This window comes from Arachis ipaensis, chromosome B6 (assembly GCF_059453495.1).
Source record: "Arachis ipaensis isolate K30076 ecotype BB chromosome B6, ASM5945349v1, whole genome shotgun sequence".
NCBI lineage: Eukaryota > Viridiplantae > Streptophyta > Magnoliopsida > Fabales > Fabaceae > Arachis > Arachis ipaensis.
Window position 1 is genome coordinate 71,981,907 of NC_142441.1, and position 71,794 is coordinate 72,053,700.

Genomic DNA, 71,794 nt, shown 5'->3' on the forward strand with positions numbered 1-71,794 from the left:
TTTAACTTTTTAAAAAGTTATTTAAGAACTTTTGAAGAAGTTAAAAAATGTGACTTCTTCTATTTTTAAAAGTTATTTTATCACTCATATTTAATGCACAACTTTAAAACAAAGACTTCTATAATAATTTTTCAAACACAAAATAACTTATTTAAAAGTTATTATTAATAAAAGTTCTTATATTTTAAACTCCTTTTTCAAAAGAACTTATTTAAAAAATTTAGCCAAACTCACCCTAAGTCTCTTTAATCTAATTCACCTCACGCATCACTATATAACTAACTTTTCAATCAACGCACAAATATATAACTGTTTTTTTCGAAAGGATTTCGTTTTTGTTTTCGAATTTTATCAACGTTTTTTATCTACGTTCTCTTCTATTTCTGTGATCTCTGTGTTTCTCTTCATTCGTTCTCTGCGTTATCTTTTTTCGTTTTTTGCAATTTCCTTCATTCTCTACGTTTTTAAAATCAAGCTCTGAAATCAGTTTTAAACAGTTATCCCGTTGTTGAAGATAATGAATTATTCAAGTTTAAATTGTCAATTGAACTAGACGAAGTGGATTATTGTTTTGAATCCAATCAAGTGGTTGAGGTGTGGTTCGATTCTAGTTAATATTTTCGTTATTAGTTTATGATTTTGTAGGTGAATAATGTTGTTTCTGTTTGTGAAAATTGATGTTCATTGTTAATAGTTTGAATTAAATGTAATATAGGAGTTCTGTATTAAAGAAAATAATTTTGTGTATTTACAGCAAATTTTGGTGTAAAACTAAGATATTTATATGTATTGTTTAAGAATTTTCGGTGTATGTATACTGATAAGTTCTGCATAATTCAAAATTCTTCTTCTCCCTCCTCTTCATCTTCTGCTACTTCTTTTTTATCATCATCATCATCTTTTTTTTCTTATTCCTTTTTTTTTTAATTTTACTTTCTCAAGTTTCTTCTTGTTTTACTCTCTTAACAAGAATAAAAACAAAAAAGAAGAAGAAACACATAATGTTACAAAATTACTTGAAAGAGAATGAACCTACATTCATTTAACTAAAAGAAAGAAAGAAATAAGAAAAAAAAATGCAGCATTAAAAAATATATTTTTGTATATATGCAGTAAATTTTGGTGTAAAACTAAGATATTTATATGTATTGTTTAAGAATTTTCGGTGTTTTTGTATTGATAAGTTCTGAATAATTCAAAACTCTTCCTCTTCATCCTCCTCATCTTCTGCTACTTCTTCTTCTTCTTTTTCATCATCATCACCATCTTTTTCTTCTTTTTTTCTTATATATTCATCTTTTCCTTTTTGTTTTACCTTCTCAAGTTTCTTCTTGTTTTACTCTCTTAACAAGAATAAAAACAAAAAAAAAATTAAACAAAAAAGAAGAAGAAACACATAATGCTGCAAAATTACTTGGAAGAGGATGAACTTACATTCATTCAACTAAAAGAAAGAAAGAAATAAGGAAAAACAAAGAAGAAGAAAAAAATGCAGCATTAAAGAAAATATTTGTGTGTATTTGTAGTAAATTTCGGTGTAAAACATGGTTCTGAAAATCGAACCGGACTGGCTGGTTCAACCGAAATAACCAGAAACCGGTTCGGATAAGCCTAAAAATTGCCTAGCAAAAAACCGGTCGAATCGGCGATTAACCGGTAAATCGGTAGAACCGTCCAGTTTTTTAGAGGATTTTCGGTTCAGAAATGCGTCCTCTAAACGTCGCCGTTTTGTATAAAAATTAAAAAAAAAGAAAAAGGGCAAGTGCTGAAGTGAAATCCTAAATCCCAATTCTCAATTGAAGCGACAGCCACTCATCTCTCCTCTCTTCTCTGAGAAATGAGAAGCTGAGAACCATTGCAGCCACCAGCCCACCACCACCAGTCGAGCAGCCCACCGCCACCGCGTCCCGCAGCCATAGCAGCGATGGGTTTGACCATCGCAGCCTCCACCGCGTCCCGCAACCGCCGTTCGTGTGCGTCGTCCATTGGTGGTTGGTCGCTCCTCCTTCTCCTTCGTCGCAGGTATCCCTCTTCTCTGCCGTGCTCGCCGCAATTTCTCCAGCCCCCTCTACTCTGCCGTGGTCGCCTCCCTCTACTCTTCCGTGCTCACTGAAGATTCTGGTAGGTGAGTCATCTCCTCTTTGCTATGTTCTTGCTGTGTTGTGTATTGAAAAGTCGTTCTTGCTGTGTTATGGTATGGAATGGTGTGCTGTTGCAATTCTCTTTGCTGTGTTTTTGGCTGTTACTGTGTTCTTGTTATGGTGTTAATAATTATTCTTTTTACTGTGTTATTGATTAATTGTTAATAATTTATATTACACAATAATCTGTATTTTTTTGTTAATAATCTTGCTGTGTTGTTCTTGGTGTTGTATTTAAACTGCTGCTGGTGTTGTCGTTATTAACAATTTAGACATAAGTGTCATGTTATTTACATGGTTTTGATTTTTATGCTTGTGCTTGTGCATTTTTAGTCTTGTTTCAAAGACTAATGTATGGAAGAATACATAATGAGTCATACGATATTAATGGAGGAGTTGGTGTTGTAATTAGGAATGAGATGGGAATCATAATGGAGGCATCAGCAACCCAAGCAATACCTTATCCCCTTGAAGCACATGAAGCAGAAGCATATGCAGCATTTTGGGGGTTGAATTTTGTAAAAGACTGTTATTTTTCAAAGGTGATTCTTGAAAGTGACAATATAGAAGTAATGGGTGCCCTCAAATAGAGGTGTTTTAATTCTTGTTTTGGAACTTTTATTACTGATGCCATTTCACGAATTTTTTATTTTTAATATTGGAGTGGTAGTGGTGTTTTTTTAAAATGTGGATTGTTGGGGTGTTATACTCAAGTGTGGGATCGTTTAATTAGAGAAGCAGAAATCGGACCGTCCGATTTATTAGAGGTGCAGAAATCGGACCGTCTGATTTGTAGAGGTGCAGAAATCGGACCGTCCGATTTGTGGGAGGTGCAGAAATCGGACCGTCCGATTTGTAGGGGTGCAGAAATCGGACCGTCCGATTTGTGGGAGGTACACAAATCGGACCGTCCGATTTGTGGTAAAAAAAAATTTTAAGGTACAGAAATCGGACCCTCCGATTTCTGTACTTCCACAGTTTTGAAAAACACCAAAAATTACAATGTTAAGGTATATCACCACTTCTACTTCCATAACAAAAAAAATTAGCCCCATTTCACTTATTAGAAATTTTAGATTTGTGGAATTTAGTCATGTTAAGAGGGAAGGGAATAGAGTAGCTCATGAATTAGCAACCTTAGCTCTTACCACTCCAAATTGCATGTGGATTGGAAGATGCCCCAAGCCATGTTCAGAACTTGGCTATGTTAGATGTCTTTCCTTTATCCTGAATGAAATTTTCTCTGTTTCAAAAAATATATGGAAGAATACTATATGTATATGCTACATATTTATGCTTAGGTGCTGACTCTCCATAGCTTTCTTCTTGAAGTTTTGCTCTTTATTATGTGAAATTTTAAATTTTATTAAGTTAGAAATTATTAAATTTATATATTTATAATAATTTATTATTTAAAATTATTTTTAGATTTTTTAATAATTTTATTTAATATTTAATTAAACCGGTTGAACTCCGGTCGAACCATTGAACCAGTGACCTCACCGGTTCTTTGACCGGTCCGATTATCGCAACCTTGGTGTAAAACAAAGATATTTATGTGTATTATTTAAGAATTTCGGTATTTTTGTACTGACATAATTCAAAACTCTTCATCTTCCTCCTCCCCATCTTCTACTATTTCTTCTTCTTCTTTTTTACCGTCATCATCATGTTCTTCTTTTTTTTTTATTCATCTTTTTCTTCTTGTTTTATTTTCTCAAATTTATTCTTATTTTACTCTCTTAACAAAAAAAAAAAAAACAAACAAACAAAGAAAAAGAAGAAACGCATAATGCTGCAAAATTACTTGAAAAATGATGAACTTACATTCATTCAACTAAAAAAAAGAAAGAAAGAAGAAAAAAAAGAAGAAAAAATACAGCATTAAAGAAAACATTTTTGTGTATTTGCAGCAAATTTTGGTGTAAAACGAAGATATTTATGTGTATTGTTTAAGAATTTTTGGTATTTTTGTATTGATAAGTTTTGCATAATTCAAAATTCTTCCTTTTCCTCCTCCTCATCAACCTCTGCTTCTTCTTTGTATTCTTATTTCATTTTCTCATAATTCTTTTCGAATTCAGCTTCGAAACTTCTATCATTTTTTGCGACGATTTTAAGAGATTTTTGAGAGATTTTGATCCTTATTTAAATTTTGAGTGTTACAGTTTTGATTGAGGGAGAAGAATCGTTTGTTATAATGATTTTTACGTTATTCAAGAATTGAAAAAGTGTGTATTTATACGCAATCTAAATTGAGGGTTGTTTTGTTGAGTTTGAGCCAACTTATATAAACTTATATATAAAAGAAGTTTGTATGTGTAGTAGGCCTCCTTAACTATTATAATATTAATGGCACCTAATCAAATAAAGATATTAAAAATATCTTCTTATGAAGATCCTTGTGTTAAAAGTGTGTTTTATTTATTTAGCCACATTTTAAAATAAATAACATTTTTACAATATATCAAAATCAAACCTTACAATTTATTATGTAATGGCAAAAAAAAGCATCTTCGTACGAATACAAAAATAAAATCTTCATAATAGTATCAACTAATATTAATACCATTCATAATCACATGCTTATGAAAAGCACCTTTTATATTTCAATAAAAAAAGTGACATGATAAATTTGATAAGTTTCAATTAATGTCTAACATTTTTCTGTCTTATAAACTTTTATAAACTATTTTCGACTAAACTAAAACTCATACGCTTTTTATTTTTATTATGGAGAAGGGATTGTGGGAGGATGAGGGTATGAAAATCGTGTGAGCTTTACAAACTTGTGGGATCAGTTAAGAACAAATCGGACGGTCCAAAATTCTCATACCAAATCGGACTCTATGAGTTGTTTAAACTCGTTCAAAAAAATTTATAATAATCAATTCGGACTTTTCAAATTACTTTTTTTATTACTAAAAAAAAAAACAACACGGACGGTCCGATTTGCACCTTCTAAAATTTAAATTTTTTCTCCTTGCAAATCGGACCGTCCGATTTGCCATTTACATTTTGCCGTCCGATTTGCCATTTACATTTTGCTTCACAAACAATTCGCACAGTCCGAATTGTTCACAATAAAAATCACAAAAAACTGCCCTACATTAAGGTGTAGCACCCTCATATCCCATAACAAAGCACTACACACTCATATGTTCTATAATAAAAAAAATCAGTCAAAACTCATACATTACGCAAAGAGCTAAATTAATGTTAAATTTAAAGACTCGTGTGTAAAAATATTTGTAATTTGTATGTAATTTAATATCATTATTCAAAAAAAAAAAAAAAACAACAACAACAATGTCAAAATCTTGTAAAGTTGGTATTTTTTTAAATATTGACTTGTATATGTTTTTTAGTATCTTTATCTAATAGATTTTTTTTTACTTTATCATATAATATCAATTATTGAAAAATAGGTTCTTATTTATTTATTGGTGCGGATGTTTCTTATAAACAAATTATACGGATTTTGAGAGATAAATTATTTGTTTGCTGATATTTTTAAATAGATAGTGTTCTATAGTATAAAAAATATATTGAAATGTATAATACAAACAAAATATGATAGTATAAAATTATAAATAAAATTTATTAATTATAATATATTGAAATATATACCTAATAAACAGATTTTGTGTATATATTTTAAAATATTTTGAAAAATAGAGATTATGAAATAGAATAATAATAGCAAGAAAGAGTTATTAAAAATATTTAAGTAGACTAAATAAAAAAAAATATTTTGACACCAAAAAAGTGGTAAAAAAATTGATTATTCTACTAATAAATTTATTATTTTCCACGAAACATATTTAATAGAAAATTATTTTATTAAAAATATATGAAATAGCATATATGAATGTATACAAATACACCGAAATTGTTAATAACGATTTAATTTAAAATAATATTTATAATTTTATTAAATCAAAATAACATTCCATAATTTAATATTACACACTCAAATCATAATTTATCTGTGTATTATAACATTTTCGCCATCATATTAAAAAAAAATCACACAAACATAATATATTGGTATATTTAAACATATTTCTAGTAGGTAGGCTCGAACTTCCAACTTCTGGATAGCTGCATTCATTTCAACGGGGATAAGCTAAACGCGTTGAAAAATATTCCCAACCACCACGATGAGAAAACAACAACGCCGTCATAATCAATATACCAAAAAGGGCCTCTTTTGTTATATATCTTTCAACTCCATAGCTCCCTCCAAAAAACCATAGCCATGCAGCTCAATCACCTCTGCATTGTTCTTCCACCAAATTCCGGTGAAATGGATCAACCTGATCAGAAGCCTTTTCAACTACCAAAGAAACAAGTCAAGGCTCCTCATCATCATAGAGGTTGTGGGAGGCAAGTAGTTTCTTTGCTCCAAGATTCTTTGAGAAAGTTATACGGCTTAAAAGGGTGGACAATTTGCAAGCATGGAGTGAAGAAAGAGAAGTGTTCCGGCGGCGGCGCGTTTCACGACATGGACGGGGTGCAAGTTTCAGCCAAGATAGGGAGGGACAACCCCAGGATTTTCAGCTATGCAGAGCTCTTCATAGGGTCCAAAGGTTTCAGCGAAGAGCAAGTTCTTGGAAGTGGAGGGTTCGGAAAAGTTTTCAAGGCGGTTTTGCCGAGTGACGGAACTATTGTAGCCGTTAAATGCTGCTTGGCGGGGAAAGGGAAGCAATTTGAGAAGAGTTTTGAAGCAGAGTTAACGGCGGTTGCGGATCTTCGCCACAAGAATCTTGTGAGGCTTAGAGGATGGTGTGTTCATGAAGATCAGTTGCATCTTGTATATGACTACATGCCTAACAGCAGCCTTGACCGTATACTCTTCCGGAAGCTGGAGAATTCGAAGACTGAGCTTCTTGATTGGGAACACAGAGTGAAAATTGTGAAAGGTTTGGCGGCGGCATTGCATTATCTCCATGAACAATTGGAAACTCAAATCATTCATAGGGATGTGAAGACCAGCAACGTGATGCTTGATTCGCATTTCAATGCCAAACTAGGTGACTTTGGCATGGCAAGGTGGCTAGAACATGAGCTTGAGTTCAAGCCGAGAAAAATATCAACAAGAATTGACAATTTCCGTTTGGGAGACACGTCGAGAATCGGAGGAACGATTGGGTATCTTCCCCCTGAAAGCTTGCAGAAAGCAGGCAATGCTACTTCGAAATCCGATGTCTTCAGCTTCGGAATAGTTCTTCTAGAAGTGGTTTCTGGAAGGAGAGCCATAGACCTCGCTTATCCAGATGATGAAATTATTTTGCTTGATTGGATCAGAAGACTCTCCGATGTAGGGAAGCTTCTGGAAGCAGGGGATACACGGCTTCCAGATGGTTCCTACAAGCTTTCAGAGATGCAGCATCTCATTCACATTGCTCTTCTCTGCACTCTCCAAGAACCGCAGCTGCGTCCCAGCATGAAATGGACTGTGGAAGCACTTTCCGACGTGTCATGCAAGTTGCCAGCCCTCCCTTCGTTTCAATCTCACCCTCTATACATCTCTTTGTCATCCGCATCGGAGACTAGTCATAGCAGCGCAAGCGGCAACAGCTTTGCTACCGAGAATAACTATCACACAGCTGCAGGGGAAACCGTATACATAACCGCTGAAAACAGAAACAGTGAGATCATGTCTTCAAGGAGCACCAATCAACAGCGGCGATTTCCTGTGCTGGAGACGCCAAGGGAAATATCATTCAAGGAAATCGTTTCAGCTACAGACAATTTTTCAGATTCAAGGAGGGTGGCAGAGCTAGACTTTGGAACTGCTTATCATGGAATCCTACATGACAATTGCCATGTTTTGGTGAAACGCCTCGGGATGAAAACTTGCCCTGCGTTGCGTGACAGATTCTCCAACGAACTCCGGAATCTAGCAAGGCTGCGCCATAGGAATTTGGTGCAGCTTCGAGGATGGTGCACCGAGCAAGGCGAGATGCTTGTTGTGTATGACTACTCAGCTAGAAGAATTCTGAGTCAAATGCTTCTCCGTCATAACAATCATAGATCCGGAGATTCTTCTGTCCTTCAGTGGCATCACAGGTATTACATATCGAAAACGCTTGCTTGTGCAGTTCTGTATCTACATGAGGAATGGGATGAGCAAGTCATTCATAGAAACATTACCTCTTCAGCTATCATTCTTGAGCAAGATATGAATCCCAGACTTGGTTGTTTTGCTCTTGCTGAGTTTTTGACAAGGAATGAACACGGCCACCATGTAATCACAGACACTAGCAAATCGGCTCGCGGCATTTTTGGCTACATGTCACCAGAATACGTGGAATCCGGCGAAGCAACGCCCGCAGCTGATGTTTACAGTTTTGGAGTTGTGGTTCTTGAAGTTGTAAGTGGACAGATGGCAGTAGATTTTAGGCAGCCGGAGGTTCTGTTGGTGAAGAAAGTTCATGAATTCGAGATGCGAAAAAGGCCATTGAAGGAATTAGCAGACAAAAGACTCAATGGAGAGTACAATGAGAAAGAACTGCTGAGATTGATAAGACTGGGAATCGCATGCACCCGCTGTGACCCACAATTAAGGCCAAGCATGAGGCAAATTGTAAGCATCCTTGATGGCAAGGACAGCTTACTCGTCGAACTGAACAAAGAGAGCAGGGAAGATTGGAGAGAAAGAAATGCAATTTCTTTGTCACTCATTAGGAGAATCCAAGCTCTAGGAATACAGTAAGAAGTTACAGAACATAATGGAGTAACCAACATGGAAACTAAATTTTGTAAAACTACACTTTCTTCTTTGTCTCTCCATCTTTTATCTATTCTGTAAGTTTATTGTCTATGAAGGTTGTATATATAACAGAAAGTTTGATGTATCAGTGTTACTCTGTAATGAAGCAGGACTCAGACTATATATATCTATCTATACACATCCTTTTTCTTTTTCTTTTTCTTTTTTTTTCTTGATTCATTGCCACAATCAAATTCTGTATCTATCCAACACACTTTTAAGAAAATGAAAAACTTTACACTCAAACATTCAGCATGATAGAAATTAAAGCAATCCTCTTAGAAGTATATCTGTTCTTACACAATACATCATGCATCTATTCATCTGCATCAATTCCAACCCATTTGATGAAACCGAAGAGGAACTCCCTGATAGTGACTTGTCCATTATTGTCCCAGTCCATTTCTTCTGCAAGGATGAGAAGACAACCAAAAAGGGATGTCAAAGCAGGTAATAACAATAACAATAACAATGGCAAAAAGAACACGAAACGACGAAGAAGGAGCATAGAAGGAAACATTACTGAATCGTTTTTCGGTGATGTGTGATGGAGATTTCTCCAAAGGGTAAGTGTCATTTAGTGTCTTCACCATATCCTTCTTGTTAATCTTCCCATCGGCATTCTTATCGAAAAACAGAAAGACTTCAATCATAGTATTAAATACTTCTCCAAGGTTTGCTAACTCTGCCTTTGATGACTGAGACAGAAACAATGAAATCGTCATACATCAGTTTCAAGATCAAGAAAACATAGTAAGTTTCTGACAATTACACTATCAAAGGATGGTTGTTCTTGTAGGAGATGGATGAGGCAAACAAGAACAATAAATTCGTTAAATTGTATGCCTTTGCTTCCATCAATATCACAATAACGGAAAAGGGTCTCAAACTCCTCCTCTTGAAGATGAAATTGCTGATGTTCTAAGAACCTTTTGAGTTCATTGGGGTCTATATATCCATTTGAGTCCTCATCTGTGAACCAACATAAACTATGTTAGTTTTGTATTGCGTTGCTGACAGGTGCGACTTATAAAGAAAAGAGAGTTAGAAAGTTGTTGGAATTTACCATACTGTTCAAACATTCCTCTTAATGTTTTCAGTTTCTCCCTAAACATAGGGAACAGCATAACTACGCTATCAATAGATTTCAATTTGGATTTTCCAAATTTGTTTTTCCTCATTTCAATTATTTTCCTTTCAAGCTTTCTATCCAGGCTGTTCCCCTTGCTTGGCTTTCTTCCACAACAGCATATGGCTCCCATTTTTCTTTGGGTGAAAACTTTTAAGAAAAAGGAAGGGGAAAAAACACATTAGACTGACACTTTTTGGAGTAAGGAACAAAGAAGTTTAAGTGAATTCAGCAAAAGATTATAGGCCGGATCATGTTTCTGAATCAAGATTAATCATCAACATCACTAATACACACAATAAATTGTTCCACTTTTAAGATTTAACAAAAATTTTAGCAAAGGATCAAACTAAGTAATTTCAACCATTGGAAAGTTGGAATGAATGAGTGATAACTTAGTGATGAAACATTAAACTCTTGAGTCATGAGGAAAGAGCTAGTTATGCTCCCTTCTTCAATGACATTCTTGTGCAATCAAATTCCCTTTAGTAAAAGATATCATCATCATTTATTTTCCTTCTTTTACTTAAGAAGTTTCTATAATAGAACAAATACATGAAAAAATATCTATAAAATAATCAGTGATTCATGTTTTTCATTCTTGCAAGTTTCTTTTTTTTGTGTGATTTTGGTCCAAAGATTCCTCAAAGCCAAACTAAGTGAAAGTAGTCCCCACTATCATTCCAATTCCCAAGTAAAAAACAACTTCACAAATATGGTTCAAAGCATCAGTAGTTATCTCCAAATTTAAAAATGGTATGACAGTAGGGACCAATTTACTAAGTTACTTCTTAAAATTCTTTTTGCACCAAAACCACGAGAAACATTTTCCACGGACCAAAATCATGAACCTAACTTTACAAATATAAAAAATTTATCTAACCCTGAAAGAACTAATAAGCACCCTATCATTGATTTTCTCTTATAATTGACCAACGCTAGGAAAAGCTGAAAAAAAAAATACTAATAAGAAAAAGAATCAAGTAAACTGTAACTTAACATGCAGAAGTCACATAAAATACATTTACTTTTTGTGAGTTGTACTGAATTCCAAATCCAACATGGGATGTAAATAACAATGAAGAGAACGAATTTAACAAGCAACACAAAATATAAAATAATAAAAAAAAAAAAAAAAAAACTTCTTACAGATTTGGTGGTGGTTTCCTGAAAAGAACAAGTTTTGGAAGAGGCAAAGGAGTCCTAAGTAGGCTATGCTATTCTGTGTTGCGTAGTGTATGCATTTCGTGGGAAAAGTAAGGAGCTGAAGAATTATATAAAGAAAAGGGAAAGCTTAGTGGATTCCAAAAGAGAGATGCCATCATTACTTTGAGTGTGAGTTCTTTGAATCCCTCTCCCTTCAAGTTTCTAGAGGCGTAATTAACGAATATGTCCTTTACAGTTTAAACTCAAATTTTGTATTCACGTTCCTTTTAAAGAATTATTAGAACACCAGTGTGGTTACTAGTAGCGGATTGTTTCCTTTAATAAAATATATATTAACCATAAGTATATTAATTGATTCATTTGTTAGTTTCTATCTAGCCAACTAACTACATTGTGCAACGACAAATTTTATTATTCTAGACGGATTCATAAGTCCTATTTTTAAAAATTATTAGGGGTTTAATAGTTTCTATTTTTAAAAATCATTTCTTCATGATCCTCACACTTGTGACTTGAGTACTTGACACATTATTCGGTTACTATCTCGTAACCGGTTAGAAGAGATAATTTGACCAATAACTTTGATGAATGAAGACTAATGTAGTATTTTAGAATGATTGGTAAAGGCATTTTAGTAAATTCTTCCCTCGCAGAAATTTCATGGGTGCCTCTACTCCCATCCTTGTCTCTACTCACAGTCACAGGGACTCTCTAACTCTCTCGATCACCTTGGACCTTTGCCTTTGCACTTCGTCGCTACCACTCTGCCATCATCAATCCATAGCGACTGTCGACTCCGCTTCTAGCACTCTTAGCTTCTTTCTCTATCTCTCTCCCCTTTTTTCTTTCTCTTCTTTTTTTTTCTTCTAATGATTACGTAAATGTCAGATACAAGATTTATGAATTTATGATTTTGGAAGAATGATAGTAGAAGAAAAACGTTATGTAGCTTGGTGCTGGTGCTGTTTGAGAAAGTAAAGACAAACTGACTTTTAAAGTTTCCCTGTTTTTGTATCTTAACTTTTACCAAACAAGATGAAGACAATTTCTTGTGTGTCTCTCTAATTTTCTATCTTTGTACTTCGGTCTTGGTGTTTTATCCCGAAATCAGAGCCTAAGACACCATGTCCAAGCTGTCCCACCTAAGACAAGGCATGAATATAATAATAAAATATAGGTAGTCTCTGCCTATTTGGTATGTTTAAGGAGCTTCATGTAATATGATGCAGATGAATGTGTCGTTATATTTTCATGGACACTCGAATGATACGTGTATTGAGAAAGTAAACCCACTTGGCAGACACTATAACCAACAGCCTAAAATTTCTGCTGCTTGATTGAACCTGTTATATAATTGCATTGATGTCACAAATAATATTTGACAGAAATACCATATGCAAAATTCTCTTCACCAACCCTGATGGAGAAAACGTTTTCAGCAAATTTGAGCATCCTATAAACACTAGGCATAAATAATTTTTCCCTCTATTCCAACAGGATATTATGAGCATCTCTATCCTCTAAATAAAGTTCTCTAACTTCCTTGATTTCAAAGGTTCCGGCGGCCGGAAAGTCTCCAACCGCAAATTTGAGCTTGTCCGGATCTCACTTAAAACTGTATCGCCTTTCTCCATTTGTATGGCCTCCAAGGTGCTTCCAAGAACATCAGCTGCGAGTCCCGCTTCTAAGAGACTGCCAGGTTCCTCTCCACCGGCATGTATTAACTGCCCAATCTCATTCAAAGAGACTACATGCTCTGTTATAGCTTTGGCAAACATGCGGCCAAGAAACTCCGGTGCTTTTGGAGCATCGTTAACCGCATCTTCCAAAGTACTAAGAACAGATTCAAACCTAGACAACATTAAAAAGGATTAATAAGTAAAATTCTTTCCAAGCCAACGGATTTTCTCTACCATTAGTCACACATCAAATAAAACTAACCCTTTGATGAGCTGGGCTGGACTCAAGGTACCATCCTGAGACTTCACAAGGTTGACTAGTAGCTGAGCCAGAAGATCTCTCTCTGTGTTCTTTCTCTCGAAAGAGTCTGTGACCCAAATCGAGACCATGGAAGGATGGAAGCTTGGATTGTTCAAATCTTTAACACACAAAACAACTTCCTTCTCATCCCTAGCACTGAATTGAACAAAAAACTGTTAGATATTTGTGTGACAAAATGACTGAACAATTCTCACAGGAAACACAACTTTAGCCAAAAAAGTTTGTGTGACATATAGTGCAGGTAGTTTTGCCACCCGTAATAATTATTACATGCATAAAATGAATCTACACCATAAACATCTATCCATCAGTTATAGGAACTAGCATCACTATATCTATATATGTTATAATAAAGCAAGAAAATTAAAAATTATTCTAGCAGCAGCCTCTTCATAGCAGAAAAAATATGGTTGTGCTCATTCACATAGAGGCCTGTGTTTTAAAAATAGGTTTTCAACCCTTTGTTTTATATATACATAGCAATGATTAGCCTGAGGCTTTCGGTTCAATTTTTCACTAAATATCAAGATTAAGCAAACCAGACTAGACTTCAAGCCGGTTAAGGTATTGGTTTAGAGGTTTAATGATTCAACCAGTTTAATTGGGATTCAATCTCAATTCACACACTTACTCGCTTTATGATTTGATCAAATTTAACCCAGCTCTCCTATCTCTAAAACCATGCATTGATCTTCCCTAAGATTTAGGTAATGATACACCCAATACTCTTGTATTTTATAAATATAACACTTAACACTCTTGTCAGCATAACACTAACCTCATCAAAAGGAAGGCTTAGAAGATGACAATATCACCAAGACATTCACGATGGATTTCATGAATCGGTATAATTTCTCCTAAACTATATATTTATGCATCTATATACACTCATACAAAGATTCATTTTATACTATAGGATAAATTAAAATTATTGAAGAATTTAAGTCATTAAAAAATTTGAATTGATTATATAAGCAACAACATTTTTTGGACATGAAATCTTATAACATTAGCATAATCACTTAAAAAAAGTGAGAGGAACGCAATGACCCAAATATAACAGAAGAAACAGGAACCCAGAAAGCCTAGCTAATTAACATGATATAAATTACTAAAAGAATGGTAACAATTTTGACAGCCAAAACACTCCTTAATGCATGCTGAGGAGGAATCTTATCCAATACTACTCACCAACTTTTACATTTATTAAGTATAAATAAAAATGTTAAAAATACAAATGACATACTTTGTCCACATTTACTAACATTAGAACCTAAAGTTCAATTTCTGCACTAGCTTTATTCAAGAATCAACAATTTTCATTCTGTGCAAATAATATCATGTTCTTTAACCCCCCCCCCCCTCCCCCCCAAAAAAAAAATCCCAAAAAAACCACAAAAATAAATCTAAAAAAAATCAGGTTGTAACACATTCAGAATGAGATCACAATGAAATGACACGAACAATTTAATACAAATCATCAATTTTCTTTTAATAATCTAAATCATTAAATGGGAAATGGGATATATACTTTGTCTAACTAGTATGAAGTAGAATCTTTACGTGAGAACCAAAAAAAATCCCAAGAAACTAGACATGTCAGCATACTGATGTTCATATTTCTTAGAAGTATTGTAACTTGTAAAATATTAAGCATGCTATTCAGAGTAAAAATAAAAAATAAAAATACAATTGCCTGCAAGCTGAAAAGTGAAAAGGAAGTGGAATGAAAAACCAGAAAGAGAAAGCAGTACCTATAATATTCTCTTATTGCAGCCATTGACATGTCTCGTAATCGTTCTTCTGGCCAAATCCTTTCTGAAGAAGGATTCTGGGAGACCACTGTCCCTTGCAATTGAGAGGAAGGTGAAGTTAGAACAGGTCTGTCAAAATTCCTATCTGCATTTCTCATGTCACTGTTACCATAAGTCATATTTCTCTCTTTAGCACTGGGTTGATCATAAGCGGTCGGAGCACCAAATCTATCTGGAATATATCTTGGAGCATGGTCCTCCCTAGAACTGTATGCTGAGCCCTCTGGCAAATTACTATAACCATTAAGACTTCCTGAACTTGAAACTGCAGTTGAGCCTCTTATGGACATTCCTCTAGCAAGACCCCCTTGGGGTCCCAAGGTAATTGAATCATCACCAAGTCTTTGACTCAGTGGAACTGATAGGATTCTTGCCTCATGCCTATCATCCATACGAACATCCTGTGGACCATATCCGCGAATTTGAGTAGGCAACCCTCGTACTCCACCCATTTGGGCAACAGGTGAAGGTAACATAGATGCCCCTCTTGGACCAAAATCCATGGGGTTTCTTCTTACTGGATTATTGCCCAGACCACGACCCAGCCTACCAGCTTGGGCCTGCCGCTCTTGGGTAGCATCCCTATGTACCTCCTCAATCTTCTTTGGACCTTCAACTTTCCTCCGTTGTTGCCATTTGTTCTTTCTTAAATCAATGGAATCTTTCAACATGAACCTCACCCTTGAAGATAAATTCATGTTGTTTGATAATGATTTCATCCGATCAAAATACACATCTATATGCTCCTTGGCTTTGGGATGGTCAATCATCTCCCCAATTGTACTCATGAGCTTGCACAAAGCTTCAATATCTTCTTCATCCGGATCCTGATGCTGACCCAATAACTTCCTGATGCACTCATGCATAATCCTCTCTGTCAACATTCTCTTCTTATACAGTTCTCCTATCAATCTGATATTACCCAGCATGCGTCTTCTTGCTTTGGTTCTTTTCTCCTCCCTTTCTTCATTAGACAGCTTGATCTCACCTTCATCAGCCTTGTCAGCCTCTTCCTGTTCTCTTTCACCCCTCTCAAATTCTTCCTGGCACTTGTTTAATAATAACCTCTTAAAAGTTATCTTCTCATTGTCTTCACTAAAATCAGGCAAATCAGCTGCCAGATGTGAACAGAAATTGGCATACATTTCACAGAAGGTAGGTTCCATCAAAGCCTTCTCAAATATTTGTGAGATGACACCAGTGAGAGTTACTGCATTGTCAATGTTAACTGCTTTTACCTGCTCAAAAAGCTTCTCAAAATTCTGAGGAGTTAACTTATTCAATATAGCTTTCAATTGCCTCTGCTTGGCCTCTTCCACATCTGTCACTTTACCGACCTCATACTTCTTATCAGCTTTGTGCATCATCTGCAAAGGACTTTGAGGAGAAGGAATCAAACCCCTTTGCTGGAAGCTAGAAGCACGCTGCCACCTGTCACTGTCAGAGCTGTTTCTTGGCATTCCTCCCAGATTTCCCATGGATTGCATTGGCCCAGAAAGAATCCCTCCAGCTCCAGCATATGGCAGAGGTGAGCGAGGATTCCTTAAGACACCAAAATTGCCTCCTTGAACTGGACGAAATCCTGCATTACCTCCAATACCATCCAAACGCATACCTGAATGAAAAGCATTGGAAACTTTGCTCCACTTGTCTTCCTCAGTAATAGCACCTCCACGCCGATCTATCCTAGACATCCCACCAGTCCTATCTATAATCCTTCCAGGAGAAGGATGTGGATCACGTGAACTACTAACATTGGCACCCATCAAAGACTCAGCTATGTCAGCTGTGATTTCAAATCCTTCAGGAAGATTTGTGCACTGCTCTGCAAACTTCAAAAGGAAATCTCGAGAGTACCTTTTCACTGTAACTATACAACTGTCAGTAACCTGTTCAGTTTGATCTGAAACTTCAAGTTTTGGTGTAGACATGTCAGCAGCATCCTCCCAATCATCAAGCTCAGCTTTATGCTCACTCGTTATACAATCTCGCTGAGCAGCACCAGTAGAAAACTGCTCTAAACTTTCAGAAGTAGAAACACTGTCCTCTTTCTCTGCACTTACAACAGCATCCTTCTTTTCCTCAGGTCCCTTGTACGCATTATAAAGATCAGAGGTTGATCCAGCAGCATCGGCCTTTTGAAGAATCTCTCTTCTTTTCTTTTTCCCCTTAGTAGTTTTAACCTTATTTTGCTCCAAAATTGGTCTATCCTTAGTACCTGGCGCTGGAAGAGAAACCAAACTTTCAGCAATCTCTAAACTATCTTTCAAATGTTTTGAAGTTGTTTCGGGAACATCAGCAGAGTGCTGGTCTAATGTGCCAGAACTTGCGGAAACAGCTCCACTACTGACTGCAATATCATCTCTACTCAATGAGACATCTTTAGGAGAACCCAATGCACTACAGGTAGACATGACTAAACTATCACTTGTCCTTTCACATTCTGGAACACTAGATTCATCATGTTCTTGTTTGGAACCTTGAATAGATGATATTTCAGTTTTTTCACCCATTTCTGAAACTTTATCCTTTGACAGTTTATCCTCTTGCAAAAATTCATCTAGCTCATCATTGTTATTCAAACTATAGCCAGTTTGAGCGACAGGCCCTTCAGCTGAAACACAAACAGAAAGTTCTGTAGTGCCATTGCTTTTCACTTCAGCATGAGACATACTAACAGAGGGAGTTAATAGCGTGTCTTCATCCGCAGCTGTTGCTGCTGCTATATCTTCACTGGTCACTGCGGCAGAATGGTTTGTTTTAGTTCCTACAGTTTCAGATATGACCGAAGATCTCTCAACAGCTTGGGAAGGGACATCAGCTACAGTAGGAGATTGTACGGCAACCTAGGGGGAAAAAAATCAATACTAGAAAGCAAACTAATACAGAAATAGCTAATGATGACTTGAGAACAAAATTCTTCACTTACCTGATGTTGTAATTGGCCTTTCTTCTGTACCTTCTGATTATCTTTCAAAGAATTTGACCTACTGAGAAATTCCTTCCCCTTTTCTTCATCATTAGACACAACTGAAACAGACTCAGCACTCACAGCAGAGGAAGACTTCAAAGGAGCAGTTGTAACCTCGGTAGATGCAGAAGATTGTTTTGGCAGTGAGTTCAAAACTGAAGAATCACTGGATAACTTAGACTGTTCCAAAGAAACTTCAGAGCAAATTTCAGAACCTTTCTGTGGCAAAGAGGAGTTAGCATCACCAGATGCTACTGAAGATCTAGCAGAGTGACTCCTTCGGGCACCAGAAATATTGGAATTGGCAACTGAGGAGTCCACAAGACCAGTCCCACTACTATCTTTAATAGACATAGATGTTGCTCCTGATGATGGTGAGATAACATTAAGCACATTGTGGGAAAATTCCGGAGCAGGTGGTTCAGTAATGGCAGGGATATGAGTGCCAACTTTATTAACAGGTATCGAATTATGAGATGATGAATTCATGAAACCAACATTTTGCTGACCATGGCTCACTGCATAACTAAACCTTGGTGGTTGAGAATTTGGAGTTATCTGACTACTTGTTAATGGAAGAGAACTAGGAGGTGGATAAAAGCCAGAACTTGCACTGTAGGAATTGGGTTGATAGTAAGTAATAGGATGAGAAACTGTAAATGGCTGGGCAGGTTGAGACTGAGAAGGCACACTAGAATGAGATTTAGCACCAGATGACCCACCATCTGAATATGTGTCTGCCCTTTTATCAAGCCTAAGCTCCTCATGGGTCTCAGGATGAGTTATCTTGACAGGAGTAGTTTTACGAGGAGCGAATTTTCCTCCTTGCTGTGGGGAATATTGTGGGCCAATGCTTATACCCATGCTACCTAACTGATGGGGCAATTGAGGGCTCAGTTGAGGAGTAAAACTCATGTTTTGGCTCTGATGCATGAGTCCTTGATGCATCTGGTGTGGTTGAAGGCCTGGAACAAAGACCTGTTGCTGCACTTGTGGAGCATTTCCAATTGGCAAAGGCATTGGTAACGGCATCTGTAGAGGTGCTGTTGGCATACCCTGAGATTGAATCTGAGGATTGGGACTGCCAAACTGTACAGATGCCTGTGGCTGATGATATGGCATTGCCATTGAAATTCCACTTAAAGGAACAACTGAAGGTTTCTGCATCTGGCTTCCTGGAGGCAATGATGACAACTGCATATCTTTTTTTGCCCTAGTCCCAGCATTAGATTGATCATTATTAACTATATCCTTCCTCACTGAGTGCTGCTTTGGAACAGGAGGTGCCGGTGCTGGTGCTGGTGCCGGTGCTGGTGCTGGTGCTGGTGCTGGAGGTTTAAAAGAATCATGGCGAGCCTGTAAGTTACAGAATTAGACCCGCCACAGTAAAAATAATACTTGAATTATCATGAGAAAAGTAATGCCCATAATCTCAACCTCAACTAGATGGAGTATAAAATTACAGATGCACACCTTTTACTGATTTCATTTCTGAAAATAACAATTTCTAACCAAGGAAGTCAACAATTAGGTTCTCTTACCTTATGAAGGATTAGCAGCGGTCGTAAATTATATTGTAGTACAGATAACAGGGAAATGAAGAGAAGATAATAATAAGTTGCATACCTGATCACGCTTCTGCTCATCTAAATTGGGTGGAGCTGAGCTTGTGCGAGCAGGAATCTGCATATTAAAATAGAATATCATCAACTCAGCCTGAAATTCCAGGCTTTACGAAATACACATAAAGTTTGGATTACATTAAGAAATTAGCAAATAAGAAACTTACTGCCATTCCGTTAATAAAACCAGGACTAATAGATCCAAATTGGAAAGGGAAAGCCTTGGATGCATCTCCTGAGATGGAAAACAATATTCAAAATCGCTCTCAGAAGTCAAAAATAACATTTCACAACATGTTATATTTCTATCAGCCCAAACTACAATTCTGAAATATTAAGACATTCTATATATGAAGTATGAAACAACAAGGATAATAGCATACCCTTAGCAGGGGTTGTCGGAGGAGCTGAATCAGAACTCAAGGTGGGAGGTTGAGAAGTAGGAGCTTTTGGAATAGCTCTGGTGCTTCTCTGAGCATTTGACTCGGGTGACTTGACAGTTGCATTGGTAACTGGTGCATCAGATCCTCCTTTTATTCAACATGGATGAATGATGTCCATAAAGACAATCACATTTACTAAACACTCAGTCATGTAACATAACTAGGAGGCTATTATAAAATGTAATGCAAACAAATTCTACTGTATAACATAAGAGCATAATATCTACAGAAAATTTATTTTGTAAAATATGGAGAATATTGCTAAAACTTACCATGAAATTGAGGCTGTAGATGGCTACCATTTGGTATGGTCCGGTTTGCATTAATACTATTAGACTCGGTTGAACTTGCTACGGTAGGGTTTACCCTAGATTGCCCACCTTGTGCATTATTAGACTTCTTGTTAAAACTAACACAAGTAGCAGTCATAAAAAATTATCAGCATATCATTATTTAAGAAAAAAATTAAAAAGAAAGAAAAAGGAAAATAACATCTCTTGTAATTCTTTTTTATCAAAAGAAGAATTTTTTGAAGATGAAAGAAGACATAATCCTAATGAAAACAAAAAACAGATGGAAAAGCAAAACTTTCACATCACACGGAGAATTCCCTCTAGAATGATTATTTGTTCTGCAAAAAGTAGAAATCAAGCTCCCAACTTTATCCACAAATCTGCATGACACTCCAATTAAGTACAGCAACCAATTAACAATGTCATGTACTACAGCCTGCCACTAAGATTTGTCTACCTTATATTTCTTAAAAACCAGCAATGTAATGATCTGGAAGTTTATCCGAGATTCTAGGGCACTCCCAAAGATACCAAACAAAGCTTTTCTTATTGAAAAATCATCCACCAACAGAGCAAAAACGCATGTTTAACTGATTTTAAGCTCACACCACACATAACAAACCTAGTTTCCCAACCTACATCAATTCGTCAATAAATAGCAAAGAATAAAATTGATAAAAAAAATCTCTCTGCTCACTATCATCATAACCCAAAACCCCAAAAAACACAAATTTACGAACCCTAACTCACCTGCGGCTCGAGGATAGTGACGGAGAAGGTGCGGCACCGCCACCGCTGCCGCCCCTGCCGTATGCACCGCCGGAGGAGCCTCGCTGCTGATTGAAGCTGGCGGATCGCCCGGATTTTCGGTACACAGCGTCACTCTTGTCGGATTTTGATTGATTGAAGGACATATATCCCAACCCTTAATTCCTCCAAAAAATAGTTAAAAAAAAAAAGAAAAACAAAATAAAAAAAAATAAAAAAGAGGAAAAGAAAGGGGGGATTTTCCTTCCTCAACTTTTCCTGCAACCAAAGAAGCAGATCCACATCATCATCATCATCACCGAAAACAATCGCACATGAAACTCAACCTAGTTAATCACCATCATCAACCCATATGCCGAATTCCAAGAAACGATAATGGATTGGAAGAGAACAAAAAAAAAGAATTAGTTGGAATAAGAGAGTGAAGAACCTGAAGAGTGTGTTCAGTGCGTGTAAACTAGGGCTTTTTTATGGGGTGGTTATTGTGCAATTTGAAATAGTGAGATGAACGCAAGGGGTGGAAAGAAGGGGAAATCACTGGGGAAAGAGAGAGAAATCGAAGCCCAATGGGATGTGGGATGAAGCTCGTGAGATGGTAGGAGAGAGAAAACGTGTAGGAAGAGGAAGCATGGTAAAAAATAAATAAGCAAGTAAATAACTCTTTTAAAGGAAGCTCAACTTAAGACTGAGTTTTTATTCATTTTAAAATATTAAAATTTTTATAAAAAAAAATAGAGTCTATAAAACAGCAGAAATTTAGACCACAAAAGTAATCGGCTATATTTATAAGTGTTTTGTTTTTTAAACAAATTAATCCATCGTTCAAATAATCAAATTTTAAACATTTTTTATTAGAGTCAAAATTTTTTATTATAAAATAATCAATTTTATTATAAATATAAAAAATTTATTATTATTAAATATTAATATAATATTAATTGTATAAAATATTTTATATAATTATTCAATTATATTTTTTTATATGATTAAAAAATAAATATATTATTCGTGAGTTTTTTACCCATGCATGCAACAAAAAAAAGAAACGGTACATAAGTAGCACATGTAGTGTATAAACATTAATCAAGTTCTAAAATTGATATGCCGTGATTGTGCCTCATAAGCTATGGTTTCATTTTACGCGAAAGACAAAGTTCAAGAAAAGAACAATTGTTTTCAAAATTGATCTTGAGAAAATTTATAATAGAGTTGATTGGTGTTTTTTAGAATATTTGTTGAAGAATTTTAAATTTCTAACTACAACTGTCAGATTTATTATGCGTTGTGTATATTCTTTTTTTTTTGTCCATTTTATGAAATGAAGAAAAGATTCAAAATTTTAAGTTTTTAAAAAGTCTGAAATAAGAAAATTTAACGTTGCTATACCTTTTTGTTATTTGTATGGAAATACTTGCTTGCATTATTTTTCACCTTGTCTCTAGTGGTTATTGGATTTCAGCGGCGGTTTCTAAAAGAGAGCCTAGAGTTTGTCATCTTATGTGTTGTTGACGATTTGTTTCTCTTTTGTAAGGCCATCAAGAGTCAAGTTGAAATAGTCATGGAAGCTTTGGACATCTTTACAAAAGTGTATGTGCTTAAGGTGAATTTATCCAAGTCGAAAGCTCAATGTTCTAAAAATATTTCTCAGAGAATGAAGGATATTTTATTTGGTGTTTCCAGCATTTACTTCACTCAACACTTGAGAAGATATTTGGGGTGAATATTGATCATGATAGAGCTGCGCGAAAGACAGTTCAAAAAATGATTGAAAAAATTCGTGCTAGATTGGCTAGTTGAAAATGGCATATGCTAAACAAGGTCAGGATATTGTGTTTGGTAAAATCGGTTCTATCTTCAATTCCAGTCTATTAAATGCAAACTTCCCTTTTTCCCTTCTTATGCTCATGACAAGATTGATTCTATGATGCATCAATTCTTGTGAAAAAGTAATGCGAATGGTAGAAGTCTTCCTTTAGTAAAGTGGGAGAAAGTTATGGCTCCCAAGAATCTAGGAAAGCTTGGAGTTAGAGATTCGCAGTATGTTAATGTAGCGCTTATTGGTAAATTAATTTGGCAAATGTTGAAGGATAAGGAGCGGTTGTGAATGCAACTTCTTTCTCATAGATATTTGAAGCAAAACAAAGATCAAGGATCGGCTAAATATGGTTCTTTTGTGTGAAAAAGCATCTCCAAAGTTTATATGACCATCAAAGAGGGTCCTGGGTGGCATATAGAAAATTCACTTTAGTCCTTGTGGTATGATCCCTGGAGTCCTTTAGATATTCTTGCATATTATCTCCCATTTGTTCATGTTTCTGATTTATTGCTCAAGCTGGATGATGTTTACTATAATGGGACTTGAAATTTTGGAAATTTGTCCACCCCAATTTTTGAGGATATTAAATTGTTTTTGCGGGCTATTCCTCCTACTAAAAGGAGCGTGAATAAATCGAGTTGGATTTGGAAATCGGCTGCTTTGAAGAGATATACTATCAAAAGCAGGTACAATTGGCTTGTGCATATAAAATTTCAATGTAGAGATGATGGGAATTAGAAGTGGCTTTAGAAGCTTTTTATTCCGGAAAAGGTCAAATTTCTCTTTTGGCTTGCACTTCATGATGTCATTCCCACTAATGCCTTCCGCCATAAAAGGGGTTTAATGGTGAGTGACCTTTGTAATAAATGTGGTAATAATCCTGAATCCGTGTTACATTGTCTTTGGAATTGTTCCACTGCTCGTGATGTATGTTATTCTTTAGATCCTTCTATTGTTGATCGTGCTAATGCTTATGATATCCGATCCTGAATTACTAGCGTTATTAATGGTAAAGAGGAAGTAGTGGCTGCTGGAATTTGGTGGATTTGGTGGAACAGATATAATGATTTCTTCAACCCAAATGAGCCATGACCTAGGAGAAAAATTTCTTGCTTTGCGAGAGCGTTGACGAATGAGTTGAAAATGGCGAAGAAGGATAGAATTTTTTAGGATTATGCAGTTCAAAATTTTTGGTGGCATCCACCTCCCCAAAATCTTCTTAAGGTCAACTATGATGCTAGTGTTCTCTTGGACTCTCTTGTAGTAGAATTTGGGTGCGTTATCCGTGATCATTATGGCACATGGATGCTAGTAGTTTGGGACGTCTGCCATTTGATTCAGTTTTCAGGAATAAGCTATTGGCAATCTAAAATGGTCTTATGATTGCGTGGGAAGTTAGTTGTGATTCTCTGATTTGTGAAAATTATTCTATGGAGGTGTATCTTGTGTTGAACAATATTATTAACTATGTTGCAGGTGATAATATGGATACTAAATGCACGGGCTTACATTTAAATTTGACATGGTAAATCAAAAATAATATTTTATAATCATAAATTTCTCGAGTTTAGTATAACACTATCATCATCATTATATAATAAACGTAGTGAATATGCTGTTTTATCTTTATTCAAAGTAAAATGCAAATGGAACAGTTTGAACTTTGAAGTCTATAATATTATTGAACCATAAGAAATGAGACATGAAAAAATAAGAACATATATAACTGTAATAGTAGCATGTCAATTTTACACTAAATTTTATATCAAAAGGCTAATAAAAATTTATCGATAACCTAGTATCTTACTAATCTCATTGGAAAAACAATTGTCATATGATGTTGTGCTCTCTGTTGCATATTTCATCTCAAGTCTGAAAGTAGAATTATAGATAAATTAGTTATATCTACATTAAATATTTGTACAAAAGTGTAAATCATAATATGTTATTAAAATGAAAATAATATTTTTCTTACCTAAATATTATTAAAAACTTCTTTGAATATGATATTTGTTGTTGATGACTTTAGATTGCTATCTTCGTCCAGAATTAGAATGTAACACCCTAATATTCAAATCCTTATGCTCGAGTCATAAGTCAATGATATTACGGTGGTACGACTCTCAGGTGGATTTTTAATAAATAAATATAGGTAATTTCGAAAGGAGCATTAATCGAGAAGCCTGAAAAGAGTAGAAATAAAATCGCGAAGACGTATCTCTCACGTTTCGACAACAAAAGATAAACCGTGAATCCGAAAACGATATACAGACAAGGCGTAAAGGAGATTAAGAGATAGATAACAGATAGATATATATAACATAAGTAAATAGCTACTAGTCGCGACCCGCGAAGTTTAGGTCAGCTAGAGTACATTATGAAATTAGTTGACAACAGTATATCCTAATCTCTCCCGAAGGAAACATGAGAGCCTCTATAGGCAAATTCAAAGAGTTCAATATATAATATAAACTTTCCAAAACAAAGGTGGAGAGATTCTAATCAAAACACAAAGTAGAGGAAATAAAGATCTTCGCCGTCTCTCAGACGACCCACAACTCACTTCTGAGCACCTGGACCTGTATCTGAAAAACAAGAGATATATACGGAATGAGAACCCCGGGCCCATGGGTTCCCAGTACGGTAAAAGTGCCAAATAAATTCAATGTACTGCAACAAAAACTCACTAAGCATCCTAAACTTCTTCACCAATTATTCATCCTAGGTTCTCGCTAATCCATGAATAGGCAACTGTCATAAGGGAGTGCTAAATTTAATTCATGTTTCACATGTTTTCCAACTCGCTGACTCTTCCACGAATCAGACTCAGAATCATAAGCAAAACCATCACCAGTTGTTCTGCCTCAGTAGTTCTATATCAATACATCATCATGCAATTGCATCATCAATTCATCCCATTAAGAACAGCCCTCACACCCACCGACACCAGCATGAAGGGCCTCTCAGTTGTACAAACACAAGCAATACAGGCAAGTAATACACAAACATGATACAAGTAGAACAAGTAGCATATAGTCAGGTAACATGGCATATATGATGTAGAAATCCAAGACAAATGGCAAACCCAAACAATTCAAACATATGCAAATGATGAATGCCTGCCCTATGGCTGATGATATCATCTGTCGGTTATATAGCCAACCCGACATGTCCTGGTAGCTAACCATTGGACAGAAACACCCCTTGCGGAGCAAGTAGGTTTGAGCTACAACCCCCTTGCTACTGCCCGCTCAACCCAGAGCCAGTGAAATAATCACTACTGCGGCTACTACCCAGGCGGGTGTCTAAAAGCTCAACCTGGAGCGAGTGGATTCACCACTACTGCCGCTACTACCCAGGCGTCGCAATCTCTGACCTGGAGCAAGTGGGACGAACCGCAACCCTTGCTACTACCCAGGTATCTCAAGCATTGGCCCGGAGCAAGTGGGACGAACCACAACCCTTGCTACTGCCCAGGCATCTCAAACATATATTCATTCAATCTCAATTCATATTATCAACATTCATTGTTACCAAATCTCAAACATTAACTTGGAGCAAGTGGGACGAACCACAACCCTTGCTACTACCCAAGTATCACAAATAAACATTTATTCATAATCACCCTTCATTATTATCAATCCTCAGACAATGACCCGGAGCAAGCGAGACGAACCACGACCCTTGCTACTACCCAGGTATCACAAATACACATTTATTCAAAACCCCACGATTAAACTCGTTTATCATAATCCTCCTTTCCCGTCTCATACCCGGAGCAAGTGGACAACGCCACTGCCTACTACCCGGGGTCGCACATCACATTTCAATATTTTTTTCATTATTATCCATTTAACATATTCATTCATTAATCATATATGCATTTATACTCAGCCATAAACAATAATGGCTTTGCCGTAACCCGGCAATAACTCAGCCATCCGGCTCATGGTCCAATCAAGAACGGGTCATTTATCAATAAATATAGCCCTCCGGCTCATGGCATATACGGTACTTCCACCGTCATCCTCCATATCTCATATAATCATCTTTGATCATCATTGATCATAACTTTTCCCCTTGCTTCACTCGCAAGTTACCACATCCCCTAGCTCATTGCTAGGCATATCAGAATGATTTAATACATGAGAGGTGAGATCGGAGGCTTAGAAGTATGAGATTTGGCTTTTAAAACTCAAAAATCAACTTTGGCATGAAAACAGGGCCACGCGTACGCGCACTAGACGCGCACGCGTGGATGGCCACAAAACTCATCGACGCGCAAGCATCATACGCGCGGACGCGCGGGTTGAAAAATAGCCAAACGACGCGCAAGCGTCAGCCACGCGTACGCGTGGGTGCTCTTGCGTCCCAGGCACAAAACTGGCACAACTCTGGCACAACTCTCGGGAAAATAGCTGGGCATTTGGTGCAGCGCATCGACGCGCCCGCGCACACCACGCGCACGCGTGGATAGTGCCTTCTTGAAGAACGACGCGTACGCACCAAGTGCGCCTACGCGTGGAGGGTCATTCTGCTAAAAATTTTCTAAGTTAAAAGCTGCAGAATTTACAGATTCAACCCTCAATCTTCCGACGGACATAACTTTCTCATTTTAAATCATTTTTCACCCGTTCTTCAAACGGCATGGACATCCCGGATCCAATTTCATTTCTAAATAGATTTGGCACAAAACAGAGATCCGTAGTCCAAGTTATGTCCCGTCAAAGTATGCCCAAAAACCATATTTTCATACAAAACCACTAGGTGCCATTTTCAAAACAAGCCATTTTCAACTCTTTTCAAAATCAACCAAAACATGCCAATTTCAACCTTTTTTGAAATCAATCAAAATGTACCAAAATCCACATCAAGCCATCCTCAACTCACACATTGACACTTTACCAAAAATTCCCAAAACCACATCTAACCATTTTAACACTTCTCAATCAAATGGCTAAAGGACAAACACAATATCATGTCATACATCCTTCCTCATCCCAATTTCCAATAATACCATTTCCAATCAACCATCATTATACGTAATCAATATCATACTCACTATCACGTGATTTCACCCACAAATCAACCTTAATCATTCCCCAAGCATATATCACAACATACATATCTCTAATGCATCATCATACCATCAAGGCATCAATAATCATAATCACATATATGATCACATAATATATCTCAACCGAACCAAACATACCTCGTCTACATAATTTCACCCAAAATTACCAAATTCCACACTTCAACTTCTCAAACCTTATTATTCAATAACCAACCTAATCATTCATATATTCATTATCTGAAATTCATCCAATCACTTGTGCCATCATACAATGCACACATCGACTTACCTTTCTTACCTCTTTCCGGCCTCTGGCCCAAAATTCACGGCCTTCGGCCCAATTTTCACAATTTAAATGCATAAACCACAAATCAATACTCATTACCCAGTACATCAAATTCTCAATACACCAAGCATACAAGGTCACACAATTCTCAACCCAATCATTAATTCACATTACATATCAACTATGCATATTAGCACCAACCATTTACACAATCCAAACTTAATCCTAGGGGCATCTAGCCTAGGAATTCTCATCACAACACACGGTACTTAAATGAAACTTAAACCGTACCTCTTGTAGCCAAATCAATTGAGCCTCTTCTTTGGAATTCTTCACCAACCTTAGCTCCAAGCCTTACCAAAGCTCCTCAAGCAATACCAATCTCCCAATTGTGCACCAACATCACCAAATACACTAACATAACCAATGTCACATACATACATCAACCTAGGGCTCATAAAAATGATAAATCACAAGGGTTTGAGCACTTCTTACCTCAGCCCATATGAAGTAGGGATAGAACCCACTTAGAATCCATATTGGAGTATCCCTAAACACCCAAAATCACAAGATTTCAACACTAACTACCCAAAAACGTGTAACAGTGGGGAATTTCGAAAACTGGACAGAGATAAATGAAATACTTACCACCAAACTTAGATAGAATTGTAGAGGATGAGAAGAGCAATGTGTGGCCGCAAACGGCTCGTCAATCGGAGCTCCGTAGCTCAAGTTATGGTGGTTTGAAGATCAAAGAGAGTTAGGTTTTCTCTCTTCTCTTCTCTCTTCTCAAATCAGCGCCCCAACCCTTCTTTTTAGGGTAAAATGAGCTGAAATACTCACAACTAATGTTTATATATGTTGGGTCTTGGGCCCACTTAGGCCCGGTTCACTTATTTTTGCCCATTGGCCCAATTTTGGGCCAAAACCTTTAAGATTAGCACTCTAAATCGCACTTTAAATATTTCTACCTTCCCTAATTATAATTCCTCATTTCTTAATCTTATTTACCCATAATCAATTTCCTCAGTTGTAGTACCAGACAGATCTCAGCAGGTACTGCCGGTCAAAATTCCACTGCGCACTTTTACGCAGAAAACTATATTTTCCGACTCGGAAAAATTCACTGAATCCAAATATCATATTTAAATTATCAAATTCCAATTGCCAAATCTTCCAACCATATTCGCTCCTATTTAACTTATTATTTACTAAATTTCAGTTAGACCGGGTATTACATAGAACCTTGAGGTTACTGCGACTCTTAACTCTTGACAAAGCAACATAAAGTTGTCCATGAGTGAACACTGATTTTGGCAAGTAAAGCCCTACATGTGATAATGATTGACCTTGACTCTTGTTAATGGTCATTGCAAAGCATACTGTTAATAGAAATTGTCTCCGTTGGAACTTAAATGGCAATCCTGAATCTGAAGGAATCAAGTTCATTCTTGGAATGTACACTTTGTCTCCAATATTTCTACCGGTCACTACCGTCTGCCAAGTTCGTTAACTATTAACCTTGTCCTGTTGCATAAACCTGAAGTCTGATCTATGTTTTGTAGTAGCATTATAGCGACTCCTGGCTTCAAAGTCAACTTGTGATTGGGTAGTCCTGAACATTTGATGTCATTTAGGAACTCTGGTGTGAACCACTCTTGTTGTACATCTTCATTCTCATCAGCTTGACATGTTGTGTCAGAACTTAGATACTCCTTTTCCATCCCTGGAAAGATTGTCAAGACGAAATTGTTTACCTTCTCGACATTCTCAAGCGTGGGTGCAAGAATTGCTCTACTCTGAAAATACATGTAATCTGACATATTTTGCAACAAATTTGGATATATAAAGTCTACCAAATGAGAGAGGGGGTCATCAGTAGTTGTAATCAACAGACCATTTGGAATTTTAACTTCTAACTCATCACCAACAACAGAACCAATATTTCTGTTTCCAAAATCAAGTATCCAATTAGCAAATCTCTTTATTTCACATTCATGTTGATCTGAAGAAGACATTAGAAGCCTCATGTTCGTATGCAGTTTCAGAATCTTACAAAACGACCACAGATGGGATGAGTTAATAGCTAATGACAATATATCATGTCTACTCCCTTTCGGAATCACTGGAAGTATCTGTCTGAAATCACCTCATAGAACAACAACTTTACCACCAAATAGTTGATGTGTCTTATGTTGATCGGTAACTGACATAAGATCCCTGAGTGTCCAATCAAGTGCTTCAAAGCACATTTTATTGAGCATTGGAGCTTCATCCTAAATTATTAAGTTACTTTGGATGAGCAGCTCAGCCTACAAACTACCATGCTTGATGTTGCAATTAGATTCATCAGTAATTGTAATGGGTATTGAAAACCTAGAATGAGTCATTCTGCCAATAGGTAGGAGTAAAGACGCAATTCCACTGGATGCGACATTTAAAACAATCTTCCTCTAAATCGAATAGCAGAAGAAAGTCCATTACAAATAAATGTCTTATCACACCCACCATGCCCATAAACGAAGTAAAAACTATCAGAGTCTGTAATAACAGCATTGAGTGTCTCATCAAATAATGACTTTAGCTCATGAGTTATCTTTTGTTCCGTATATAAGTTTGTATGAGTCAACTCATTTGTGTCATATGCTAACTCCTCCTCTATTAGCTTATTCTGAAAAATGCGAACATCAGACATCTCAGGATATGACATTGATTGATAGTCTCCTAAACATCTCGCGTTGCTGTTGAGTATCTTCTCAATCTCAATAAGGCAGAGGTTTTCCAATTCGTCATCAGTCATATTTAGTCCTAGCAAAAGCACATGATGGTTTTATGAAATATTTAATAAGTAATTCCAAAATAAAACCATTAATATTATTAATAAAAATAAAAGTAATAAGAGAATACATTTTTTTATATAAAGAAAAGACATAGTAAAATACCTTAATTTTTCAATGCTTTTCTCCTCTCATATAGTATTCCATCTAATAATGTCCACTTTGCATTCCAAACACGTTCTGGTTTGCTAATGCTATTAGATATTAGTAGCATCGCAAATAGTTTTCTCAATTGATGACCAGATGCAAGTTCAACTACCTCATTAATAACTGTAATAAATTTCCTATCATCACACAGTAGTCCCATGAAATAGCAAGCATATTGGAAGCTAGAATATGTAATTCCATTAACTGTCCTAATAGTAATAGATTCATATATTGTGCAACTTCTCTGAATAGCTAACAAAATTCTCATATAGTATATATCACCTGTACCCGATGGAACATAGTTTAACCTCCCGATAGAATACCCTCTTTTGCGTGGATGCCATTCCCTTGCTTCTCTATCATAAACAAATTGATTTGGAAATTCAGCATACGTCAAAGCTTGACTTGCTTCAAATTTTTTGTTGGCCTCCATCCATGCTAAGAATGTCGTATGTTTTCCTTTCTCTTCTTTCACAATTTCCTCAAGATCGTCATCATATTTAAAGATGATATTTTGCTCTCTAGGCAAATGAAAGGTTAATCTCATCACTGAAGGCCACCTCTGATGAATATCATAAGTCAAAGTTCTCCAGATAGCCTCACATGCAGACAAATACCTGCAATCATAAAATTGTTTAATCTCATCAATAACCTGAGCATCCTCTCCACTGGAAGCTTCCTTTGAAACTCCAATTGCTACCCTATCTAGACCTTTATTCACGTACTTGAACAAATATTTTATAGCATTTGACTTGTTGCAGTACTCTACATTAACATGCGGTTGATAAGACATCAACAAATATGCATTTTATGGAACCACATTCCTATTATCCATGTGGACTCCCTTCTTCTCAGTAACGATTCCTATCTCCTGCGTCTCGTATTCTATATGATGGGTATCCACTATCATCGATAACTGTGGTGCTACTGAATGTTTTGGGATAATATTTGGTGCAGTACCCATCTTTCATGCAGGGAGATTTTGAGAAAGCTCTACCACATGTTCCATGAATCATATATGTAGATACAACTCTAAACAATTTTGGGTGCCAAACAGGATCTGACAACTCTGAAGATATTAACCGGTCAATTTGAGTTGTCGTTGTTATTTTATGGTCTCCACTCAATCATAAAAGAATGTGAACATGTGGTAGACTTCTTTTTTGGAATTCCACCGAATACATCCCTTATTATGTGCTTTGATAAATTAAGGGTGATAATAAAAAATGAACAATATGTTAAATAAAAAAAAATATTTTGCCATTTATTTTATAACAATCTAAAGCAACATGTCTCTAAAAATAAGGTTGGATGATGAGTAATACCTGCATCTAGCACTCCAAATAGAATTTCTTACTTAAGATTCGAGATTATCATGTCAAGCTTAATTTTGAACACTTTACACAATATATTTGGCCGGTCTTCAACCTTTAAGTTTATTGGATTGTTAACTCTACCAATCTCTTGCCAACTCGAGCTACATATCATTATGATGAAAAGGTTTGAATATCATATTCCTTACAAATTGTCATATCATCTTGATAATTATTAAACATATATCTCATGCCACCAGTGAAGGACGCGGGTAGGATGACACGTTTACCTGCTTTGGAAGCACGAGTCTCACCCCTAACAATTGCATCTTGAATCCCTTATATATATACATCACTCCTCACCTTGTTTTGGTTGTTTTGATAGTAGGCCAGCCTTTGTGTTTCAATCATGAAAAAGCAATAAACCAAGAACTGCTGAAATAGTCTTCCACCATTAACAATAGTTGTATACTCGACCATTCTCTCTTGTATTCTAAATGTTATGAACTCCCTTAAACTCACACGCTGTCTCTTTCTATTTTAATTAGCCCTATGAGATTCTCGCAAAGGAATGTCTTCTTGATAGCCATCTTTACCGTAGGAAAACATCATAGGATACTGAAGAGGAATAAATGCGGTGTGTGTCTCATGAATCCTTTGTAGATATCCGGACTTTAATTAAACTATAATACCACGCCCTGCATCTCCAGAATCAAAATCTTCTACTATTAGAGCTGCGACCTCGTTAGAATATGGTAAATTATAGACTCTCGCGTCCTTTGATCTTTTCCGATGCAACCACAGCCTTATATTTGTGATATCTTCTTGACGATTCTGGAAGTATGTGCACATTGGTATGTTGGTTTAAATTAACCACAGTCTTATATTAGTCTTGAAGTTACCCACATTTAGTCCAACACCAAAATATCTTATTTGGTAAGATATTCTTTCTCTTAGCAAATTCACAAATCGAGACACAAGAGCTTCTTAACTGAGGCGTGTATTTTTTCTCTTTATAATTGATAAACAAAAATCAAAGAACAATTAAATGGGGATAAACAAACAAATTTAAAATATGAATAATATAAATTTAATATTATTTAAAAAATTGGTAGGAAACTCATGTCTTCATCGAGCCAAACCATCTCAATTGAGTATGACAATGGAGAATTTCCATAACTTGGTAGTGTCATTGAAAAAAGTAGAGAAATTTTAGATTTTAGATATATGTAAAGGAATGGATTGATTTACTTTGAATTGTTGTGCTATACATGTCTCATAACTTATACTTTTATAGTTAACTCATAGTTAGAATTCTCTAAATTTGATTGACTTTAATTTGAATTTGAATTAAATTTGCAGACACTACAAGAAATATCGTTAAAATCGATGGCCAAATCGACGGCCAAGCTGTCAATAATATTAAAAATCGATGGTAAAATTGACGGCAAAAGTGGTCGCTATTAAACTGGTCGATTTTTCAAAATTCAAATAAAATCGACGGCTTTTATAGCTGTCGATAATAATCTAATAAAATCGACAGCAATTCCATATATAATATGAGTTTGAGAATTTTGCTTCCTTCATAAAATCGACCACATTGCCGTCGATTTAATTATTTAGATACCAACACATGCTTAATAAAATTGACAACACTTTTGTTGATATTTATTTAATAAAATCGACAAAAAACCGTCGATTTAATTACTTAGATACTGACAAATTCTATGTCTGTATTTTGTTTTTTGTCTATTTTAAATTTAAAAAGCGACAACCCTGCTGTCGATTTTAATAGCTATAATTTTTTTTATTTGAAAAATAGTAGACAATTAATACAAATAAATTTTTAAATATAGAAATAAAATGTATACAAAATATTAGATAAATAAACTTCTAAATATAAAAATAAAATTTATACTAAATATTAGATAATGAGTTTACAAACTTATCAAAATAATAAATAATCCTCTAACATAAAGACTCTAGACAAGATAAATAACTAAACTTAGAGTTATATTCGTTTAAATTCAATCTACTAATAATACAAAATATTCAAAGCAAAGTAAATAACCCTATTCATACTCATCTAAATAATCATCTGAGTCATCAAGATCGTCAGAATCATCGTCCCTTTGAGAACTCTGTGGTTGTCCTGGTTGCTGCAGAATAGGTGGGAGTTTTCTACCTGGGACTGTGCTTTTCTGGGAGCTTGGAAAAGTAAAAGAAGGAGGTGGGAGAACACGTGATCCATAACTACTAGGACCCATGGCCCTCACATACTCAGTCAAGCTGCTCAATTAATGACTAAACTTATCCATCTGTGAGTTACTGGTGTTGAGATCCTCACGCAAGGATTCAACAGTCTGTTGCCACTCTCTTTTCTCCCTCTGGTTGCGATCTTCAAGCTCTCTATATTTAGCGGCATGTTGTTCAACTTCCCTATTGAGTATTGCGATTTGTTCTCTAAGATCCAAAACATTAGTGCTGGTGGTCGTGGTTGGACCATCAACTTGAGGTCGCACCATGGAAGAGTCCCTTACCTCACCCATGCCATATACCCTACCTCTTCGTTTTTCACCCACTGTCTCAATCCATATGTTTTCATCAGAGACAGGCGGTGGATCAGTTAAACCAGCCTCTATAGCAGCTAACGCTCTTGCTCAGCCTGAAACATACGCTCTTAAAATATATCCTACAATGAGGAGAAATGATTGATAAACTACTAGAAGTATTAATAATGCAAAAATTAAGGGGATATGTGAAAAAAATAAGTCCAATATTACAATGAAGGTAAGTTACCTTTGTCTTTCGAGAGTGTTCATCAATCCATTGAGTCCTATCCTTTTTGCGAGTGTGAGTGTGCTCAAAAAACTCATCCATACATAATGGTCTTCTAAGTGAATGATTCTACATAATGTAACCAAAGTATCAACAAATATGGGTGTACAATTGATATGTACTGAACTAAACCATTGCACTTAGATAGAGCAGCTCATAAAAGCATGCTCATAAAAGAGAACTCATAAAAGAGAACTCATAAAAGCATAGTTTGGCAGAGGCAGAGGCAAAACAATATTAATTAAAGAGAAACAAAATCAACAATATCATCATCATCAAAGGCAAAGGCAGCAACAACAACATAATAATAATCTTCCAGGGCAACTATTTGATGTTAACTTCTCAGAAAAGAGAAAGGTTCCTAATGCATTAGATCCTCTTCACAATCGTTGATGACTTCAAGCCTTCATTTTCTTTGCATATTGTTATTCATGTTTGAGTTTTGAGGTTACAAAACCAATTAAAATAGCAAATTATATTTTATAGAGTTCAGAGGTTCATTCTCTGTTAAATTGTGGAAGCTAAGGAAGGTTAGTACTTCATTTTATTTTATTGTTTTTTACAGGAACCCATAAAAGCATGCTCAAAGAAGTTCATGAAAATCATGACTATATCGTAATTGATGATGATGATGATCAAAGGCACTCTAAACCACTCTTAATGAAAAAGAAAACCAACACAGAAGGTAACTGAAATCTAACTTCAATTGTTTTTATTTTATATTTTTTATTTCATTATTTAGCTCATATTTTGAAACAAAGATGAAGAAATCCAAAAGTCAAAGCTTCGGTTTAGATCAAAAGAATAACAGTATAAACTAATATCAAATCAACTCTATAAATAATAGTATAAATTATGATGGCAACTGATAGTATAAAGTAAAAAAGAGGGTTCTATAAGCAACTTACCAAGCGTAACCTCGCTTCTGGAAAGGTGGTGCCTTCTGCAGTATGAAGGGAGGTACCTCGAGTCGATTTCCTGGCAGCTGTATTTCTCGCCTGTAATTATCTAAAGGCATCAGTGTCCCAACGTCTCATCAATTCACCAAGAACTTCTGGTGGGATCCAATATGGACGGGCACCTTTTTTGCGAATGGCATGGAGCATACCTCGCAAGCACTTGGCAGCTCTAAACCTCCAAGCTTGATAGATATCATCCTCTTCCGTGTCAAGAATGTCAAAGCATTTCTATTTAAAAAAAATATCTTGTTATTATATAACATACTATGATACATATTTACCCTCTACTATATCCACTTTGTCCACCATATCTTTTCTAATCTTAATTTATCTAAAAATATTAGGTAGTAGTAGTCTGAATTACTAAAAAATCTTGCAAGTCAAGTAACCAAGAGATACCAAAAAGTAAGACTCAAATTCTTCTTGGGTAGTAGCTATAATAATTGGTGTTTCTAAAGTTTATATAGTATGATCATTACCCTTATAAATCAATATATATTGCGTCCATGATGCAAGGACATACATGTTAACTAAAGCAGCCAGCAAGTATATATATAAATCAGATGGTATAGTATATAATATGGCATTGAAATTCTAAACAACAAGATCCGAGAAAAAAATGTATCAGCAACAAATTAGCCCTTTATCACGTTGAAATTAAACAGATTATGACATGTACTTTAGTAATTAATTAATGAGATTAGCATGTGCAGTGAAAACATGCAGGTCCTTAAAAACTCAGCCATATAATTTTTCGAGTTAAATACTTTAATATAGTAATTAAAATTTACCCTCCACTCTATCCACCATATTTTTCGAGTATCATCATCTGCCTCATCAAAACTCAGCCAAGGCTTGTTGTAGTTTTCCTTAAAAACCTGAGAAATACGCTTCAAACCAGGCTTAGGTGGGTGCCAACTACATCAAAAACAAAAAAAATGATAAGGATAGATTACTTAGTAAAAACGAGACATGAAATTCATAAAATTTAAAGCAAATAACAAACCATTTGGCACCATCATATCTAAGCGTGGGAGCACTTGTGCTGGAGTGACCAGTGGCGGTGGATATTCCTTGACCATGAGTATCTTGGGTACCATTAGATGTGGTTTGTCTTTCCCCACAAGATCCTGCTCGACTGGGCGCTACAATAGCTGGATCATTCTTGCACACCATGTGAGGCAGTGTTGGAAGGTTCATTGGCTTGTTGTGTGCATGATCTTGGCACACCCAGAGTAGGCATCATGTGTATCTGAGGCTCCTGACGAGAGGGGGTAGTCGTAGCAATAGGTGGCGGTCTCCCATTGGTCGGAGCAGTCGTGCCTGATGATGACCCAACAAGAGTGTATGGATCCGCATGCAAGTCAAGGGGGTGACCGGTAGAAAGCCTAGGCCTCCCTTTTTGGCCTCGGCCTCGGCCACGGCCACGGCCGTGATCTCCGCCTCTACCAACCATATCCTATACTGTATTCCAGCTTTCCAAATTTTTTGATGTGGTGGATGCTTCTCAATACTGTATTAAAAGGAAAAACAGAAAATTAAAAAAAAGCATTAGATGCCAAGCACTTTTTTCTAACACATACAGTTTCTACTACAAGATAGAGATGCCTGTGAACACTCAAAAAAAGGCTCAATTAGATGCAGAAAACAAAAGGATAAAAGAATGTGGACAGTTTATATGAATGAGTAAACATGAACTGTACTCTTTGTAGCTTCATATGGACCATCAAGATGATATACATAATATATATGGATGATTCTGCCTGGATTTATTCATGTTAAACAAACAAACCAGGACCACAAATCTTCATAAGAAAATAATAACATCAAACAAGGAAATACAACACATTGATAAAAGAAAGAAATAACAGCAGAATCAATACATGATTATGTGATGACCAATTCAATCCCAAAGCTGCAATGACCACCAAAACCACAAACCAGCATCATCTTATGACTTAAATAGAGGGAGAAAATAAAAACCTAATTCCTCAGAAACCAAATTATATCAGTGTCATCTTCCACACGCACACACTAAATATTTATTTAATTAGTGTCCAAGATAGTTTCTTAAAGGTGTTTAATTTGAATTACAAGTAATCGATACAAGAAATTACAAAATATGAATTACAACTAAAACCTCAATCCGAGAATTCTGAACTTCCATCATCATCATCAATGTAAGCATCATCGTCATCATAGATCTCAATGTCATCGTCCTGTTCATTATTTACAATAGGAACCTGGAGGTCAGCTAATTGAAGTTGTATCATATCAACATCTCCTGATGTAGATGCTAATGATGGTGGAAACTCGGTTTCTAAAATGATCCTAGCTTGTGGAGGTTCATCATTCTGATATACCTCGGTTTCAGACTCATTTTGTGTCTCTTCCATTATTTTTCCCGGTTTACATATAATCACAACCTTCCAATTAGACTTACAGCCTTGTGGATATGGCATGTAATACACGTGTCTAGCTTTTTGTGCAAGGATGAATAGATCGTAACTCCCATATCTCCTAGTAGGTAATACTTCAGTTATTTTGTAGTCTTTGTGTCTATGCAATCCCCGAGACCTGGTAGGGTTATGCCACTCACAGTAAAACAAGGTGACTCTCAAACTAACAAGACTTGGATATTCATCAACAATCAAAATCTCTTTAAGAGTACCATACCAGTTAGATGCATCATTCTCTCCATTGCCTTTATGTATTATCTGTCTTCTTTCCACATGCATGCTCATGAGTATAAAATCTATACCCGTTGACCTTGAACATACCAACACTCGTTGCCCTAATTTTTGGACCGAATGCTAAACTCAATAGATGAGGACAAGTTATGCCATTACTGGGATTTTTTACCTGATTTTGTCAAACAAAATATAGTATTTAGAAAAACAATATTTACTTTGACATATTTTAGTACAGTCAACAAAATGTAATAACTTATATGTTCATGGAACCATGATGGAAAGTTGGACAAAGAATTATTGCTTCCATGGATTTGCTCGTATTGACTTCTAAATTTATTGACTTCAGGACAATTCAACAAGATATGTAAGTGAGCGGCTTTCATTTTCATACTAGTCAATCACCTGTCTTTGTTGGCTCTCCCAGGAACACCCGGTTGATCAAAAATAAAAAGGGTAGGCTCAGATGAACTTTCACCACCGTCATCATTCCGATTTGGCCTTGTTCTCTTAGACATTACAGGTGGCTCAAAGTAATAAGAACAATAAATTGATGTCTCTCTAGCCAGGTATGCTTGACAAATTGAACCCTCTACTCTAGCCCGATTCTTCACCGATCTCTTATACGTGCCTATTTCACACTCAAATGGATACATCCACCTATACTGAGCTGATCCACAAACACGTGCCTCATATGCCAAGTGAATTGGTAGATGCTCCATTACGTCAAAAAAAGCAATAGGAAAAATTCTTTCTAACTTGCACAAAATAACAGGAATATTAGCTTCCATTTATGCAAGATCGCTAACCCAAAGAGTAGATGAACAAAGGTCCCTAAAATATTGACTTATTTTGGTCAACGATTTCAACACGTGGTCCGGCAACTCTTTGAAGGCTAACGGAAGCAAACACTCCATAAATACATGACAATCATGAGTTTTCATCCCAAACAATTTTTCTCCCCTGACATCGACACACCTTTGTAAATTTGAAACATATCCATCTGGCATTTTCAACTCTTGTACCCATTTACAAATATTTTTTTGTTGTTGGAGTGTCAAGACATAGTGCCCTTAGGCTTTGCCCAATGACTTTCACGTACTTGCACCAAATTCAAATCTGGTCACCTACAAAGTATAGCCATGTCTAACCTTGCCTTTTCATTGTCTTTTGTTCTTTCAGTATCCATAACAGTATTCATTATGTTATCAAAAACATTCTTCTCAATATGCATTAGATCCAAACAATGACGAGCCAAATGATCTTTCCAATATGGGAGATCCCAAAATATACTCCTTTTGGTCCAATTGTGTTCCACCCCATATCCGCTCAATCGCACTTGTCATCTTCTGTCAACTATTTTAGGATATTGTCTAACTCTTTTCCAGATCTGTTCACCGCTAAGCCTAATAGGAGGTTCTTCATCTTCCTCAACATTCTTCTTAAAACTAACTTTATTACGCCTATAAGGATGACCTTCAAGTAAATATCTCCTATGACAGTCAAACAACGAATTCTTTCTGCCATAATCTAACCAAAAGGCCTTGGTATCCTCCATGCATATTGGACACGCTAATCTTCCCCCCGTGCTCCAACCAGACAACATTCTATAAGCAAAAAAATCGTTAATGGACCACATTAATGTGGCCTTTAACTGAAAATTCCTCTTGCTATGAATGTCGTATGTTAGGACGCCTTCATCCCACAACTCTTTAAGTTCATCTATCAATGGTGAAGATAAACATCAATTTTTGCTTTGGGATTTTCTTTTCCAAGTATGATGCACGTTAGGAACAAGAAATGATCTTTCATACACATATGAGGTGGAAGGTTATAAGGGGTGACTATAACAGGCCAACAAGAGTACGGTGTGCTAAAATGAACATTAGGAGAAAACCCATCAGAACAAAGTCCAAGTCTAACATTACGCGGTTCGCTTGAAAAATGAGGATGCTTGGTATCAAAATGTTTCCATGCTTCACCATGAGAAGGATGTGTCATCACGTCGTCGTTTCTGCGATTTTGGTGATGCCACAACATATGAGGGGCAGTACTCATTGATGCATACAACCTTTGTAGCCTTGGAATCAATGGCAAATAATGCATTCTTTTATATGGAACCTTTTTATTTTTACCTTTTCTAGGCTTAAATATATACTCCCCATAAAATTTACATTGTCTAAGATCTTTGTCCTCTTTGTAATATATCATACAACCATTGACACAACAATCTATCTTAACCTCCTTAAACCCAAGTTGGGAAACAATTTTCTTAGCTTCATAATAATTAGCAGGAATTTCATTTAGAGTTGTTTGCATTTCTCTAAACAAAGTTGTCCACTGGTCAAAAGACAATTGTGATTTTATACTTAGCATCCTACTAGCAAGTGACAATCGTGAATGGATACAATTTTCCCACAAGGGTTTACTAATTGAATCTAAGAGGTTATAAAATCTCTTAGCATCTCGATTTGGTTCCTCCACTGCTGGTTGCATGTACATGTGAAACTTAGGTTGCAAAGCATCAACAACCATCTCATGATAACGATCAAAATTTTCTTCCCATATAATACCACCTAATGCAGAGCTGCTTTCAATGTCTTCATCTATCATAATCTGATTCTCTGTGGTTATCTCCTCTCCATGCTCTGTCCAAACCCAATAATTAGGTTTAAACCCATGAGTATATAGATCAATCTTAATGTCGATCAGCTGTTTAAATCTCCCACATTGACATTTGGCACATGGACACCTAACTAAAACTCCTTTGAGAAATTCATGAGTTCTAGTACACACTTCCACAAATTCATTTACCCCTTTAACAAACCTGGGCTTAAGACCTCGCCTTTGGTCATACATTCTATCATACATCCAACTTCGGTTCTGATTTTTCATTATTAATGATTTTAATTTCCTACATATCAAATGGATAATATTCAATTTTTAAATTTTTTTTATTCAACGAGAAACCACAACAAATAAAAGTCTTATCATAAATATAATTTATACTTTCACCATGAATAGTTTACCCAAACAAGCATAGATAAGTAAGTATAGATAAGCATGCATAATAATTTAATACAGATAATAAAGACAAAGATAAATTAAAACTCAATAGTTTAACAAAGATAAATAAATAAAAAAGTAGAAGGTTAAACCTTGAATAGCTTCTCTGGGAGTGTTAAACTCTACCAATACCTGAGATAGTGTAAATGGATGCCACTACAACTTTGATAATACTTGTGACTATGTCAACCCTACCAAAAAATATATATAGGCACATCAACACTAAAAACAATACATAAAAATCTTATCATGAAAACCTTGTAGTTTGCATAAATATTTTATTTTTTATAATTTATTTTTAATTATTAATATTAAATTTATAATTTTAAAAATAAAAATATAAAATTAATTTCTTAAACTCAATAGAAAAATAGCTAAACAAATACAATAGTATCTATTGAATCACTAGTATATAATAAAATCAATCAATAATATAAAATATATATTAAAGAAACTTCTCTTTCATTGATGGATTTTAGTTCCTTGCACACATCAAACAAATTTTATTGACTAGAAGTAATACAAGTACAACCTCAATTAGTAACTATGAATTAAGGTAACGAAACATAAGATGTTAATAAATTAGTAACTATGAATTATCTTATTTACAATTTTCCTGTAATGGAAATGTTTAAGCGAACTTTCTGATTGATTCAGCACCATGTTATACATCTCAACAAGAGACTTACATTTGCTCCATCAGCTCTTGCTTACAAAGCCCCTGGTTTGTCGATCTTGTTACCAAGAACCAACAGGGGAATACCATTTAAATAATGCTTGCTCAACAAGTCATGAAGCTCATTTCTAGAGATAGGTATGTTGTCATGATCAGCTGCATCAACAACATAATTGCAGGTTGCAATAGAGACATAGTTGATGATAATCATGCTTAGCATACTAGTGTACATAGATAATCTACAAGGATTTCTACAATGAATAGGAAAACAAAAAAAAAAGAGAGAGAGATCATATAGATGAAAATTTGTTATGTCTTCCATGGGATTACAAAGTCTTCATTATACTTTGTTCATTTTAGTGCCACTAAAGTTCAAAGTTGATGATCCTTCTTTCAATTGTAGACATATTATCCTAATAGTTTTCACCTAATAGGTTAGATTGGAAATAATATTACACAATGCCTCAGCAGAAGATCTAGAGAATCAATGTCCAAAATAAATCTGCAGTGTTAATTAGAAAGTTAAAATTGAATGATCACATAAATTTTATCATAGGAAATGAAAACAGATTACAAGCTAAACCAAGTAGTTTTATACTCTTTATGTATACACATTTTTCATGGCACTAATTTGATTTTCTTTCAAATTTAAAGTTTCAATTCCTTTGTCCTTAGAACTGAAAACTACATCAGAAGCTATTATTGAACCAAAGAAGATCAAAGGAGAGCCTTGACATTCAACTCGTTTCTATAAAGAAGCTATCATTTATACACAATTAGAAGATTAGTCACTTGATGCACCCACAGAAGAGAATTTTGAACATATTACAACTCATAGGGGTTCATCACTTTCCTCTGACATCTCATCAGTTAGTGATTCAAAGGAATAGAAATAATCTGTCTAGACTCTACTTTGATATATTAGTATTTCTTATGTATATGATCACACTAAATTAGTGTATTATGCATTAATCAATCTGATATCTAGTCAGTTAGTTGCATGTTCTGTATCTAGCTAGCTTATGTATATTAGTATTTCTTATGTATATGATGACACTAAATTCGTTTCTATGTGGTCTATATATACTTTTTTATCAACTTAGATAATATATATGTGAACAATAATATTATAAAAAATAAGAGTGACATTATTATTTTTTAATAATTATGGTGAATTCTCTTATCTATTAATGTATAAAAAATTGGTTTTACACTCTTTAGTCCACAACTTGATTAAACTAATTAACAATCAAAAGCCACAATGAATGAGTGAGAAATGGTCTTCATTTTCTTAGTTCTTGATGATCATGACTTCAACTATTTTCTAAGTGTCAATACTCAACAGAATGCAAACACTGAAACATAAATTCAAGAATCCGGTGTGGGCAAACATAAAACAAAGAGAAGAAGACAGAACTGGGTGATTGTTGGTCCTTTGGAAGCATTGGCATCCCCACTCAGCTGTAAATCAGCCGTAAATCAAGTCACTTGTATAAGAAAGTAGTAGTCTTATGTTCAAATCTATAATCAAACTTAATTTATAAGTTATATAAGCAAATATGATTCATGTTTATAAACAAATTTCATAAATAATATAACCAAAGTGCAAAAAATCCAAGTATCTGCAGAGAATGTTTTATTTTCTTTAATGCTAACCATAAATTATAACCAGTCTCATATAGTTTATTGATTAACACATCCATTTACACAAAAATACACACATGAAAATAGTAAATTACTATATCATTTCCAGACAATAACCAATTCACCTTTTTGTCTTTTCCACACAAGTCAACAAAGCAAAGCCTTATGCTGATAGAAGTTACACAAACAGCTTCCACTCACTTTCCTATTTTCACACACAGACACTTTTAGTGTTTGCTAATAATCTTGTATTAACAGAACACTGCTTGAATTGAAGCAGCATTGCATCAATCCTATATTTAAATTTGTCAGAAAGATAACTTTGAAAACTAATGATATTTTCACCTTTTCTTTTCCAATTTTGATTAATTTTGAAGAAGATGAAGTATACAAATATGAGTTTGGCCAAGCACACCAAATAGGAAAGTGATTGAAGCTCAATGCTCATAGTTAGCATTGTTGTTAAATTAGGGGAAATAGGGCTAAAGAAGTATATATTACCCATTCCACATCACAAAATTCACATCCCGTGCAGGAAGAGAATTAGGGTTTCGAAGCTGCCACACAATCAGCAAGGCAACAAAAACTTGTTAATGTTAGCAATTAGGGTTTCGAAGTTGTCACACACAGAGAAAGAAGAGTTCATAGCTAATAAGCAATAAAGGAGCAAGAATTGAATTAGTAGACAAACCGAAGAAGAAAGAGGGGAAACGGACCCTTGCTGGAGTTCTACTCGCCTTGGGTTCGTTGTCAGCTCGTGCAATTAGCTGCCGCGCCGGACTACTGAGTAAGGCGCCGAAGGCACTGGCCACTGGGGAATTTGGGGATGAATGGGGAATTTGGCGAAAAAGGAGGGAATTGTGTTTCTGAGCTTTAGACGCGGGAAGTGGACGCGGGCAAGTGTTTTTAGTGACAAAAATCGACGGCATATTTGTCGATGTTAATTTAAAAAAAATCAACACCCTAGCCGTCTATTTTATACATTAAATCTACACCGTTCATTTAATTTTAGAAAGTGATCTAAACCGTTTAAATTTATCGACGGTAAGTGTTATCAATATTTTAACTAATAAAATAGACGCTGTTTTCGTCGATTTTAAAATAAAAGTATTCTAAACCCCAGGTTCGTCGACAATGTGACGATAGGCTAATGCATCATAAAATTATCAACGACCTTGCTGTCGATTTTAATATTTTATTTTTAATTATTTTTTTTAGCAACATCAACAGCAAGCCGTCGAAAAATATCGACGGCAGAAATAACTGTCGATATTTGGCGTCGAAAAAAACGCTTTTTCTAGTAGTGAGATAAAATAAATATACAAATATATTTAAAATATAAATTCTAACAAACACAAATATTCAAAGTTTCAAACATAGCGTTTAAATAAAAAGAATCAACAAATTTTTAAAAAAGGTGCCATAATCAACGAATTTGATTTATTCACTATCCTATAACAATCTAGTGACGATACCTAAGCAAATAAATTTCCAAACTCAACGTATGAGTGCCATGTCGGCATATGAGCTCCCCATTTATATTACTATAAAGATAAAGATTACCGAAAAGATTATGGAGTTGTTAAGTAAGAACTGGGAGGTGTCGTTCACTTGGGTTAGAAAAGAAGCTAATGTTGCTGCTGATTGTTTGGCTAAGAATGGTTATTCTCAATCGGTGTGAATTCAGTCAAGTGATGATCTCAAGCAGATTTTGTTGAATGATTCTGTTGTGTAATTTTTAGGTGTTGTGTTCCTATTTGTTTTAATTTTTATTACAAACACACAAAAAAAAATACTATGAGCACTATGGACTTATTATGGAGGTTATTGTAAGGCTCTGTTTGTTTGGACTTAAGTAAAAGAAAAATGGAAGAGGGAACAATTTTCATATTTTGATGTATAATTTAGAGTCTAATTTTGATACACTGATGGTATAAAGCATTTTATATAATTGTCTATTCGTATTTATTTTTTTACTAACCATTCATATAGTTAAAATAATAGTTATTTTGTTGACATGACATTATATAATCAAATGCATATCTAAAAGTGTTTTTATACTGATAATGCATTAAAATTAAATTTGTCTAATTTATATTTAAAAATCTTTTATGTATCTTAGCTTCTCTTTCCTCCATTTCTTTTGTACTTCGATCCAAACAAACAAAACCCAAAGGTTATATAAAATGATCCTATATAAAATGATCTTGAGAACTTACGAGTTATTAAACGTGGGACTACAATACTTTTCGCTTCTTCTTTAAACATGAGATTGACGCTTTGTATGCACCGAAGAAAAAATATTGGTTATCTAAATTAAGAGAGAAAGATAAATAAGTCCTTAATATTTTTTTACGAAGACAAATTAATTTCTCACTAATTGAAAATACAAAATCATCTTTGACCATTTAAAATGCGAGACATATGCATCATTCCATTCATTTTTCCTTTAAAACGTGGACTAATGTGGACATTAGATAGAACCTCCTTCTTCTTTCTCTTCAAACCTCCAAAAACCTTTTTCTCTTTTTCAAAAACTACCGTCGATGACCATAACCACTGCCATGTCGACATCACGCCTAAGGGTAGCAATGGAGCGGATAGGGACGAATTTTTGCGCTACTAGACTCAGTCTTACAATAACCCACATAGAACCCGTCCCGTTCCTACTCACGGATAGGCCAAAATTAAACCCTAACCTGCCTCACTCTTTACCCGCGGTCCTATAATTATTAAGATTCAATAAATAAAATTAAATTTCAAAATTTATATAACCATTATTATATACTTAACATCAATTAAAGTAAAACCTTAAGAATGATATAATATTATTAATTTTTTAACTAATGATTTCACATATATTATATATATACAAGGCGGGTATTACCTAAACCCGCCCCGCTCCGCGCTGCTAAAACCCACCCTCGAGCAAATAGGGATAGAGTGGGTACTCGCGGGTACGATAGTGTTGTCATTCCTAATCGAGAATGCAAACTTATTAACAATTATGTATTTCAATTTAACTCTTTGGACAACGATTTGTTCTCTCCTCCTAATGTTAAAAATATTATCTCGTTAAAGTGACAATCTACAAATTGAGTTTTTAATACATCTCCTATTTGTATCTCTAGATACCTTACAATAAAAGGAGAATCACATCCAACATATATTTCTAATTTTTTGGGTTCCATTTTGGTGCGATTAGGTAGAGCAATTGGGACATATAGTGCACATCCAAATATTCTCAAATGGGATATGTTTGGTTGTTGGCCAAAGTCAATTGTAACTTGTTGACCTTAACCGAATAACTGCTACAACATGTAAAATAACATACCTCGAAATAAAAATTGGGAGATTCATTCTCATAAGAAAGAGTCTAACAATCAATCGGGGACGTTTAATAAATGATTCTGTTAGCCTATTTTGTGTACGAACATGAGTTATCGAATGTTCAATACTTATACCAGTAGCCATATAATAACCATTAAAGGCTTGACAAGTAAATTCACCAACATTATCAGAGCAAATTGTTTTGATTGAATTTTCTAGAAATTGTGCTTTTAATTTTATAATTTGTGCAAGTAGTCTCGCAAACGCCAAATTACGACATAATAATTAGCCCATATGAGACCATCTTAAAGATGTATTTATTAGGACCATAAAGATGTATTTATTAGGACCATAAAGTATTTAAAAGATCCACATTATTGATAAATTAGTCCACATATATTACTTTGAATTAACTGAAGGAATTCAGAAGATTCAAATCTAGTCTTTGCTGAAAACATGCAATACAACATAACTAACTAGAATACTAGATTGAAAAATCTTATGGTTCTCCAATGAATACCCTTATTAGTTTTCAATAATGTTTTGCATTATTGGTGTTCCAGAGTGACCTAATCAGTCATGCCAAATTGTGAATTCATTTGAACTAATAAACTTTTGATTTATTATAACACGTGATTCAATTGCATTAATACGAGTATAATATATATTAGAAGAAAGCATAGGCAATTTTTTCAATATGACTTTTTTACTTGAATTGTAACTCATAATATGAAATAACTCATTGTTATTCTTAAATACTGTCTCAATATGATATCCATTCTTATGGATATCTTCAAAACTCAACAAGTTCTTTTGAGACTTTGTAGATAATAACACATTATTTATAATGAGTTTTGTTTTTCTAAAAAATAAAATAACATCTCTTTCAGAATTATCAATTATTTTACTTGTACCAATAATAATAGCAACACTTGCCTTTTTATGTATAAAGTTGACAAAATAAATTTTGTTTTTAAGAATAATGTACATGCTTGCACTATCTATAAGAATCTTCTTGTATCTTTATCATTATTTTCAAAAGAAAGAATAAACACGTGAAAAAATATTTATCTTTAAAATTCATAACTCAATCACAAATTTATTTATGAATGTTTTAAAACTTACATAGAAGGATAAATTTAAAAGTAAATATATTCAAATATAAATAAGTAAAAACATATATAAATATATCAAAAATCAAATATATAACAAGGAAATAAATTATTCAACATTTACATTAATGATTAGATGACCAATATTTACTTCAGTGTCTTTAAAGAAATCAGACATATCATAATAAGTTATGGTAGGAACATCTTTTGAGATAAAATTAGTTTCTATCTTTTTCTCATTCTCTTTTAAAGATGATTGGTAAAGTTCAGCTAAGTGCTTTGGCGTACGACAAGTACGTGATCAATGACCTTTACCATCATAACAATGACATCTGCTTTCTATATTTTTAATGTGCCCATTTTTCTTTTCTTTATTATCTTACTTTTTGGATGATCTTTTATTATTGAAGAATATTTTCTTCTTTTCTTTATCATATTTGTTACCAAAATAGTAATTTTTATCATTTTTAAGATTACAATGTGTTACATTCATTTAGGGGAATTGAGTAGAACCACAGAGGGCAAACTTCATGAAAATGGGCAAACTTCATGATTTTTCATGAGTAATTCATTATTTTGTTATACCACAAGAAGGCATGCAATTAATTTATAGTATTTTGTAAATCTCTTGTCTCAATATTGTTATTGTAGGAGTATATTTAAGAGATGAAATGTCGAATATGTTTTCACTAACATATCTTTATCAATAATATATTTCCCACACAATTTTAATTGTGAGGTTATTTTAAACATTGTGAAATTATATTCAGCGATGGATTTAAAATCCTATAACTACAAATGTAATCATTTATATTGGACATTTGGAAGAATCACCGATTTTTTGTGATAATACATTTTCTCCAGGCTCTTCCGTAATTTTGCTAAATATTTTATAGTAAAATATTTGTTTTTTAATCTGTTGTCAAGATGACGATAAAAGAACACCATTGCCGTAGTGTAACACCGTAATTAGCTTAAGTCTTACCTCGCGCCGTAAAGCAAAGGTTAATAAGAGATTACGACAGTTCTAAGCTCATACATAATATATATATATATATATATATATATATATATATATATAGAGAGAGAGAGAGAGAGAGAGAGAGAGAGAGAGAGAGAGAGAGAGAGAGAGAGAGAGAAAGAACAATATAATCTAGAAGCTCGATGAAGGATATAGCTCAAAAACAGGATTTACAAAGCGCAAAGCGAGCTAACAAAGCTTCTAACTTAAAGCACAAGAAACAGATAAGATATATCAAAATATAATAGTATAATATCAAAAGGATCTAGCCACGACTCGCGGAGTTTAAGCCGGCTAGCCATATACAAACCATACTTCAAACCAGACAGTAAAAACAACTTATACAAGTTTTGTTCTCTCAATACATGCCTCTAGGCTAAAACAACATACAAAAGTGAGAGATGTATAAACAAAATAAACAAAAGACTCCAAAAGGTATCATGATCCTCTGCTCCTGTCACTATCCAAGCAACTCACCGAGGTGGGTTGCGACCTGCATCTGAAAAATACAACAGAAATATGGTATGAGAACCGGAGGTTCTCAGTATGGTAATAGTGCCCAGTGATGTAGGATATAAGACCCCGGGACGCCAAAGACAATCCTAAGATCCATATCCATCACAAGATTCAATCTTAAGGCATACTAAAATAGATAAGCATGATCATATAAGCCTTAACATAAATAAACAGGGTACTCTATGTTAAGGGATTTCTATGCTAACCAAACACTGCTGTCCCACAGCCTTCACTAACCTATCCTCCATGCGATCCCATCGCCGCCGCCTTCCGAACCTCCTCAATCCTAGTAGAAATCACAATTATATACAATACAAGTAAATCACAAGTAGAAGCATATAAGGCAAGTAACTCAAGTAGCAATTAGGCATGTTATACAAGTCGGCAAAGCAAACAAACAGATAGAAAATGCATATGATGAATGCCTGCCCTATTGGCTGTGATATCACATTGTCGGTTCAACTGCTAACCCGACACATCTCCATGGAGATATCGCCCTTCGAAATCATTATTGGGAACCCTCGAGATATAGTGCTCGGATCACTGTCCAGGGTTTTGTGCCTGCACACTCTGATGATCCGAAGGGATGCGAGCGGGATACTCTTGCCTCAGACCTCACATCTCAACGCAAGCGGGACGAACCACCGCCCTTACGCCGCTGCCGCTACCTCGACAGGCAGGATCCAACCGCCGTCCCTGTCGGGCACATAGCGTCCCATAATCTCAGTACAATTACACTTCAGTGATTTTCAGAAAACATTTTCAGTATACATGGATCCATCATCTCATTCAGAGTCCTCGACTCATCGCAACCACTGTCAATTCACATTTCAGTTATGAACTCTACAGTTCATAATTTCTCATGTCACATACCAGTCTACCTTCACACGCCATCAAACCATCCTCAGTACACCTAAAACCTAAGCTTCCGTTTTCTAATTTTTCATAATAATCATCAACTAAAACCCTTAGGTTATTTCCTATGTTCTCATACCTAAAATTAAGCCCAAAAGCCTTGAAATGGTGTCATGGAAGCTTACAATCTTGTTGGGAAGGTGAAATAGTTGAAAACAAAGTTAAATTTGAGAAGCAGAGCGTGTGCGTCCGCACGCCCAGGAAGATTTTTAAAAGTGTGCGTACGCACAGGGGTGTGCGTACACATAGGTACGAAAATTCACAAGTTTGTTCACTCGCACAAACTGTGCTAGCGCCCCCAATCGACTGACCTTCCCAACTTGTGCGTGCGCACAGGGCTGTGCGTACACACAGGTTGCAATTCCTCATTGGTGTGTGCGCACACAAGCTGTGCTAGTGCTGCAAACAGCGAGCCTTCCCCTGCGTGTGCGGACGCACAGGTCTGTGCGTGCGCACAGGTTAAAATTTTTGCAGGGTTGTGCGTGCACACATACCAGAAATCATAAAGTTCTGTAACTTTGCAGGATTTCAGATTTTTACACCAATCTTTGAATGATCATAACTCCCTCTACAAAAACCCAAATTTTACAAACTTTATATCGATTAAAAGGGTTTTTAATGAGCTTTAATTTCAAACAATTTTCAACCAATTTTGAAAACCGAGGCATAAGTTATGATCAGACAAAGTTCACCAAAAACCAACTTTTACCCATACTCACAAAAATCTCAATTTACCAACATTCATAACCCAAACCAACCAAAACTACATTAACTCTATCCCATATCAGATTTTACCATTTGCCATACTTCAACTTACCACTCCAACATATATAACCATCACTTCACATTATCAAGTACATAATAATACCCTTACTAACCATCATTTTCATCAATTATCAATATCAATCTCTAATATCATGCTATCAACATCAATATAGCCATTTATCAATCATTCCAAATCATCAATTATCATGCATTATCATCGTAACACTTTCACCAACATAACCAAGGCTCATCAATTCATCATAATTTATTATACCTCATCATTCAATAACTCAACAACCATTTTAATTCAAACCTATCATATGGGCCACTAGCCAAAGTATTCATGAATATTATATACTACATAGAAAAAACCAAAATCATACCTTGGCCGATTTCCAATATGTCCTTAACCCCAAATGAGCACAACAATGACCACCAACAAGCTTTCCAACACAATCCAAGCCACCAACAAGTTCCAATAGCTCCCAAACTCACAATAATCAAACCATATATGCATAAACCATCACAAATCAATCTAGGGTTCTATTTAAACATAATCTCACAAGGGTTTAATATCTCTTACCTTTTTCAACAGTTTTAGTAGCCAAAATCCAATGCTAAGCAAGGATTAGAGTGAACCTAAACATCCAAAATCACAAAACTCACTTAATCAAAAGCCCTAAAAACTCAAAATTTTGAAGAGAAGAACTGAGAGAGATTCGAGCTTTTCTTACCAGTTTCTTGGGTGAGTTTTGTAGAGCGCTTCACAAGGAATGCGTAGCCACAAACGGTGTGGCGATCGGAGCTCTATAGCTCAAGATATGAGCTTAGGAAGTTGAAGATGAATAGTACTCCTTCTTCCTCTTCCTTCTTTTCTTTGTTGCTGAGTGTGTGTGTTTAATTTGTATTATTGTGCTGCATGGGTTCATTAAATGAACCTTTATATATGTTGGGCTTGGGCCTAACTTGGGCCCGGTCCAACCTGTTAGCGTTTTTAGCCCGTTTGACCCAACTTCGGGCCAAACCTTTAAAATTAACGCCTGGTTTTTGACTTCTATAATTTTTCTAAGGTTTTTTTACTGTTTCCACTTTTCTCGCACAGTACCGGGCAGACTTGAACCGGTTCAACCGATTCGACTGTCGATTCGCGGTTTTTTGCGATTTTTCGCAGAAGTCCAAAAATCACATTTAAAATTCTCAAATTCTCACTCTAACTTTTTGGAACCTAATTTGGGCAATATTAATTACCTAATTAGGCGGTTAATTAGTCGCAGTTCTTACACGTAGCATGATCCTTTAATGTTGTATTATTATTTGCCTTAATAATATTACTGAGATTCATTGAGTAAAGGTAAATTTTAACATCTATAATTTATGATAAATGATTTTTTATAGAAATATAAAGTGGTACAAATTCCAAATAAAAAAGATTTGACATGATTAAACTTTCTTATCTTAAGAGCCTTTGTGCTGATAACGTCTTGCGAAAATATGATGAAAGTAGATACATAGGGCTAGAGATTTAAATATGAGAATATAGAAGAATTGTATTTTAATGATATTCTCACAATATAGCACTTGATAATTTATGAGATTAGATTTCTAATTTACAAAAATGATATACAAGATTTAACACCAGAGCTAGAATAATATAAAATTATAAACTTGGTGTTTTAAAGAAAATAATAGTAGAATATTATTTATCTAACTCACTTATTAATTAGTAGAAACATATTATAGAAATTCATACCCCATTAATTGATGATATTCCATATTTCATTATGTATGATAGTGCTTCATACTCCATGATATGACATTCACATTAATGACCGTTTTATAACATTTAGACTGTGTTTGAAAAGGAGATTGAGACTGAGAGATAGAAACTAAGGTAGTGTTTATTTTGAGGTACTGATGAGACTTAAAAATTAGAACTCAGTATCATGTTTGTTAGTTTGAAATTGGAACTAAAATTTCAGTTTTGCAACACAAAATTTGAGTCTTTTTAGTATCTCAAAAAGGTGGAAATTTAGAAGACTAAAAATTTTGGAGATAGAGACTAAAATTTAAGTAACAATTCTTGCCCAAAATACCTTCATCCTAATTAATTAATTCTAAAATAGCATCTTTTTTCGTTCTACTCTAAACTTTTCTTCTTTCTTTTTTTTTCGATTTTGATTCCGTTGTCTTAGTCAACTCACTAAGTCTCTGTCATGGACAACAAACAACAACAACGACCTCATAAATCTCACGCATCTAAAGACCCTTTTCTTCTCAATTACCAACCTTTTAAGCTTCAAATTGCTTCTAAATTCTTCACGAATTAGCTTCTTTTCCTCTCCAAAAATCTTTGCAACTACTGCACCCAATTGTTCTCCGTTCCGCTCCATCAACCCAGGTCAGTTCCGTCTCCAAAACCATCGAATCACGTCCAAATTTTTGCTCCAGGAAATCGTCTTTTATGTTGGCCTTGGCGATGCTGTCGACAGCGGGATCGACAGAAGAGTTCCTGCTTTCTTCTCGAGCACCAAGTGGAGGAGAAAGGGGGTTTCTGGTAGGGCTGGCAATGGGTAGGTAGGGTTTGGACCCTATCCTAACCCTACCCGCGGGTTGAAAATTTTATTAAAACTCTATCCTACCCTACTCGCAGGTTGAGAATCTCTCAACCCTAACCCTACCCGCACCCTAAAATTCTAAACCCTATCCTACCCTACCCTACCCTACCCGCAGAAATATCAAATTTTTTCAAAGTAAATACAAAATTCAATCATTTCGAATTTTATACATATTAATAACATAAAAAATAAAAAACTAATGCTTTAAATTACTAAATTAACTAACTAGTTTTAGTGGTTGTTTATTTATTGTAAGTCATTACATAAGGGAGGTTGTGGGTTCAACTCTCACTTCCTTCACTATATACCTAATTTTTATAAAATATGTGTTATATATGAGGTGCGGGTTAGGAGTGTTCAAATCCAAACCGATCCAAATTAAACCGCTCATTCAATCCGATTCAAACCGAAAACCGATTAAAACCGCACTAATTCAGATTTGATTGGATTCTATTTTTTGCAAACCGCTGGATTGGATCGGATTTCGGATCTATTTTTCATAACCGATCCAATCCAATCCAAACCACACAATGTGCTATAATATTATTATTTTATTATTATATTTACGAGTTAATACTCAAAATCGTCCCTGAAAGATACCTCGATCTCCATATGAGTCCCCGAAAGATAAAGTTAATCAAAATCGTCCCCGAAAGATGACGGTCATGACCACGTTAGTCCTTCCGTCATCTCGTCTGCTGAGCTGGCTAACGTTGGGTGACGTGTTCCGTTAACTGCCTAGGTGGATGACGCCTACGTGTACGCTGGAGTTGCTAACAAGGTAAGTACGTTAAAAAAAATTAAATCAGTCCCTTAGATGATGAACCCTAATCCTAAATTCAATGATAAATAAATCGCGGTCTACAATCAAGCAGCTCCAAGAAGAGAGCTTGTCTTTCACAAATGATTGGCACCATAACACTCAAAATCCAATATCAAAGGCCATCCTCGCTCGAATCAAACCACGTAACCGCCCCAAAGCCACCACCTTTACGCCGACCCGCTTCAGTCCCACTCATTATTGACGCCGTTCGAATTCTGGCAACCCATGCCCATTGGCGGGACTCCCTCGAGTCTCGCTTTGCAGAATCTGAGGTTCTAGTTTCGGACGTTGCTCATTTCGTTCTAGACCGAATACACGACCCCGAGCTGGGTTTGAAGTTCTTCGACTGGGCTAACTCGAGACCCTTTTCTTGTTCCCTTGATGGCTTTGCTTATTCCTCTCTTCTTAAGCTCTTGGCAAGATTTAGAGTGTTCTCCGAGATTGAGCTGGTTCTGAACAGCATGAAAGTTGGGAACTTGAAGCCTACCCATGAGTCTCTGAATTCTCTGATTTGAGCCTACGGAGATTTTGGGATGGTTGATGCTGCCCTATGGTTATTCTATACAGTGCGGGAAGTGCATGGTTGTTTCCTTAGTGTTGTCGCTTCTAATTCGTTGCTGAATTGTTTGGTCAAAAGGGGGAAGGATGATGTTGTAAGGAAGCTGTATGATGAAATGCTTGTGAGAGATGATGGTGAGTGCTAAACAATGACTGTCCCCACAAGCAATTTGCTTTACCTATTAAGACCATGTAATGCTGTAATTGGATGAGGAATCAGCAAATGGCTGTGATCGCCATGACCCAACCTTCCAAAGTCACTCCTGCACATAAACTGGGGCTCAATTTGTGAGAAAAAAGACACAAGGAAAGAATTGGTTAGAGTTAAAGATGAGGAATAAATGCTTGTGACTGATGGTGGCATTGGTAAAGTTGTGGATAACTATAGCATCGGGATAGTGGTTATTGGTTAAGGATCTATGCGACTTTGGGAAGGTTGAGGAAGATAGAGGGTTGATTGTATCAAACACCTATGGACACTAAACGACGTCGTATCAAGACCTGGAGGCTATTGAATCAAAACAGCGTCGTTTTGTTACTATGCCACGTGGACACTTAACGGAACACGTCACCCAACGTTAGCCAGCTTAGCAGACGAGATGACGGAAGGACTAACGTGGTTATATCCGTCATCTTTCGGGGACGATTTTGATTAACTTTATCTTTCGGGGATTCATATGGAGATCGAGGTATCTTTCAGGGACGATTTTGACTATTAACTCTTATATTTACAGTTATACTTATAACATGTTCAATTTGTTATACATTTTTCTATTATTCATGTATTATTATTTAATAAATATTTTATGTTCAAAATATTATTTATTTATTTATTTTAACTAACCTATAATTTTATTTCTATTGTTATGTTATCGTTAGCTTTTTAAGATATTGTTAAAACTTGTTATGTTATTGTTGATTATTTAAAATTTGATGTTGAGACTTGTTATATGTATTTAATTTTTTTTATTTAAAAAACCGCAAATCCAAACCGATCCAAATCGCTTGTAATCGGATCGGATCGGATCGGATTTCTAAAAAATATTTCATCCAATCCAAACCGCACCGCACATAAATTAAGCGTTCGGATCGGATGACTTTTTCCCTTAAAACCGAACCAAACCACACTGCGAACACCCCTAGTGCGGGTATGGTAGGGTAGGGTAGGGTACACCATAAACCGAACCCTACCCTAAACCCGTATCCTACCCTATCCGTAGGCATACCCGGACTACCCTACCTTACCCGCAGCAGGTCGGGTAGTCTACCCTACCCGAACGGGTTAGACCGGGTTGGGTACCCGCGGTAGGGTATGAATTGCCAGCCCTACTTCTTGGCTGAAAATTGAAAAAAGAGGGGTTAGGATTTTATTTTAGTCTCTACTTTTATCTCAAACTAAATAGAATAATAAGACATAATAATTCAATCTTGTACACTTTATACCAAACACAATATTAAAATTTATTTCAATTTTAATCTTTCAGTTTTTATCTTTCAATCTCAATCTCTTTTCCAAATGCTACTTAAAAAATTGAGACTAAATTAAGTCTTTATATTATATTTAGTATAAAATATATTGGATTGAGTTATATCTAAATATCATATTTAGTTAAGATAAGATAAATATAAAAATTGAAAGATAAATCTAAAAAAAATATTTATCTTATCTTAACTAAATATGATATGATATTTTTTAAAAAATATGATTAAATTTTAGTTAAGATAAGATAAATATAAAGATTGAAAGATAAATCTAAAAAAAATATTTATCTTATCTTAACTAAATATGATATGATATTTTTTAAAAAATATGATTAAATTTTAGTTTCAAATTCTAAAAATTTCAATCTCTTTTATTTTTATTATCTAAAAATACTTAAAAGACTAAAATTTTATCTCTTCAAATTAAAATGTTAATTTCAATATGTAATTACTAAATACTGTACTGAAGTGGTAGTATAGAATATAGTCCGTGGGATTCCCGGGAAGAGGTGGTAGACTGGTAGTACAGACTAGAGAGTTTTCTCTTCCGTACAATACACATCTCTACCTACGTGTGTGGGGTCCACTCTTATTTGAGTCAAATACACATCTCTCTTTGCAGTTTGCACAGTGTAATTGTGTGTCGTGTATGGACTCCCCGAGTCCACATTTCTAATCTCAATTAAACCACCTGACCCATAAAAATAAAAAACCCTAGTTTTTTCACACACCTAACACACTCTTCAGGTTCTCTCACTCTCCTATTCCAACTAATTCCTTTTTCTCGGTTCTCTTCCACCGCATTGTGTTTATTGGGATTGGGCATATGGGTTGATGTTGATTAACTAGGTTTAGTTTCATGTGGGATTGTGTGCGGTGATGATGATATCGATCTGCTTGCTTGGTTGCAGGGAAAATTGAGGAAGGAAAATCCCCCCTTTCTTTTTCTCTATTTTCTTTTCTTTTCTTTTTTTTTTTGGAAAACGTTAATTTTTTGGAGGAATTAAGGGTTGGGATATATGTCCTTCAATCAATCAAAATCCGACAAGAGTGACGCTGTGTACCGAAAATCCGGGCGATCTGCCGGCTTCAATCAGCAGCGAGGCTCCTCCGGTGGTGCATACGGTAGGGGCGGCGGTGCCGCACCTTCTCCGTCACTATCCTCTAACCGCAGGTGAGTTAGGGTTTGCAAATGTGTTCTTTTTTTTTTTGGGTGGGGGGTTTGGTTTATGATGATAATGGGTATTTGGAATGATTTATTTTCGTCATTTTTATTCTTTAGTATTTCGTGTTGAATTGTGTTGTTTTCAGTGAGCAGTTGTGTACTTGTATGTGGTGAGCTTAGAATCAGTTGAACATCCACTTTTGCACTGTTCTATGGCTGAATTTTCAATACAAAGCTTAGTTTGGTACAAGTATATTTGGGAGTGCCTTAGAACCTTGAATCAATTTCCAGAATCCGGATCATTAGTTGCAGGCTGTAGTATGTGCCATTGTTTTGTGGGGTTTTGTTGGGAGTGTCGTGCATATTTTTTGGATAAAGTTAGCAATTTGACTTCTACTTTGTGCAAAGCAAATGATCATTCCTGAGGGACATTTATTTGAGATGTGATCAACGAGTAGAAAGTTGTGTTTGTTGATTTTCTTTTCCCCTTTTTTTTTGGTTGTTTTCATTAGCATTTTGTCTTATTTTGTGTTATAATAAAATTCTTGTTTGATACAAAAAAATGTAAGAGGTGTTAGTTTTCATTTCTTGCTTTTCTTTTGAATAATGATGTTCTGATAATTTTTTATGGCTGTTACTTGTGTTAGTTTTAACAAGAAGTCTAATAATGCACAAGGTGGGCAATCTAGGGTAAACCCTTCTGCACTAACCGAGTCTAATAGTACTTATGCAACCCGGACTGCACCAAATGGTAGCCACGTACAGCCTCAATTTCATGGTAAGTTTTAGCAATATTTCCCCAGATTTTGCAAAATACTTTTTCGATAGATATTATTTTGAATGAAGTGTACATTTACTAGTTATGTACTTATGTTATCTGGCCTGAAAGTTATGTTACATGACTGAGTGTTTGGTAAATGTGATTGTCTTTTATGGACATTATTCATCCACGATGAATAATAGGAGGATCTGATGCACCCGTTACCAATACCACTGTCAAGTCATCAGAATCCTCAAATGCTCAGAGGACAACCAGAGCTGTTCCGAAAGCTCCTACTTCTCAACCTCCCACCTTGAGCTCTGATTCAGCTGCTTTGACAACCCCTGCTAAGGGTATGTTGTTATCCATGTTGGTTCATATATATAGAATAAGTCAATATTTCTGAATTCTCATAAATATAACATTTTAACATGAAGGGAATTTTGTTATATGTGACTTCTGAGAGTGTTTTTGAATACTGTTTTGTGCCCTAGGAGATGCATCCAAGGCATTTCCTGTCCAATTCGGATCTATTAGTCCAGGTTTTATGAATGGAATGGCAGTAAGTTTCCCTTATCTTTGTATCACTTAATGTATCTCTAAACTTTATTTATGTATTATTTAAAGCTGGAATTTCATGAGGAGTTGATGATGTTCTATTATAATAATATTCAGATTCCTGCTCGCACAAGCTCAGCTCCACCCAATTTAGATGAGCAGAAGCGTGATCAGGTATGCATCTTATTATTTTCTGCTCTATTTCCCTGTTATTTATAGAACAATATAAATTTGCTAACAGCATCTAATCCTTCATAAAGTAAGAAATTCTAATTGTTGACTTCTCTGGCTAGAAATTATTATTTTCGGAAATGAAATCAGTAAAAGGAGTGTATCTTGATTTTATACTCAGTCTATTTGAAGTTGAGATAATGGGCTTTACTTGTTCTCATGGTAATTCAAGCATTATTATCTTTCATGAAATCTAGTTGTGTAACTTTCAGGCCCGCTATGATTCTTTTAAACCTGCTCCAGCACCAGCACCAACACCAACACCAGCACCTCCCATTCCAAAGCAGCACCCTGTGAAGAAGGATACAGGTATTACTGATCAATCTCATGCTGGGACTAGGGCAAAGAAAGATATGCAGGTGTCAGCATTGCCTCCAGGAAGCCAGATGCAAAAGCCTTCTGTTGTTCCTTTAAGTGGAATTTCAATGCCAATGACGTATCATCAGCCCCAGGCATCTGTACAGTTTGGTGGTCCGAATCCACAGATTCAATCTCAGGGTATGCCAACAGCATCTCATCAGATGCCTTTACCTATGCCTTTGCCAGTTGGAAATGCTCCACAAGTGCAGCAGCAGGTCTTTGTTCCAGGCCTTCAACCTCATCAGATGCATCAAGGACTCATTCATCAGAGCCAAAACATGAGTTTTACTCCTCAAATGGTCCCTCAATTGCCCCATCAGTTAGGTAGCATGGGCATTAGCATTGGCCCACAATATTCCCCACAGCAAGGAGGAAAATTTGCTCCTCGTAAAACTACTCCTGTCAAGATAACTCATCCTGAGACCCATGAGGAACTTAGGCTTGATAAAAGGGCAGACACGTATTCAGATGGTGGGTCATCCGGTGCTAAATCTTACTCTAGTGTGTCCTCTCAATCTCAACCTGCAATGCCAGTTTCTCATCCTATTAATTACTATCCATCCCATGCTCCCTTCTATCAACCCTCTAGTAGTAGTCAGATAACACCAAATTCTCAGCCACTGAGATTTAATTATGCAGTGAGCCAGGGTCCCCAAAATGTTAGTTTCATGAATTCATCTTCTCATAGTTCACTACCTGTTAATAAAGTTGTCAATCATATCCCTGGCATTGTTGAATCATCAAATCCAAAATTTTCCCGGGATGTGCATAATGCTATCTCACAATCTTCAACAGGAGCAACTTCTGTGTCTGTTAAACTTAGTAGTGGGTCTGGTGTTGTGGACTCATCAGTTGCCAATTCCAATATTTCTGCTGCCCAAAAGAGTGACCCTGCCAGAGCTTCAGTAGTGTCTGGTAATGCTAGCTCCTCTTTGCCCCAAAAAGGTTCTGAAACCTTCTCTGAGGTTTCGTTGGAACAGTCTAAGTTATCCGGTGATTCTTCAGTTTTGAGCTCATTGCCAAAACAATCTACTGCATATACTAAGGTTACAGCTGCTCCCATGAAGCCTTCATCTGCTATGAATGAGGAGGCTGTTTTAGTTGTGTCTAATAATGAAGAAAAGGGGAAGGAATCTCTGAGTAGGTCAAATTCTTTGAAAGATAATAAGAAGGTACAGAAGGAAGGCCAATTACAGCATCCAGTATGTTAGAGAATTTTGTTCTTGAGACATCTTATGGCTCTTTATTTATTAGTTTTCTTTCTGGTATTGACTTTTTACCCCTCACAGGTTGTACAGTCTCCTACTGTTTCATATGTGTCTTCCCAAGCTGTTGAGAGATCTACTGGGGATTCTGAAACTGTAGTAACTAAAACAAACCATTCTGCAGCTGTTATCAGTGAAGATATCACAACAACGACTGAAGATACATTACCAACTCCCCCTTTGAGCATGCCTCATGCTGAAGCAAAAAGAAATGGTGCTGTAGAACCTTCTACTCATGTTTCAGCTGAAGGACCTGTTGCTCAAGCTGCGGATAGTTTGAAAAAGAATGATGAGCTAGATGAATTTTCACAACTGGATAAACTTTCAAAGAATAAAGATTCAGAAATGGGTGAAAATACTGAAATATCATCTATTCAAGGATGTAAACGGGAGCTGGATGAATCTACAAGCTGTATTCCAGAATGTGTAAACAAAAACCCTACTGCATTGGGTTCTTCTACAGATGTTTGTTTGAGTAGAGATATTGCAGTTAGTAGTGAAGCTGTTGTAAGTTCTCCGACATTAGACCAGAATTCATCTGATATTCCAGAAACAACATCAGAACATTTCGATGATGGTTTAGAGAATGCTGGCAGTGTAGTTTCTCTTCCAGCACCAGATACTAATGATAGATCAATTTTAGATCAAAATAAGGTAAAAACTACATCTAAGGCGAAAAAGAAAAGAAAAGAGATTCTTCAGAAAGCAGATGCTGCTGGGTCAACCTCTGATCTTTATAATGCATACAAGGGACCTGAAGAGAAGAAAGATGCTGTTGTTAGCTCAGAAGAAGTGGCAAGAGTTTCTACTTCTGGAAGTTTGGAGCAGTTGTCTACTAATGCTGCTCAGCCAGATGCTATAGCAGGTGAGCAATGTAGGGAGAATAAGGCTGAACTTGATGATTGGGAGGATGCTGCTGACATGTCTTCACCAAAACTTGAAGTTTCAGATCAAACTGAACAGGTTATTGATGGATCTGTAGTCATTGTGAAGAGGTACTCTCGAGATTTCCTTTTGAAGTTTGCAGAGCAGTGCACCGATCTTCCCGAAGGATTTGAAATCACAGCAGATATCGCGGAGGCTTTGATCAGTGCCAACATTAGTAGTTCACGTGATCCGCATCCTTCTCCGGGAAGGATTATAGATAGGCCTAGTGGGATGTCTCGGATGGATCGCCGTGGTGGTGGTATTACTGAGGAAGACAAGTGGAGTAAAGTTTCCAATGCTTTTCATTCTGGTATGCGTTTGGATAGTATTGGAGGTAATGCAGGATTTCGCCCAGTTCAAGGAGGCAATTTTGGTGTATTAAGGAATCCTCGCTCGCCTCTGCCATATGCTGGAGCTGGAGGGATTCTTTCTGGGCCAATGCAATCCATGGGAAATCTGGGAGGAATGCCAAGAAACAGCTGTGACAGTGAAAGGTGGCAGCGTGCTTCAAGCTTCCAGCAAAGGGTTTTGGTTCCTTCTCCTCCTCAAAGTCCTTTGCAGATGATGCACAAAGCTGAAAAGAAGTATGAAATCGGTAAAGTGACAGATGTGGAAGAGGCCAAGCAGAGGCAATTGAAAGCTATATTAAATAAGTTGACTCCTCAGAATTTTGAGAAGCTTTTTGAGCAGGTAAAAGCAGTTAACATTGACAATGCAGTAACTCTCACTGGTGTCATCTCACAAATATTTGAGAAGGCTTTGATGGAACCTACCTTCTGTGAAATGTATGCCAATTTCTGTTCACATTTGGCTGCTGAGTTGCCTGATTTTAGTGAAGACAATGAGAAGATAACTTTTAAGAGATTATTGCTGAACAAGTGTCAGGAAGAATTTGAGAGGGGTGAAAGAGAGCAGGAAGAAGCAAACAAGGCGGATGAAGGTGAGGTCAAGCAATCTAATGAACAAAGGGAAGAGAAAAGGACAAAGGCAAGAAGACGCATGCTGGGTAATATCAGATTGATAGGAGAACTGTATAAGAAGAAAATGTTAACAGAGAGGATTATGCATGAGTGCATCAAGAAGTTATTAGGTCAGCATCAGGATCCGGATGAAGAAGATATTGAGGCTTTGTGCAAGCTCATGAGTACGATTGGGGAGATGATTGACCATCCCAAAGCCAAGGTTCATATAGATGTATATTTTGAAAGGATGAAATCATTATCAAACAACATGAATTTATCTTCGAGGGTGAGGTTCATGTTGAAAGATGCCATTGATTTAAGAAAGAACAAATGGCAACAAAGGAGGAAAGTTGAAGGTCCAAAGAAGATTGAGGAGGTGCACAGAGATGCTACCCAAGAGAGGCAGGCCCAAACCGGTAGGTTGGGTCGTGGTCTGGGCAATAATCCAGCAAGAAAAAACCCTGTAGATTTTGGTCTGAGAGGGGCATCTATGTTACCTTCACCTGTTGCTCAGATGGGTGGATTACGGGGGCTGCCTTCTCAAATTCGCGGATATGGTCCACAGGATGCTCGAATGGAAGACAGGCATGAGGCTAGGATTCTCTCAGTTCCAATGAGTCAAAGATTGGGTGATGATTCAATAACCTTGGGACCCCAAGGAGGTCTTGCTAGAGGAATGTCCTTAAGAGGTTCAACTGCAGTTTCAAGTTCAACCAGTTTTAATGGTTATACTAATTTAGCAGAGGGATCACCATACAGTTCTAGGGAGGGCCTAGCATCAAGATATATTCCAGATAGATTTGCTGTGCGAACAGCTGATCAATCAAGTGCCCAAGAGCGAAATATCAATTACAGTAACAGGGACTCGAGAAATGCAGATGGGAATTTCGACATGCCTGTTGTAACTTCGCCTTCTCAACTTCAAGGGACAGCAGTCTCCCAGATTCCTTCTTCAGAAAGGGTTCCGGAGGAACGGTTGCTAGACATGTCAATGGCAGCAATAAGAGAATATTATAGGTACTGCTTTCTGTGTTGTTTCATTCCACTTTGTTTTCACTTTTCAGTTTGGAGAGAATTGTGATTTTTCTGAATAGCATGATTATTTTTTTAGAAGTTTCAATACTTCGGAGAAGTATAAACGTCAGTAAGCTGAACATGTCTAGAGTCTTTATGTGAAATCTTTTCAGTTCTCACTTAAACATGTTACTTTATAATAGTTATATAAACTATCTGCCTTAAGATTATTAAAAACAAATTAATGGTTTGTGCCATTTCTTTTGGATGTCATGTATATGGGCGTATGATGATACTTTTCTGAAAGTGTTAGAATGGTGAACTTTTTATTAAAAAAATATTGACTGCTGGATAAAGCTAGTGCAGAAATTGAAGTGTAGTTTCTGATATTTATAAATGTGGAGTTGTGGATAGAGTATTTAATTAGTATTATCAATATTACATCTATACCTGTATAAATGTACAGGATGGTAAGTTGATATTGGATAAGATTTTGTGCATGAACTGTGCATATGGTAGTGCATAAGGTAGTTTTTGAACTGAACATTGTAAGTTGCGAGTAACTTATTCTAGTTGAGAGAGATAGGCTGGCATGGATGGGGGGAAGCCGGTTTGTTGAAAAGGGAAAAAAAGGGAGAAAAGGAGGTAAAGTTCCTTCTGGATGTGTTAAACCAAAGAAATATGGCGGGTAGGTCATACATGCTAGACCTGAGATTCATAGCTTTTGAAATGCTATTTCCTTTAAAATATTTGCTGGCTCAGTGGGATATAATGTGTTGTGTGAATGAGTTACTTATTACTGATTTAACAACCATGTTACAGTTATTAGAACATGTTATGCAATTTTTGTCTCATGATCCACAATGTCTCGTTGCGGTATCCCTACCAGTGTGATGTGTCTGATATAATATTTGTCTTATTACTGATTTAACAACCATATCTTTTACGACATTTCTAGCCAGTTATGGGTATTTGATACTTTGAAGAGAATTAATTGTCCACATTAGTATAATACCTGTGAAATCTTTGTCCAACTGATATGTTTTACAATGTTGTGTCATTTGAATATATTATATGTTTTAGCCTGAATCCATCAAGTTTCTATTACTGACTTACTGTGTAATTTGTGTCCACTTTCTCTTAGTATATTGGTTTTTTTTGGGGGTGGGGGAGCAGTTGAAGATATTAAATTCCTCTTAGATAACCAATGCTACACTTTCTAAACTTCATACTTGAGTTCAGTCCAGTAGTTTATTTAGTAGGAGATTGGGTAGTATTTGGGATTCTTCTGAGAGGTTAGTGTTATACAATACAAGGGTATTAGATATAATGTTACCTAAATCTTTAGGGGAGATCAATGTATGGTTTTAGAATATAGGGGAGTTGGGTTGAATTTAATCAAATTTCAACAAAGTTGAGTGTATTTTGCCCCTCTAAATCTGATATTTAGGGAAGAATTGAACAGAAATTCCTCGGGCCAATCATTATAATGTATAAAAACAATGTTGAAAACCATATTTTAATCCACTAGAAGAGTGTCTATTTCTTTATTTTTTATTTATTTGTTTTGTGGTGCTAATTCCTATAGATTCTGGAAAGATTATTATGGTGCAGATTTAATTTTATTCTTTTAATAATTTTTATTGGTGGTGAAACTTCCTGTACCATGTCAGAGAGCAGTTTGTCTAAAGTTTGTTTCCGGTTGTAGAATTATTTTCAGTCATTTTATCACATAAATATCTGACAGCAAATTGCTCAATTCAGTGCTAGGGATGAGAAGGAAGTTGTTTTGTGTGTGAAAGATTTGAACTCTCCAAGCTTCCATCCTTCCATGGTGTCTATTTGGGTCACAGACTCTTTCGAGAGAAAGAACACAGAAAGAGATCTTCTGGCTCAGCTACTAGTCAACCTTGTGAAGTCTCAGGATGGTATCTTGAGTCAAGCCCAGCTCATCAAAGGGTTAGTTTTATATGATAATGAATGGTAAGAGAAGATTTGTTATTGTGATGAGAATTTTACTCATGAATCCTTTTTATCTTGGCTAGGTTTGAATCTGTTCTCAGTACTTTGGAAGATTCAGTTAACGATGCCCCCAAAGCACCAGAGTTTCTTGGCCGCATTTTTGCCAAAGCTGTAACAGAGCATGTAGTCTCTTTGAAAGAGATTGGGCAGTTAATACATGATGGTGGTGACGAACCTGGCAGTCTCTTAGAAGCAGGACTCGCAGCTGATGTTCTTGGAAATACCTTGGAGGTCATAAAAATGGAGAAAGGTGATGACGTTTTAAGTGAGATCCGGACAAGCTCCAACTTGCGGTTGGAGACTTTCAGGCCACCTGAACCTTTGAAATCAAGGAAGTTAGAGAGTTTTATTTAGAGGATAGAGATGCTCATAATATCCTTTTGAAATAGAGGGAAAAATTATTTATGCCTAGTGTTTATAGGATACTCAAATTTGCTGAAAACGTTTTCTCCATACCGGTTGGTGGGAAGAATTTTGCAAATGTGGTTTCTGTCATTATTTGTGACATCACTGGAATTATATAGCAGGTTCAAGGAAGCAGCAGAAATTTTGGGCTGTTATGTCATCTTCGATGTGGGTTTTGCTTTCTCAACAGTCTATTGAAATATACTGACACATTGATCTGCATCGTATCAATAAATAGACACGAAGGTTTTTCTAGTTTGTAAAAGAACCTTTATGCTAATGGGACATGTGGTCGAGCATAATTGAAATTCGGAAAACAAAAACAATATTGATACACCAGATATTTCTACACTTAAATACAGTTAGATAGATAAAAATAATGTTATTTATTTATTTATTTATATTATTTACTTTAACAAAATATAAAGAGAGCCTTGGTTGGTTGGTTACAAAATATTTGCGTCAAAATGACGTTTATTATAAGAATGTATGCGTAAGGGTCGTTACCTCCCTAAGGCCATTAACATTCGAGTAAAGTATCATTCCGGTTTATGTCATTTTTTAGAATGACAACGCGATCCTTAACCAAAAACACGATTCATTTCGGTTCTTGACTCTCTGCTCCGTCTGTCAACGCGGTCCTTCAATCACTTTCATGGCAAAAATTTGACAGAAATTGCTGACTGTGTAGGCAAGTGGATGACATGGATGGCTTGGGTGGTTACGTGGAAGATGGAAGTCCACATGGCTAGGTGAAATGGACAGGGACCTATCTGTCCTCGTACACAACACACAAAAGCCGTCGTTTTGAGGTTTCCAGGCATGGTTATTAGACGAGTCTGGTCGTCTCTCTCCCTTGTTTCGTGTATAAACCCATACCACCATGAGCAATAGCAGAGAGCGTGGAGTGGAAGAGATGCGTTGAATGATGAGGGTAGGAGTATTTTTGTGAGCTCCGTTGGCAGTGCTGGAGCGAGAAAGAAGAAAAGATTCGTTGCCCCAAAATGCAATTGTGGAATTCAGGCAATTCTATTCATGTCGTCAACACAGTCGAACCCTAATAGGCTATTCTTTAGATGCTCATATTTCAAGGTATGAAATAATTAGTTATGTTCTTATTCTTGTTAAGATTTGTAGCAAGCATTTCTTCATTGCAATTCTAGTTTTTTCATTTTTTACTGTGCAGACTGCAGAATCTCATTGCAAATATTTTCTATGGCTGGATGAATATGTTTCACTGTTTAAAGAAGAGCAAATAAATGATGACAGTCTCCAAGGTCGAAATCCAAAGCAAAATCACTTGCTGGATGCAGCTGTTTCGATGGAAGAGAAAGTGACTAAGTTAGAGGACAGAGTTTCTGGTTTAGAGTTGTAGATGAAAAATTCTAGAGATGTTAAGTGTATTAGGGGTTTTAGTTATCCATTAATGGCTCTTGTGTTTGTCTTTGGAGTTGTATTTGCAAATTATCTCCGATAATTTCGATAGCAGATAGTAAGTCTATGATTTTTTTTTGTTTTGTAAGTGCCTGTTGCTGAAATAGTTGTATCACGAACAGTGCAAATATGATTTTATTAAATGAAATAGTTGTGTTGGTTGTTTGGAAAAGATTGACTATGTCAAAAAATAGAAAGTGTTATACTCCAATTCTTGCTATCCATGAAAAATAATCCAGTAATAACTAAAAATAATATGTAACATTAACAACTTCATCCAGTAACCAAATGTCAACATCTTGTACACAAGGTGACTCCAAAAGTGGGCAACATATAACCTTATACCAACATTAGCAACACAAAGAAAAATAGAGTATCATAAGTCCTTAATCCAAAAGTGGGCAACATATAGCCCTATAACCAAAAGACTAATTGTTGCGGTTGTATGTAAACTAGTTTATCAAAAAGACAGCATCTACTTGTTAGAATATAAACCTAGGACTACACTTCTAGTTCTTTCTAGGAGGCCTAAATCCAGGAGCGGGAATAAACTTGAATAGTCTTGATGTAGTCTCGGAAGTTGCTGCGGCCATTGTCTCAGCACTAAGTCCATCTTGTTGACTTGGTTTAGGCAACTTTGATCCAATAGGAGCATTAATCTCATTGTTGGATGGAAGTTGTATGTTGGTTGGAATGGGAGGCCTGAAGTGAGCTCCAATGATTGGAGGAGTCTAATTCACCATAGAGGCTGGAACAAAGGTGGAGGTGGTTGGTGGCCTAACAATTGGTTGCTTAATCCTTTGTGGAGGTGGGTTATTCAAGCTGGGGGTCTCAGATGCTCCCTGTAAACAAACAGTAATGTATTATGTGAAAAAAAAAAAAAAATTAAGACATTGCTATTTATAATACAATTGTGATTTAGATTACAACCTCTGGTTGGGGAGCAGATTGTGAAAGAGGAATTTCATCTCCTTGTCCCACTGCTATACCTCCTTTTGGTGTTGATTTAGGTAGCTTCTTTTTTTGTTTTTGTTTTTGTTTTTGTTTTTTTTTTCTTTTTTGCCTTTGTCTACAATTATAAACAGTATACAACTCACGAGTAGTCAACAATAATTTCATGAACACCTTTCAACTAAGTAACCCTACAAACTACTTACCACAGGATCCAGAGAAGTTCCTGCAACATTGGCATTCAGATTGTTTTCCTCACCAACTTGATTCTGTGTGGATCATTATACAGAGATGACAATTAAATGCTTCATCAATTTTTTAATGACAATTAAAACCTTGACCAACCTAGAAGGTCACACTTAAACCTTTAACCATTTAGATTATATGACAAATCGAACCCTAAAGACGCCATACCTGTGTGGTGCTAGCAGAGTCCACCGCTAGAACAGTCTTCTTCAGAGCCCTCCTTTTCTTCTTGGTCATAGGCTTTCAATTAGGATCTTTAGGTGGATTGGAGCATGTTTTGTAGTAATGACCCATTTGGCCACACTTGTTACAAGTCACCTCAAATGTCTTCTTGGCCTTGTTGGTATGCATCTCCGTCTCAATAGAATAAACTTTTCTCTTCATTTTTGGATGATGGCAGCTTTCTTAATTAGGGGAAGTAATGGCTTTGGTGAATCAGTTAGGATCCAATATTCTTCACTATTAACTGGTTTAATGCAATGTGAGTAGGCTGATCTGATAGCATCCATTGTGAGCCATTTGTGCACGAAGTTCTCTGGCCTCAATCCCATCTCAGCCATGGCTGCAACCGCATGTCTACAAGGCATGCCTGCACACAAATACATAAAACATACTAACTATTTAAAGACTTTACATTTATTAAACAGACCAACCATATAACAAGATAAATTGTATACCAGTTAGCTGCCACACATTGTAGGTACATGTCCTAGTTTGTAAGTTTACTCCAACCTTGTGCCTTTGCATTTGAACTTCAAACAGTACCCTATCACTATTACCAGCCCAGATTGCTCTCCACTTGGTACTCTTGGGCTTGATAAATTGATCAAGTCTCTTCTGCTGCACAGGGGCCAAGATACCAGTGTGGTTCTCCAATCTCTTCTTGTGTATAGCCCTTTTTTCTCATGATTTAACACCTCAGTTCTTCACACATTGACAGAATTGGCCACACTTTCATCTTATTTAAATACATAAAATTCCTAAAATATGGCAACAGAAACAATATTTTAACCTCTCTATACCCCACCACAGCTGAATGTAAACAAAAATTGTTAAATGAGGACCACAAAAAAAAAAAAAAACAAAGAAAGGGACAGTAGCAACACCAACCTCAGCAATCTCTGCTGTGTACAGAACCGTCCAAGTTTCGTCAACAGCGCCGTCTAACCACCGTCTACGTCACCGTCAGCAGCTTCGTCAGCAACCTTGTCAGCAAGCTTGTCACCACTCACCACTGCCTTGATGGAGAAGAAGGATCTCTGCTAGGGTTTAGAAGGTAATTGTGTTAGTGGGTCAAGGGGTCTTTACGGGAGAACATATAAGGTGCGAAACCAAATGACGCCTGAAAACCTCAAAACGACGGCGTTTGTGTGTTGTGGACGAGGACAGATAGGTCCCTGTCCATTTCACCTAGCCACGTGGGCTTCCATCTTCCACGTAACCACCCAAGCCATCCATGTCATCCACTTGCCTACACACGTCAGCAATTTTCGTCAAGATTTTGCCGTGAAAGTGACTGAAGGACCGCGTTGGCAGACGGAGCACATGGTCAGGGACCGAAATGGATCGTATTTTTGGTTAAGGATCGCGTTGTCATTCGGGAAAATGGACAGGGACCGGGATGGTACTTTACTCTTAACATTCGGAAAAAGGATAAATAAATTATTGACTTTTTCAAATTGTGACAAATAAGTCCCTCAAAAAATTAATTATAAATACATTTTTGACTTTTGCAAATAGTGGATGGATACATCCTTCCATCCATTTGCCTCTCCAAAAGCAAACAGAGAGGGCTGAGGTGGTGCTAATGTGTTCGTTACAGAGCGACGTGTTCGTTACAATGCAAACGTGGCATGTACTCGAAAAGATAGAGGACAAATA

The 71,794-nt window shown here is 36.0% G+C and overlaps 7 protein-coding genes and 1 pseudogene across 10 annotated transcripts; 2 read left to right on the forward strand and 6 right to left on the reverse strand.

Annotated features, from left to right (window-relative positions):
• The first annotated feature begins 6,402 nt into the window (after positions 1 to 6,402).
• Positions 6,403 to 9,075, forward strand: LOC148561290 (receptor like protein kinase S.2-like). Its single transcript, XM_088492066.1, has one exon. The coding sequence runs from the start codon at positions 6,403 to 6,405 to the stop codon at positions 8,860 to 8,862; it is 2,460 nt and encodes an 819-aa protein (XP_088348192.1). The 3' UTR covers positions 8,863 to 9,075.
• On the reverse strand, positions 9,064 to 11,329 carry LOC148561291 (putative calcium-binding protein CML22). The gene is made up of 5 exons (XM_088492067.1): positions 11,198 to 11,329; positions 9,986 to 10,198; positions 9,692 to 9,891; positions 9,443 to 9,617; positions 9,064 to 9,327 (listed from the first exon to the last, which is right to left on the reverse strand). Exons 2-5 carry the CDS (start codon positions 10,179 to 10,181, stop codon positions 9,236 to 9,238), a joined length of 663 nt encoding a protein of 220 aa, XP_088348193.1. The 5' UTR covers positions 10,182 to 10,198; positions 11,198 to 11,329; the 3' UTR covers positions 9,064 to 9,235.
• Positions 11,330 to 12,548: 1,219 nt separating this feature from the next.
• Positions 12,549 to 21,803, reverse strand: LOC148561292 (eukaryotic translation initiation factor 4G-like). 2 transcript variants are annotated; one of them, XM_088489423.1, is made up of 10 exons: positions 21,558 to 21,803; positions 21,110 to 21,385; positions 20,339 to 20,475; positions 20,007 to 20,153; positions 19,791 to 19,858; positions 19,628 to 19,684; positions 17,960 to 19,357; positions 14,971 to 17,876; positions 13,157 to 13,351; positions 12,549 to 13,066 (listed from the first exon to the last, which is right to left on the reverse strand). In XM_088489423.1, the coding sequence occupies exons 2-10, from the start codon at positions 21,271 to 21,273 to the stop codon at positions 12,736 to 12,738; spliced, it is 5,403 nt and encodes a 1,800-aa protein (XP_088345549.1). In that variant the 5' UTR covers positions 21,274 to 21,385; positions 21,558 to 21,803; the 3' UTR covers positions 12,549 to 12,735. The 2 variants fall into 2 exon arrangements, with proteins under 2 accessions (XP_088345549.1, XP_088345550.1); XM_088489424.1 differs by having other exon boundaries at positions 20,007 to 20,135; positions 21,558 to 21,760.
• A 7,993-nt stretch (positions 21,804 to 29,796) lies between these two features.
• On the reverse strand, positions 29,797 to 30,336 carry LOC107647612 (uncharacterized). The gene has a single exon (XM_088490723.1). The coding sequence runs from the start codon at positions 30,334 to 30,336 to the stop codon at positions 29,797 to 29,799; it is 540 nt and encodes a 179-aa protein (XP_088346849.1).
• A 407-nt stretch (positions 30,337 to 30,743) lies between these two features.
• On the reverse strand, positions 30,744 to 31,106 carry LOC148561293 (uncharacterized). The gene has a single exon (XM_088490724.1). It carries the CDS (start codon positions 31,104 to 31,106, stop codon positions 30,744 to 30,746), a length of 363 nt encoding a protein of 120 aa, XP_088346850.1.
• Positions 31,107 to 31,249: 143 nt separating this feature from the next.
• Positions 31,250 to 32,306, reverse strand: LOC107647613 (uncharacterized). The gene is made up of 2 exons (XM_016351681.1): positions 32,150 to 32,306; positions 31,250 to 32,055 (listed from the first exon to the last, which is right to left on the reverse strand). Exons 1-2 carry the CDS (start codon positions 32,304 to 32,306, stop codon positions 31,250 to 31,252), a joined length of 963 nt encoding a protein of 320 aa, XP_016207167.1.
• Positions 32,307 to 40,147: 7,841 nt separating this feature from the next.
• Positions 40,148 to 41,985, reverse strand: LOC110263839 (uncharacterized; annotated as a pseudogene).
• A 16,146-nt stretch (positions 41,986 to 58,131) lies between these two features.
• On the forward strand, positions 58,132 to 67,547 carry LOC107605329 (eukaryotic translation initiation factor 4G). Of its 3 annotated transcripts, none has more exons than XM_088489524.1 (10): positions 58,241 to 58,360; positions 58,525 to 58,787; positions 59,426 to 59,556; positions 59,742 to 59,891; positions 60,033 to 60,100; positions 60,214 to 60,270; positions 60,540 to 61,859; positions 61,977 to 64,858; positions 66,620 to 66,814; positions 66,901 to 67,547. In XM_088489524.1, the coding sequence occupies exons 2-10, from the start codon at positions 58,633 to 58,635 to the stop codon at positions 67,229 to 67,231; spliced, it is 5,289 nt and encodes a 1,762-aa protein (XP_088345650.1). In that variant the 5' UTR covers positions 58,241 to 58,360; positions 58,525 to 58,632; the 3' UTR covers positions 67,232 to 67,547. The 3 variants fall into 3 exon arrangements, with proteins under 3 accessions (XP_016162667.1, XP_088345650.1, XP_016162666.1); XM_016307180.3 differs by having other exon boundaries at positions 58,248 to 58,360; positions 60,540 to 61,889; XM_016307181.3 differs by having other exon boundaries at positions 58,132 to 58,787.
• Positions 67,548 to 71,794: the final 4,247 nt, after the last annotated feature.

Excerpts from the sequence above, each read along its gene's own strand:
- LOC148561292 (XM_088489423.1), bottom strand. The coding sequence starts at position 21,273 with ATGTCCTTCAATCAATCAAAATCCGACAAGAGTGACGCTGTGTACCGA. Across the intron at positions 19,859-20,006 it reads TCCGACAACCCCTGCTAAGG|GAGATGCATCCAAGGCTTTC; the intron begins GTATGCTATTAT and ends TTTCCATCTCAG. Across the intron at positions 17,877-17,959 it reads AAGGCCAATTACAACATCAG|GTTGCCGTACAATCTCCTAC; the intron begins GTAAGTGAAGAA and ends TTTTCCCCCTAG.
- LOC107647613 (XM_016351681.1), bottom strand. The coding sequence starts at position 32,306 with ATGATTCATGGAACATGTGGTAGAGCTTTCTCAAAATCTCCCTGCATG. Across the intron at positions 32,056-32,149 it reads AGACGCAGGAGATAGGAATC|AGTACTGCAACAAGTCAAAT; the intron begins GTTACTGAGAAG and ends ATGTTAATGTAG.
- LOC148561290 (XM_088492066.1), top strand. The coding sequence starts at position 6,403 with ATGCAGCTCAATCACCTCTGCATTGTTCTTCCACCAAATTCCGGTGAA.
- LOC148561291 (XM_088492067.1), bottom strand. The coding sequence starts at position 10,181 with ATGGGAGCCATATGCTGTTGTGGAAGAAAGCCAAGCAAGGGGAACAGC. Across the intron at positions 9,618-9,691 it reads AACAACCATCCTTTGATAGT|TCATCAAAGGCAGAGTTAGC; the intron begins GTAATTGTCAGA and ends TTTCTGTCTCAG. Across the intron at positions 9,328-9,442 it reads CATCACCGAAAAACGATTCA|AAGAAATGGACTGGGACAAT; the intron begins GTAATGTTTCCT and ends TCATCCTTGCAG.
- LOC107647612 (XM_088490723.1), bottom strand. The coding sequence starts at position 30,336 with ATGAGGCTTCTAATGTCTTCTTCAGATCAACATGAATGTGAAATAAAG.
- LOC148561293 (XM_088490724.1), bottom strand. The coding sequence starts at position 31,106 with ATGACTGATGACGAATTGGAAAACCTCTGCCTTATTGAGATTGAGAAG.
- LOC107605329 (XM_016307180.3), top strand. The coding sequence starts at position 58,633 with ATGTCCTTCAATCAATCAAAATCCGACAAGAGTGACGCTGTGTACCGA. Across the intron at positions 58,788-59,425 it reads TCACTATCCTCTAACCGCAG|TTTTAACAAGAAGTCTAATA; the intron begins GTGAGTTAGGGT and ends TACTTGTGTTAG. Across the intron at positions 59,892-60,032 it reads TTTGACAACCCCTGCTAAGG|GAGATGCATCCAAGGCATTT; the intron begins GTATGTTGTTAT and ends TTTGTGCCCTAG.